Source organism: Ipomoea nil, unplaced genomic scaffold (assembly GCF_001879475.1).
Source record: "Ipomoea nil cultivar Tokyo-kokei standard unplaced genomic scaffold, Asagao_1.1 scaffold1043, whole genome shotgun sequence".
Taxonomy (NCBI): Eukaryota; Viridiplantae; Streptophyta; class Magnoliopsida; order Solanales; family Convolvulaceae; genus Ipomoea; species Ipomoea nil.
In genome coordinates, this window is record NW_017617471.1 from 12,212,096 (window position 1) to 12,284,184 (window position 72,089).

Genomic DNA, 72,089 nt, shown 5'->3' on the forward strand with positions numbered 1-72,089 from the left:
TAGGGCATATTTTAGAGCACCTACAAATTGCACATTGAGAGATAGCATATTAGGTAATATAAGGATTTATCTTGAATGCTTGTTCTTGAATTGTTGAGTGTTTATATCATGGAAATTAATATTCACTCAGTGTTATTTTAGGTTGGAGTTATGGGAGTAATTCATTCCCTTGTATGCATTCTCACACTTGTTTGAACTCAAACTAAATGTTGCACCTTAGATTGACACTATGTAATTAAGCACTTGGATCCCAGAAATCCCACTCTTACTATATTGTTTTCATCAACATGCTACCTTGTTCTCTTTTAATTAGTTCTTCGTTTACAATCAATCAATCACCCTTTTCGATAGGATTAGTTTCTCGTGAATAGATTAGTAGCTAGTGTTTGATACGCCCCGCCTCCCTGTGGATCGATAACCCGATACTCCAGATATTTTGTTTTTCAAAATATGCTGCAATCAATACTTGTGTGAGATCGTCTCACGGGTCTCAATCCGTGAGATGGGTCAGATCTTTGATTAATGGGTCAGGTCTTTGACCTCAATAATCAAATATTCGACCCGTCTCACGGATTGAGACCCGTGAGACGGTCTACACAAGTTTTTTGTCAACTACAATTGTTTATTTATGAAGGTACCGATGCAATCATTGTTTATTTTGCATTTAGGAACAAATAAATTTTTAAAAAATCATGATTATTGATGTTTATGTAAAATTGTGAAAACTTGTGGATCTCATTTTAAGTTATTTGACATTAATATTATTTTTTCCTATGTAATTAATTTTTAGTTTGAAAATATATGTTAACTTCACGTATGATCTCTTTCGTTGCTATGACCTGGACTATAACATGGGGTCATTGTTGCACTCGACACTCGGATCCTAATGCTAATTTCCAATAAACAATAATTGACACCAAGAGGAAGAAACTTAATTACAATTCAATAGAAATGCAAAATTCAATTGATCTATTAATCAATAAGTGAAACAATGCAAGGCGTACAATTAATTTGTTCTACAATCTCTTTTTGTCTGTTTTTTTTTTAATAATTAAACATGAGATGATGAAGCAATTAATTGTTGATGTGTTACTTGGGTCTGAGTTCAATCCCCTCAACAATGAGCCCTCCTTTTAGATGCTCACCCTTCACCTCTCTAAAGCTCATTTGAACCTCCTTCTCACTTCCATCATTGTAAAATTCGCCCAATTCTATCTCCAACCATCCATCATCTCGCTCACGAATCGTACATTCTTCTTGTTCATAAAGCCTTGACGACCTTAAAGTCTCAACCCGATTTAACATGAAAAGTCGTTCCATTACTTGTTTGTTGCAAGAATTTTGACGCAAATAAATGATTCTATCTGATTGGTGATTTCCAATTTTGATTGAAATTTCGGATGGTAAAGTGTCCAGGCCAAATGCACGGCCTGCCAACTTGAAGATAAAATAGGCCCCATAGGTTGTATTAGGAGACAACATTCGAGTGTTCATGTTTCCCTTTATTTCCAACCAAGAGACCATTATAAGCTCAACAATTTCTGGGAACCTGTTAAGAAAACAGAAGATGGGTAATAAAAGTTATCTCAAGTGTGTGGTAAAAGTCTAAAAGATGTTGGTAATTATAAAATTTTTGTTTTTCTTTTGTTTTCTCAAGGTGGCGAGTGCGACCAAAAATTTATACCAATTAATATTAATAACTTAAATATAGAGTTAATCAACAATTTAGTCTCTCAATTATTCTTCCAAAAGGAGAACCCCAACCCTAAGGGCCCCCCACACCCCGGCCCGGCAGAGCATTTGGGAGGATGTAAATCATGGTGACTCAACTGAACATGAACCACAGAGGCTAGACCGGTGCTCACTGCACACAAGGAGCCCCCCTCACACTGCCGCTGGTGAGACTCGATCCCTGGTCATTCTTCCAAAGTTTCACCTCTATGACCAGTTGAGCTACCCATGCGGGCTAGTCTCTCAATTATTGCGAACTGTAAATGTAGTCCCTCAATTGCTTATTCATCGATTTGGTCACCGAAAATAATTATTTTTAGTCAATTTAGTCCTTCCGGCTGTCGATTTGGACCCCGAAAATAATTATTTTTAGTCGATTTAGTCCCTCCAGCCATCGACGGAAGACGGCCTGAGGGACTAAACCGACTAAAAATAATTGTTACCGGGGACCAAATCGATGAATAAGCAATTGATCTGAGGAACTACATTGACAATTCGCTAATAATTGAGGGACCAAATCGTTCATTAACCCTTAAATATATAACCAACAATTAATTACTCAATAATAATAACTTATTATAGTATCTTAGCCTAATAAGAATTCATTATATAGAGGAGGAATTAATATAATGTGCCTTTCACAAATTTGCTATAAATAATTAATAGCCTTTAATTTATGAGAAAAGCTCGTAACCGTTATCTAAATGTGTTCGTTTTGGGTGAATATGGTCTTAACTAGCAAAGAATTATATTGTGGTTCTAGCTTACCTATAAAATACCACGAGAATGTAAACCAGCTTAAGTTATTCATAGTTGTAGACTTAAACCACAGATATAACCAGAAACTGGTTCCCTTCTGGAGAAGGCGACCAGAACCGCCTTTCCGGAGAGAGGCGACCAAGCGACCAGAAATGGTCGCTGGAGAAGGCGATTGGCGCGGGTCGCCGGCAGCCAATCTTTGGTCGGAAACGATGCCGCAACCCTAGTGACCTGCTATCACATGTCAGTAACCGATTTTTGGGCTTCATTGCACCAAAATAAAATGTTAATGAGTTTAATTGTAACTTTAAAAAAATTAGTCACCTAATTGATTTTTTAGGTAAAGTTCTATGATCTATTTGACCCTTTTCCAATTATATAATAACATAAATAAACATGAATTGACTATCTTATATAAGTAAAAACTAAATTTTTTCTCAGTAAAATTTGAAAACTTAAGAATGGAATTTACCTAGAACCCAAGAGGGGCTTCCAACACCAGTAGAGGGCATTTGTAGCAAAGGCAATTGAAAGCTCTCTGGCGCTCAAGGTGAGACACTTTTTACTGCTTTCTCTATCAATGCAAAATGTCTGCATATATATATAACCACATAAATACAGAAAACATTTGTGGCCACAATTAATCAAATAATAAAACATATATACATACCTTGTGGCCCCCATCTATGAGAAGAGGGCTGAGAAGCTTGACAAACAACTCTTTCTTGGACTGAAACATTATGGGAGAAACCAATCTGCATATGATGTCTCGATAATCCGACGGCAAGAATGTCTCCCATAGCAGCTCCGATTCAGCGGCGGCGCGTATAGCAGCGGAGAGCAACGACGATCGGCAAGCGAGGCTGGGCGGGACGTGAGAAAGGATTTGAACCACACAATCTTCGGGTAAGAGATCCAGAGATGCTTCGTTAATGGACGCCATGGTAGTCATGGATACTTAGCTTCTTAGGCGTTGGTTTACTTGCCACGGACTATATACAAGGTTTGGCAAGAAAGATGACAACATGGATAGGACATATGAGGACATTAGAATGTAACCCGCAAGTTATTTACATTTTGACCACCTAAATAACTATAATAACCTATTCTCTCTCATTCCTATTATCATATATATATTTGTCATGTTCCACGGGATACGTAGACATTGTAAAGATTATATGTAATTTATTAAAGCGAGAGTAAATGTCAATTTTGGTCTTGTGATGATAGGGGTTCTGTTAATTGCAGTCCACCACTTTTTAAAATGTTAATTTAGAACTTGATTATGCAATTTTTATCAATTTTGGTTAATCCGGCTATGTCAAATCACGCCAATAAATTTTAATAGTTAAAATAATAGGGGTATTTTAGACTTTTTGCATCTCTTTTCTTTCTTTGATCCCCTGCAACTTCACCATAGAAGGTCACCGGTAATGGTGAAGGCGTGGTAGAGACGGCACGGCTTGAAGGAGGAAGTAGCAACGGTCGGAGCTAGCGTTGCCCGAAGAAGGGGAAACGACGGGTAGCAAGCCAGGAACCCAGCCCACCTTCGTCGTTTCACCTTTCGCCGAGCTAACGTTTGTTGCCGTCCTCACCGCGACGCCTATGCCTCAGATTCCCCTCGTTGCAATACCAAACACCATAGCCTGTTGTCGTTGATATTAACTACAACACCGTGACTCTTTCGTTGTCGAATGGAGCTTGAGGAGCAGCAACAACCCGTCGCCGGTGTTACCCGAAGGAGGGAATGGAGCAGCAACGTCGTCGGGGAATCCAGTTTCGCCTCTGCTGCATCTCCTCACTGCAACGCCAACAACCACCGCCAACTGCCCTCAGCCGCAATGCCATGAATCGGAAAAAACAACGCCGACCAAAGCTTAAGGAGCAACAGCACTCCAGTGCCAACTCCACCGTCCAAAGCTTAAGAGAAAATAGACGCTGAATCCAACTCTACCATTACCGGCGACCTTCTCCAGCGAATTTGCAGGGGAGAAAGAAAAGAGATAAAAAAAGACTAAAATACCCTCATTATTTTAACTATTAAAAATTTTCAGCGGAATTTGGCCTGCAATTTAGTCGGAGTGATCAAAATTGATAAAAATTGCATAGCCAATGTACTAAATTAACACTTTTGAAAGTCGTGGACTGCAATTAACAGGACCCCTAAAGTGATATATTTCTAATTTTTTTTCCTTGGAAAATACTATATGTACTCCAATTCTCTACTCCCAACTTGTACTCCACACTTAAAATATTGATGTATATACTTTTACAGCTTACAGGGCATTCACATGAAGAAAATAACCTATCAAAGCCCGCCACACCAGAGAGTAAATTTGAGGGACTAAGATTTGAGAGTACATGAAGTAAAACCTTTTTTCTTATTATAAATGTCATCAAGTAGTTACTTGTGGTGTGCAACAATGACATGTTTGTGATGTGACATTTTGACATATTAAAGAGTGATTGTTTGTGAATGATAATGTACGTAGCGTGAAACATATTAGATATGTGAATAGCTAGCTTTTTAATTAGCTGCACAATTTTCCTGCAAAAAAATAAAAAATAAAAAATTAGCTGCACAATTTATGAAGCTATTTTTTTTTATATCTTTTAAACACAATTTATGAAGCTATTGTTGTTTTGATTTTGCAATTGTATAAATTGATTTATACTTTTGCTTGGAGTTTTTTTTTTTTTTTTTTAATTTTTTTTATATTGCAGTTGATGCCCGTTCTCTAATTGTAGTTTATGTCAGTTCTCCAGTTGCTATTAATGACAATTCTAGATTTCTAAGTAGATGGTGGTAAGGTGTGCTAAATAAATTTAGTTATACTCTACTCTACTAAGAAATAAGATATTCAACAATTACGCATATCATTTGTACATGTCAAATATTAAACTCTAAGTGTAATAATGAACTTATAATATACAAATAATGAACATTCAATTAATTTTATATTATTTTGTATATGTTCAAATAATGAACCTTAAGTATAATAATAATGAATATTCAATCTATTTCATATTATTTTATACATGTCCAAATAATGAACTTTAAGTATACAAATATTGAACGTTCTGCACATAGCAACATTTTTATTGGTTAATGGTCGGCAGTAATGCCCAACCATCATTTATAATTAGTTGAAATATACTATTGTATTGAACCATGATCCACATTGTTGTGTGGACCACGATTCACTATATAACCATTGTTATTATATACGGCCAACACGGGTCACATTACAATATGCTTTGTAACATATATATATATATATATATATATATATATATATATATATATATAATTCTTTTAATTATATTAATAAACTAGTTTTACACGCGCATTGCGCGAATGAGTTAATGCTCAATGTTTATAATTAAATAAATATTTGAAAGTATATCAATTCAAGATTATATATGAGAAGTTCATACATAAGTAATTCAATGTCGAATTTGTTTATTTAAATATGCAACTCGTAGTATATGAATACAATGTAATATAGGAGATTCATTATAATTAGTACTAAGTTTTTTTTTTTTTTAAATAGTAACCAAGTATTTTTTTTTTTTGCAAAATGTTCTAATATATTTAATGAATGCACATATATACAAGATCAATGAATAAATCAACAGTATCAGTCCTTTAGGTGTACTGGTTTACTCGTAAAAATTTACTGTAAAGCTATTTCGACTCCTTGAATAACAAGAGTAAGTTCCGCTGGCTCACTGCTTGCCCATCCACGGATGTGCAAGCTTAATTTTTAAATTGGAGCCTTAAGACTCCTTTTATATGAGCCTCAAGGCTCCCATGTCACTTTTCCCACCGATGTGGGAAAAATGGCAAAACTAAGGGGAGTCGAACGTTCAGCTCCCATATGTTTTTTTTTTAAAAAAAAATTATTTCTTTTATTAAATATTATTATTAACAGAAAAAATAATATTTAATTGAAAAGTTAACTGATAATCATATAATTAAGGATAAATTAAGAAATCTCAAGAAAAAATTAATATTTGATTAATTTGAGCCATTTATTTAATTAAAAAATTGACCATATCATTTTTTTCTACCCATTATAAGTCTAACTCTCTTTAGCTCTTATTAGTATATATAGTAGATATTCTAACATTAATCCTCGGTTACGTTGTAACATAGAAATGGTAGTGTTGGATATTTATCATTATGGTGTTTGGTAAACAGGACACTTATGTATATTGTACCATACAAAAACTATTTTAGTTCAGTAGTGTAAACCAAACTTTAGGCCCAACTTAGGCATGTATCATACAAAGGAGTAGGAATCGCAAATTATGCTGTGCAACCATGTGCACCATGTATGGTGTACACGGTTACAAAAATGACATCGTTTTGACTAAAAACGCGCCTTCTATTTAAAAAAAAATCAGGTTTGATTTCCGGCAATAGCATTTTTTGTGCATAATTTGAATTATATATCCACAAATTCATAATTATATATCCACAAATTTATAACTATATATGCACAGTGAATAAATAATACAAAATCCAGAATGAATAAACTAAATATCCACAATAAATGAACTAAATATCCAGAATGAATGGACTAAATATTCACAATGAATTAACTAAATATCCATAAATTCATAACTATATATCCACAAATTCATAATTATATATCCACAATAATTCATAACTATATATCCACACTAAGGTTGTTGAGGGGAATCGAAACTGATTTTTTTTTTTTAAATGGGACGTACTTTTTTAGTCAAAACAACATCGTTTTGCAACCGTGTGCCTCTGGCACAGCATAACTATTGAGTAGGAATTAGGAATTAGGTGATGGCCAGAAGCGAAAGTTGAAGCCTAATTCGTGCACTAGGGATATAAATGGGTAGTTGTATAGGATTTAATTATACCTTGCGTTATTCGGTGCTTTTAGGCGCAAATTATGCTCTGCAACAATTTAATGGATTAATAGCATTCAATTAAAGTAATTAAGGATTTTCCTTTCATATCACTTAATTTAATGTAGTAATGATGAAGATTAGATTAACAGAAGTAACGTAACACAAGGTCTGTACAATAGAGATATAGAAGTAAGTGGAAGAGTCCTAGTAGACTACACCAAGCAGTCCTAACACTCCCCCTCAAGCTTAAGGTGGACCAGCTGCAACATTAAGCTTGCCACGTAGAAACCGAAACAGGGTAGACGGAAGCGCCTTAGTGAAAATATCAGCTAGCTGATCCTTCGTGGAGATGAAATGCACCTGAATCTCTTTTTTGGAAACTTTATCACGAACAAAGTGGTAGTCAATCTCCACATGCTTTGTTCGCGCATGAAACACCGGGTTAGCGCAAAGATAGGTGGCGCCCAAGTTATCACACCACAGCTTGGGCGGAGACACCGGAGACAAACCAATCTCCCTCAGCAAAGACACAAGCCAGGTTACTTCTGCAGACACATCCGCTAAGGCCTTGTACTCAGCCTCTGTTGACGAGCGAGCCACTGTACGTTGCTTGCGACAAGACCAAGAAACGAGATTGCCACCTAGGTAGACAGCAAATCCACTCGTTGACTTGCGATCAGTCGGATTACCAGCCCAATCCGAGTCCGAGAATGCATGAATATCAGTGGAAACAGAACGCCTGACAAGTAGACCCAAGTCACTAGTGCCCTTGACATACCGTATAACCGTAACACCCGCTTTAGCATCCCCCAATGCGCCATGGTGGGAGTATGCATGTGCTGACAAAGCCGGTTTACCGCATATGACAAGTCCAGCCGAGTAACTGTAAGATACTGAAGTGCCCCGGCCAGACTGCGGATTGAGTAGGATCATCAAAAGGAGCCGAAGCAGAGTCATCACTCACCGCAAGAGACACCGGAGTAGCAACGGGCTTACAGTCAATCATACCGGCGCGCTTCAAAATGTCACCCATATATCGCCGCTGAGAGAGCAATAATCCATCGGATAGAGAGACAGTCTCAATCCCAAGAAATAATGATGGAGACCCCATATCACGAATCTTAATTAAACTCTGCCGCCAACTGAGCCACAAGCCCTGTCACGCGAGCCGAATCTGACCCCATGACCAGAATGTCGGCCACATACACAAGAAAGTAAAGCTGCACACCACCACGAGAATAATAAAACAAGGAAACATCAGTCTTAGAAGGAACAAAACCAATGGAGACCAGAAAAGTATGCAGTCGTGTGAACCAAGCACGGGGAGCCTGCTTCAGCCCGTACAGAGATCGCTGAAGAAGACAGACGTGACCAGGAGATGCCTTGTCCTCATACCCTGGCGGCTGCCGCATGTACATAGTCTCAGCAAGGGTGCCATTCAGGAATAAATTATGGACATCCAACTGACGAATGACCCAACCCCGGGACACGGCGAGCGAGAGAAGGAGACGAACAGTCGTGGGCTTGACAACAGGACTGAATTTCGTGGGTTTCGCAGCCAGAGACGATATCAAGAGAGATAGAATGGCCTGGTCTTGCCGGCGCCATATCTGTTGAACGAGAAGAGAGGGGACGACCCCACCGGCACTGTCTGCCGTCGAAGTCACAGGCGTCACCGCCGTCAGACAAGGCAGGGATCCATCAACGTATCCAAGTAACCCCTGACCATTCAAGAACGGAATCATCTGCGTTCGCCAGAATAAATAATTCCGGGACGTAAGCTTCAACGAAACAAAGTGGTGCGCAGAGGATAAATTTGAATGGGATGAAACGGGAGTAGGAACAGGCTCAGTAACAGTCCGTTCTGTAGAATCACGAACAGAACCATCATCATTGAGACCTGCCATGGAGAGAACCTGGACAAAACTGATACCAGATGAGGATTAGATTAACAGAAGTAACGTAACACAAGGTCTGTACAATAGAGATATAGAAGTAAGTGGAAGAGTCCTAGTAGACTACAACAAGCCGTCTTAACAGTAATGACCTTCAAATGTAATGTTAAGCAATTTATCAAGCACATATCTTAATTCTTAAATCTTAACATATTGGTGGAGTTAAACGGTGCCACTAAAGACACTGTTACTCTACAATAGTGAAACGACATCGTTTGCCTGAAAGTGAATTAAGGCTAAGACAGGCCCAAATGTTTCTAGCGCAGTAACCAGCTGTCGCCTTATCGTCTCTCTCTCAGCTCCACTACCTTCATCAATGGCGATAACCCATACGTTCAAGCCTCAAGTCCTAACCTCCTTCACTCCCTTACCAAAACCCATCAATGTCTCACACTACTTGGGCGTCACTCTTCCAACAACCCGAACCCTTCGTGGCCCATTGCGTAGCCTATCAAGAAGATTGTTCCTTCCTTCAGTTTCGGGCCTCTGGGATGCAATAACGGGCGGTAACTCTGCCCGCGAAGCGGTGATGGCCATTCGCCGTGGAATGCTTCTCTTCAGACAGGTAAGAATGTTGGCATTTCTTCCGCTATTACTTAGTTTTTCCAAGGCAGATTGTTTATAGGAGTAATCGACTCCCGTTGTGTTTATTGAAGGGTGATGTGCTGGGGTCTTTGGTGGAGTTTGACAAGGCAATTGAGCTCGATCCTCGCCAGAAAGAATGTGAGATTCTTTATTGAGCTCCATGTTTGAAAAATTAGCTATTTTTGTCTGTATAATTTTCAGTAGGGGTCGGGTTAAAGTGAGTTTGGGTTCTCTGAGAGGATTAATTTGATATATTATAAGCACCAGATGCATAATGATTGAATGAAAAATTGATTATCAAAGTATACCATTACGGGGAGTTTGGTTGGAAGAAAGGAATTAGGGGGAAATGAACGAGAAATAGAATTATTGGAATTGAGAAGGAAATAAGTGGTATAAAGACTAAAATACCCTTGTGTAATAATAATAGTAATAACAACCAAGGGTAGTAATGTCATTTCATATGTTTTTTCCTTTCTCAAATTCATTGAATTGCAATTAATTCAACAAATGGAGGGAATTGCAATTCCCTCCAACCAAACAATGTAATTGAGGCATCCACTGAATTGCAATTCAACTACAGCTAAATTACTGTGAACCAAACGCCCTGTTAGAGTTGGTTTGAAGGAGCCTTTGTCCCAATGGATGTGGATTTGCACTGGTGTATATATACAATTCCCTTTTAGGAGTTTGAATTGTATAGCATTGTTGAATTTGAATGATCCAAATGCCTGGCGGGTGGAGAATAACTACCACCTGCCAGTTAGGCGGAAGCAGAGATGAAGAATCAAGGAATGAGAAAATATATATTTTACGACCTTACTAACAAAATTTCTGGTGGTTATAGCATATAACTCGTTTTATGCACTTACTTGAGCCACCATTAGCTTACTGAACCAATCACTTTATGTTAACCATATATTATTATGGAACATGAACTTGTTACTTGTAATTTTTAGTTGAAAACTATGAATATGTTGATCTTTGATTTGGTGAATGCCAGAATACAGACGGGACTTCAATTTTTAGTAATGTAGATTTTTTTATTTTTTTTTTGGGTAATCAGATCTTTGGCAAAGGGGTTTGTCACTATATTATCTTGATAGGTAATGGAAATTTTCAATATTTCTTAATTCACTATTTGGTGGCATAAAATAAAGTGTAAACACTACGAAGTTAAAATTGATTTTATTTGTTTATAGGTTTGAGGAAGGTGCAGAGCAATTCCGGATAGATGTTGCCAAGAACCCTAATGACACGGAGGAGTCAATATGGTGCTTTCTCTGTGAGGCTCAGTTGTATGGAGTTGATGAAGCTAGAAGAAAATTTCTTGTGGTAAATAATTAGCAACCAGGCACAACATTAACCATTTAATTACCAGATAAATGGGTGGTCAAATTGCTTGGATATTCTTACTTTTAACACGTTTTGTTATAGTGGAACTCGATCTAGTTTTCTGGCATGATAATGACAATAAAAATATTCAGCTTCTTAATGGCCCAGTTTAGAGCAATATAGTTGTGACTTCCCGATTTCTCTTTTAAATACTATTTGTATGTCACTTCTGTGAGGTCGTTCTTCTGATCTATGGTGACACAAAATGAAGGATAGATATTAACGCTTACATGACAACTCATTTCGAATGCAGGTCGGTAGAGATCCAAGACCTGTTATGAGAGAAGCTTATGACATGTTTAAGGATGGTGGTGACCCAGAAAAGGTGCCGATTTCTCTCTTGAATGACTTTCTAACATTAATAAATTATCTACTTATTACAATTAACGTATTATGTACCTTCTGTTAATAAATTATGTACATGTTACAATTAACATATTATGTACCTTTAGTTTATTTACAGGCACATAATATGTTAATGGCGGGTACATAATTTGAATCTCGTTTTGGACCTGGATCCACAATGCAATGTGGACCCTGGGCGATGGTATAATTTGCCTCTAAATAGCATACGAGAAGATGATGTTCTTACCAAGTTCAAACTATTATAATGGGAACTCATAACAGCATCATGTTTTCATATTAAACAAAAATGAAGGAGATATGTTTCTGTATAGGAAATATGTATATGGATATTATTCTGTAGTCCGTTTTTACGTAGTTTATCCTCACAACATTGTATTTATGCGTAGCTTGTTGCGGCATTTTCCAGTGGGCAGCCAAACGAGTACTTCTATGCTTCTCTCTATGCCGGGCTATATTATGAATCTCAGGTTTCATTCCCAACTCAAACCAATCTATATATGATTTCAACTACTCAGGTTGCTTGAAATATTAACTATGGTGTTGCACATATAATAAATGTGCAATCTAATTATCAGCTTAGACTTTTAGTTGAGATGAAGCACATGCTTCAATTTGGTATCAGAGCCCTGCCAAAGGTCATGGGTTATATAATAAATGTACAATCCAACTCTCAGCTTAGGCTTTTAGTTGAGATGGAGCACATGCTTCAATTTATGGTATATATCCCGAATAATTTTGAGTATGCGTCAATATTTGTGAGATGCTTCAATGTTGCTTCTGTGAGAACATGGACTTGACTAGAACAGATCAATCTCCCCCGGGCATGATGATTTATTTGGCATTTTCTTCTTGCAGAAGGACTCAGAAAGATCGAAACTTCATCTGATTGCTTCATGTCAATCGCTTTATGGATCAAGGTCTGACGGGCGCTACTTGAATGCATAGTTATACTTTGTATGTATATATGATACAAGCATGAAGAAAGTCTAATAACTGGTTTTATATATTCTCAGGTCTGACGATTACATGGTTTCTCTTGCCAAGGTTCATTGCCAATGTCGGAATTGGAACTTTACTTGACCGAAATATTCACCAAATCGCTGTAAGAATATATGGTTTCAGACCTCCTCATTCCTAGAACTAGTTATTGGTATATAGATTACAACAATCATATTTCATTTACTACATATTTTGTTGAGTGTGGAGTACATGTTGGGAAATGATCAAGTCTAACAGCAATGTAAGTAACCTAACTGCACTAACTTTTCTTGTGTAGCCACATTTTACTCTTTGTTTAATTCATTTAATATTTGGCCATTTTATTAGTCTAAATACGGGTTTAAAGGTGCCTCCTACAGTTAGGGCTCTGCTCAGGACACATCGTGGTCTGACCAAAAAATATTTGGCCATTTTGTATAAGAAAAAATTGTCAAATAAACTATTGATTTTATTGTTTTTGCGTAATTGAGCTATTGAACCCAGTGTTATCAAGGCGTCGCCTAGGCGTCCGGTTCGGTCAAGACCGAACCCCTAATGTGCTCGCCTTGCCTAAGTGCAGAATACAACCCAAAACTCCACAAAACATACATGGGCATAACCTACACACTAAGGCGAGTTGACCGGTGTAATTTCTAGCCGGAAAAGTCGCCGGAATCTGCCTCACGCGCCGGAGTGTGGTGTCGGAGTAGCGGCACAGCGGCGCGTGGAGGCTCTGATGGCGGCACGGTTCAAGCTCCGGCGTCGTCCTCCTTTCCGAGCAAAGCCACTACCTCACTCTGGCATGTTATCAATATATACTAGACTTCTCACCACTCTAGGAAAAACTATTCATCTTCTCAAGACAACTTGAAGTAAATAGGGTTGTAAAAAGGCTGCTCAAGACAAGATATTTTCAATATACAATAATACTAGACTTCTCAAGTACGCCTAGAAAGTCCACTTTGATAACCTTGATTGAACCTAAATCGAATGCAATTTGATTATTAAATAAACAAAATATATACAATTCGATTTTTTTTTTCAATTTCTTCAAGTACAATTATTTGATTTGATAATATTTTAATCTTTCCTTTCAACTAACACGATAGAGGAAAGGGAAATTCTTAGTATATAACGTGTAAGCAATAGTTATATCATCGACAAAGGTATCATTCATCATGACATTAAGAAATCAAAGCCCCCTTAAAGTGAATTCTGCTAAGGCATGAATGACATAGAATTCTTGGCACGTGAAAGCTTGTGCTAATCCAAGTTTAATAAGTTGTAACCCAGGTGGTGCTATTTTTTGCAAGGCAAATTCTCCGGTGAGACCGTCTTATGGGTTTCAATTTTCAATTTGTGAAACAGATCGGGTCAGGAGTATTTAAGTCTTATGGTATATGGGCTTAATAATATTATTTCTTGCAAATTGTTTATTATGTACAGTTTTATTATAAAGTGTTACATTTATGCTATAAAGTATATTATATTATATATAAGAATGAAAGTATATTATATATGCAATTCTATTATGTAATAACACTTTATTTGTTGCAAATTATCTATTATAATGTTCAAATAAAGTACTGCATTTATATTATAAAGTATTATATATAAGGCTTAAAATATTACAGAGGGAGTATTATTTTTTTAGAAGCAAAAGGACCACCTAAATAATAACGGGGCGTTTGGTTGAAAGAAATGAATTTAGGTGATTCAGGAATTGTAATTCAGTGGGAAAAAAAAATAAAGTGAGAATAAAGTAGGAATTCAAATTACAGTGTTTAGTATGCAAGTGGGAATAAAGTAGGAATTCAAATTATAGTGTTTGGTGTGAATGAATAAGGCAATGAATGGAAAGGGAATAAGTGATACAATGACTGAAATGTCCCTATGTAATAATAATAATAATAATAATAATAATAATAATAATAATAATAATAATAATAATAATAATAATATCTTACCATATGAATACTTCATAAAATACATAATATCTCGTAGATACTTTGACCCAGGGACGGAGCCAGGAATTAATAGAGACAAATTCAGAAATTTTTTTTCAGTAAAGGCGAAACATTAGAATAAAAGAGATGTTTACCTAAGAAATATAAGTGTAAATATTATTGGATATGTGTGAAAAATAAAACACATCGAAACTTTATAAAAATATTCATAACAAAATATGAAACATAATTAATTTGAATATATATGTATGTGTGTATTAAATATTTAAAAAACTATTAAAATGTGACTATGTTTAAGCCATTGGAAAGGAGCCAAAAAAATAGTAAAACTATATTAGTAACCAAAAGGTTCAAACCCCTAACCTTCAATATAACCAAACAAATGCTCTACCAACTAATCTAACTCATTTTTTATTAACAATTAACAGTTTTTATATACTAATACTCAAACATTTACTATATATACATATATACATTCAAATATTATATATGGGTGGGGGTGGGGGTGGGGGTGGGATAAGGGGGGCAGCTGACTCCCCTGCCCCTTTCGCTCCGTCCATGCTTTGACCGTTAATATATAGGTATGAAATCAGTTAATTTGATTAATCGGTACTTCAACTTTCGTTTAACTAAATTAAGTAAAACTTTAAATATTTCAATCATTAACTGAAACAAAATATGTTATTTTTTACTTTAACTGAATAAGTATTTTTCTTTGGCTAAATTAATTCAATTGAAATTTACAGATTAGTATCTTAAAAGAGAACAGGGTATTAACAAACATGCAGTGTATAGATATAAGAATGAGATGTGGATGACACTTAATAAGACAAAGTTATATTAGAGGGTAAAATTGTTTTCACACTACCTTTTTCAAACCACTGAATTCAGCATTTGGAGGGAATTGCAATTCTCGGTGGAAATACAATTCCCTCCAATCGAACGGCGTAATTGTGGATCTAAAATTACCTCCAACCAAACAGACATTAAGATACACACCTCGTCATCCGAACCTGACGTACTATACCCAGTTAGTCAGTTACACACACAATTGTGAATTTGAGTCGGCTAAATATTTGTCTTCTTGCCAAGACCTTGTGGTCTAATGGCACTAAGGTTGGACTTCCATATGAGAGGTTGTGGGTTCGAGCCTCAGTGGAAGCGATATTAGCTCTTCGGCTCCCACTGAAACTCAAACCAATGACCCCCCATAGAATTTTTGGCTCTGTCCACTTCTATCTTATTTAACATGTGATTTCTTTTCTTCTTTCATAAATTCTTTTAAATAAATAACGAAAATAAATTATCTTATTTAACATGTGATTTCTTTTCTTCTTTCATAAATTCTTTTAAATAAATAACGAAAATAAATTAATATTTTGTGATTATTCTACAATTGTTTGGACTATTTCAGAATTGCCTATCACAAATATTGTAACATATTCATTGCCGACATGGCTTATTGGGGTGATGGATGTTTTGACAGAAGAACAATGCAGCCTTGTTATTGCCATGCTTTATCACATATGGGCTGCCCGGAGCTTGGCCGTGTGGGAGGGGGCTCTTCCGCGACCCGAGCGGACTTGGAGACGTGCGACAACGTAACTGCTATGCATTCATTCCGGGAGGTGCATCAACGCCCCCATCAGCCTGCGCAGCAGCTCTGGACGGGATGAGTGCACGGCCGAAATGTTACTTCGACGCAGGTTTCATGCAGCAGACCGGAGAAGCCACCTAAGGTTTAGTGTTGGTCTCTCACGATGCCTCTTTTGTAGCAGCAACAAACGGCAAATTGGCAAACTCCTTCTCTCCGCTCATGGCGGAGTCTTTAGCTTGCAAGGAGACTCTATCTTGGCTCAGAGAACGGGGTGTGTTAGCAGTGGATCTTCTTACGGATTGCTCATAATTGCGGAGTGCCTTACTTTCAGACTTTACAGTCGTCTTGTCCTACGTTGGGATCATTACAGACCAATGTAGGACATCTATGTCTTTATTTAATCATTGTTTGTTGAGTTTTATTCCTAGAACGATTAATTTACATGCTCATACATTAGCATCATTAGCATTTGATCAGGAACATTTTATGTACTAGGACACGGTCCCTCCTGACTCTATTACTATGTTCATTCAGTAATAAATCGCTATTATTTGCTTTCAAAAAAAAATAACGAAAATAAATGTTAGCTCTATTGTATTAACAATGAAATGACAAAAATTGAAATAAAAAATTAATTGTGACAAATAATAAAAGTTGCAGACATAATGAATGGACCACCTAAAATAATAGGATACACACATACATGTCCAGTTGAGTCACAATTAATTAATTTTTTTTATTTCAATTTTTGATAAAATAGAGCTAACATTTATTTTCATTATCCTATTATTCCAGTTGAGTCACAATTTTTTTTTTATTTCAATTTGTGATAAAATAGAGCTAACATTTATTTTCATTGACCTATTATTTTATGTGGTCCTTTAATTTCATTATGTCTCCAACTTTTACTATTTGTCGCAATTAATTTTTTCACACACACAAGGTTGCATTTTGCATAGTTATGGCAAAATTGACAAAAAAAAAAAAATTGACAATAAATATGGTTACATGGTAAGAAATTATAAATGTATAACATAGAGAACACGAAAGATAAACATTTAATGTCACTTATACTATTAATAAATTTTTAATTCCAGTTAAGGATTAATGTTAAATAAAGGTCAAAATGAAAAATGTAAAGGTCAAAATAAAAAATGTGAAGGGCAAAATTGAAAAGAGTGCAAATGATCAACACTATTAACACAAAGAACAAACACTTAATACAACTTATACTACCTACACAATTTTCATTCCAGTTAAGGATTAACATCATTGACTCTTATTAAATTTAGAGATACATACACACACACGCATGTAGGATCCACGGCGAATAGGCACCTAGGCGCAAACACAAAAGTGCACCTCAAAACATTACAAAGTTCATCATATGATATGTAAAAGTGCACTTAAGAGGCATGTGAACGAATGCACCACACATAACTAATAAACTAAAAAGTGCACCACACAAAACTAATAAACTAAAAAGTGCACTCATTCTTGAATTGCAATTTTACTTATCATAGGGTATAGTGGTATACACATGTTTTAGTGCACTTTTACATATCATAGAATAGACTTTGTAATTATGTGTGGTGGGCGCGTTTGCAACTGATTGAGCACACGTTAAAACCTGATCCATCTTATATATATATATATATATATATATATATATATATATATATATATATATATATATATATATATAGAGAGAGAGAGAGAGAGAGAGAGAGAGAGGGGTTGGTTCATGTAAGAATATGCTCACGTACAGGTAAAAAAGTGATGACGGATCGGATACGATCCATCTATTTGGGTAGATTAATGGTTAAGGATTGTTTAAAAAAATAAGGGGATAAAGTATAAATAAGCTACTGAACTAGTTGGGAAACATCAATTAAGCCATCAAACTCAAATAACCCTCAAATAAGTCATTGAACCCGGAAAAATAGCAAATAAGCCATTGAAACCGGAAAAAAAAAAAAATAATTAACATTTTTAATAGGTTAATTTCAGGTTTTTGCTGACTGGATTGCCAAATGTTTATTTTATTTACGTTTCTTCTTCTTATTATTAATATTAATGTTAATATTATCCACTTGGATAGTATTATATTTTAAAGTAATTATAATCAAAGTAGTTTTGTCTTGTCGAGATTTGATTTATTTATTTATTATTATTATTCATTGGATCTTCTGTATAAAAATAATAATAAATAAATTAGATAAGACAAAACTATTTTGATTATAATTACTTTAAAATATATTAGTATGTAGTGGGTTATAATAAAAAAAAAACGTAAATAAAATAAATATTTGGCAATTCAGTCAGCAAAAACCTGGAGTTAACCTGTTAAAATTATCGATTGCTATTTTTTTTCAAGATTCAATGGTTTATTTGGGGGTTATTTGAGTTTGATGGCTTAATTGATGTTTCCCAAATAGTTTATTGACTTATTTGTATTTTATCCTAAAAAATAAGAAAAAAAGTGTCAAGACCAATTTTATAAACATTACAAACTTCAAAGTTTGCAATAATTATAAAATTAATTATGTATTCTTTTACTAAAATCTTTAACTAATTAACCATTGATGAATAATAATGATGAACGACTGAGAACCATTTTCACTTTTTTATAGAAGGGAATTCTTCACATACACATATAGACACGCACACACAAATTAAGGACAATGCAAGTTACAAGCACACAAAATTTGCATGCGCATACTTATAGCACTATTTTTAATTAATTTGTAATAAGACAAAAACAATTTACAAGTGGCCTGGTCACTGGTCAATGAATATAAAAGTTGTAAAATTACATTATATATCTCTGCAAACTTGTGTCCAAATTGCGTATATTTTCTATTAGAAATGGAAGTTGTTAGTACGAATATTAATATAAATATATTAGTTTAGTACATGTTTTATTTTGTTGGCGTATGTTGGGTTATTAAATAATTAGTTCATTGCATCCCCGTTACCATTCTAAATAAATGGTCATAGGTTCAAACTTTGTAATGGGAACTTTAATTCTTCAAGCTAAAAATGTCTGAGAAAGTATAGAACAGATATTACTTTGTAAAGAATCATAAGTATTTTAAAATAATACTCCGTAATAATAATAAAATAATTAGCTCATTGTATTTTAGTCTGAGTATTATCAGTTTGTAAGTCATGGGAGCTATTTTTGTGGAGTTGAGATTAATTAAGTCCTTGTTGTGTTGGAAGAAGATGCTAAATTATCTCAACAAATGAGTGGATGAGAATAAGTTTTAAACCCACCCACTTCCTACAAAGCCTAAAATGGTGCTGCCTGAATACTATAAATTGGGAGCTTTGTAATGAAGGAATTTGAGATTTCAGGCTCAAAGATTCTGATATTTACTCACAAAGCACGTGAAAGAAATAAGGACAGACTAGAGTACTATCTTGAGAAGTTGTAATTTGTGTAATTGGTAGAATGAGCTCAAATTGTATCTGTTAATTTTTTTGGATAATTTTTTTACAAGGTTAGTGTTTAAATAGGTGGTAGACCTAGTTTTGTAATTCACTAAGGGGGTGTATTCAATCAATGACTTTTGTAGAGTTTTAAAGACTTTTAAAATGATAGATTTTAATAAACTTTGATTGACTTTCATAGAGTCGTTCCAAATTTTTTAAAACTTTATAAGACTCTATAAAAGTCTATATAAAAAAACATTCATAGACTTTTATTAACTTTTTATTTTAAAAAGTCTACAAAAGTCATTGAAATTCTAAATTGAATACATCCTTACAAACTTTCAATGATTTTGATTCTTATCATTTACAATTTTCTTATAAAATATTTATAATATATCATAAAATTCTTTTTATTATATAGTTCTTCACCCACATCAACATTCTCAACATTATTATTTGAGCAAATACCAATTTTGGTCCCATGAGTATGAGCAAAATGATAGTTTTGGTCCACATGTTTAATTCCTACAAATTTCCATCCACAACTATTGTTTTAGTACCAATTTTCATCCACACTTATTGTTTTAGTACCAATTTTCATCCATGACTATTATTTTAGTTTCAAAATTCATCACGACGGTCACACCTCCGTTTAAGACATGCTGAAATCTAAAATTTTAAGGGTATTTTCATCATTTTCAACTTAAAATCCATTTTGAACATGAATAAAATGATTTAAACTCCTAAGATCGATCCCAATTCGCAGTTTTCATTCTCATCCTACCTTAGTTTGAGGAAGAGAACTATGAATTGGGATTAAGTTTAGAGCTTAAATCCATTTATTCATACTCAAATTGGGATCTTAATTTGAAAAGGACAAAAATATCCTTAATAATTTCATATTTCGGCAAGTCTTAAACGAAGGGGTGATCGACGTGATTAATTTTGACATTAAAACAATAGTTGTGGATGAAAATTGGTACTGAAACAATAGTCGTGGATGATAATTGGTAAGAATTAAAGATGAGAAGGAAAAGTTTACAAAAAGTCTTAAAATTAAAAAGTCTACAAAAGTTCATAACTTTTTGAATACCACATGACTTTTAAAGACTCTTTAAAAGTATTAATCGAATACCGCACCACTTTTAAAGACTCTTTAAAAATCTTGATTGAATACCGCCTGATTTTTAAAGACTCTCTAAAAGTTTGAATTGAATACCTTCAAACTTTTAAAGTTCATAAAAGTCTTTAAAACTCTATGAAAGTCATGATTGAATATACCCTCCTAATTTATTGAAACTTCTAATTGTAAATACCGCGGGTTGATCTTGAATGAAAAAGTTTTGGACATGATCCTGCAGATTAGGGGGTGTTCTCCAAACTACGTTATCAAATTTGATCTAGCTATGTTTTATTCGGTGGTTTGTTTATTTCATTAACTGTATTCGGAATATCACCTAAAATAACTAATCTTACTTATACTTTGATTGAATTCAGTATATGTTCAATATATTTCTGCACTATATTATTTCAGAAGTACTAATGTAAAAATATAGAGGAAATGACTGTTATATGATAGTCATCCCTTGACTGGACAAAAATAGGCTGCTGACTATTTTTGGACGGTCAAGAGAAAACCGAATTTGGGAAACGTGGTTGGGCAAAAAACCGCATTTCCCAAACTCGGACATAGTTAATGGGACTACCAACATCAGATGCATTTGAGAAATGCGTCTGATGTACAAAATACTACAACAGCGTTTCCGAAATGCGGTTATAGTGTGTGTGTGTGTGTGTGTATATATATATATATATATATATATATATATATATATATATATATATATATATATATATATATATATATCATGGTTGCAAAAAACGTTAGGCGCCAAGGGGGCGCCTAACGCCTATGCGCCGATTTATTATTGTTTTTATTATTTTATTATTATTATTTTTTATTTTTTTAATTAAAAATAAAATTAAAAATTAAAATTTTTTAAAATTTAGCAATAAAATATAAGGTTTCCATAGTTATTTCTTACAAACTATTTACGTAAGTGGTTGTAAAAGTGTTCAAAAGATTGTTGAAACCATCTAAATACATAAAAAAAAAACTAAAATTAAGAGCAAAAGAAGCATTTTTTGGAGAAATTAGTGGACCTTTGGCAGTTTGCGATGGATAGATCTCGAAAAAATACACATTTTGAAAAAAAAATTGTCCAAAACGGACAACCGAGTCAAAAGTTATGCCTTCCCGAACTTTTTCCACTTGAAAACGCAAAAAAAAAAAAAAAAAAAAAAAAAAATCAATTCAGCGCCGGTTCAGCCGGCTAGGCGGTCTAGGCGGCCGCCTAGCCGACCGGTCGCGGAGGAGGCCGATTCCAAACCATTGTTTTAATCTTATCCGTTCATTAGATATTTAAATAGAGAAATACTTTTCTCTTAGGTATTAGGCTTTAATTAATCAAGGATATATAGATTGTATCATTTTGTAAATTAATAAGGATAAAAAAAATATTAAAAGTCAATAGCTTATTTTCTTTCTTCCCAAAAGGTTGAATCCCCAATTCAAGGGCTCCTACACCTTGACTGACAGAGCATCTGAGAGAATGTAAATCATGGTAATTCAGCTGAACACTAAGACTAGACATTTGTTTACTCCGGACAATGAGCTCCTTCATTTTGAGAGGTTGCTCCCACACTGTTGATGGTGAGACTGATGTAACCAACTAAACTGCCTATGCGGGCACCAATAGCTTACTGAGCTGCTCATGCGGCCACCAATAGCTTATTTGCTTATTTTTAAACGCTACCCAACTGAGCTACCCATGCGGGCACCAATAGCGACGCTACTAAATAAGCTGTTAGTGTTCTGGAATGGTCATATTTTTTTTTTTTTAATAATACGAGGGAGGTTTCGAACTCCTAACCTCTCTCTAAAAGATAAAAATGTATAACTACTCACGCTAACTAATCTGGTTATATTTTAACACTAACTATTCTGGTTATATTCTATCTATTTATCCACCTATTCCGGAACAAACTTAGGGCGTGTTATGATCGCACATGGGAATCGAAATTGGAATGAGTATCAAATACTTGGTAATGGTAATGTGTTTTAGTGAAAGTATTTTGCATGTTTGGTAGTAAGGTGGAATGGGAATGCATGATTATCAGATTATCAATAATGTTATTTGGTTATGTATGATTCAATAATGAGAATAAAGATTTTAAAAATACAAGAACACAAAATCAAGACAATTGATTCTAATATAAAGACATCCAAAACTCCAATATGAACAAAAAAAATAATAATTAAAAAGCACTAATCAAAAGGGATGATAAGAAATAAGGGAATGAAAGAATATGATAACCTTATTTTATTAAGGGGTATTTCAAATTCATACTAGTCTTCTAAAACGGTAAAACCTGTCAACTAAACAATACAAATCACTTTAATTCCCATTTATTCTTCCAAAAAGGTTGAACCTCAACTCTAAGGACCCCACACTCCGACCCGACAGAACTTTTGGGAGGATGTAAATCATGATAACTCAACTGAACATGAATCACAGAGGCTAGACCTTTGTTCATTGCGCATAAAAAAAATCCCTCATTTTGAGAAATAGTTCCCACACTGCCGCTGGTGAGACCTTTAATTCCCATTCATAATGTGCATACTCATGAACCAAGGGAAAAAGACTGTAATGTGACGAATAGGCCTACCAATTCCTCCAATATGACGCTTTTTTTTTTGGACAAATATAGGAAAAGTGCGCTTGACACTTGCGTTTTAGCAATGTCCCATAATTTTTATTTATTTTTTATTACGGCTCCAAAGACGCAAATGGTAATTGCGTCTTTGGTATTCTATACATCCATCGCATCTACGAAATGCGTTTTACGTATAGTATGAATATACGGCTTGACGCATGTACGAGATGCGTCATACACCAAACGCATCTCGTACATGCGTTTTAAACCCCGGTGGGTTGCCGGAGACTGACCACGTTAAGCCGTATGTGGGATTTGCGTTCCAAGTGAAACAAGCGTTTGAAACAATTCCACGGCCACGCGCTACCGTCTTCTTTCGTGATCTGCGGTCGCATGATGCCCCAATAGCTTGAAACCTCCAACTCACCACTCCCCTCCTTCTTCTCCTTCACATCGTCGCCCTGTTTCTTATCCTTGTCTTTCTCCACCGCTGCGGTCGTCGTCGAGCTCATCATTCTTCTGCTCTCCCAACGACAACAGAACGCTGTCATAGTCGTTGCCGGCTCATCCAGCGACCTCAGCGCCGTCGCCTTCACAACGACAGTCGACGACGCCGAAAGTGACGAGATGTACCGGCTAGCACTACCGCCGGAGATCAGCCGCCTCATCACAGCCCTAGCTAGCAACTGATTCATGCGTCAAGCCGTATATTCATACTATACGTAAAACGCATTTCGTAGATGCGATGGATGTATAGAATACCAAAGACGCAATTACCATTTGCGTCTTTGGAGCCGTAATTAAAAAAAAAAAAAAATTATGGGACATTGCTAAAACGCAAGTGCCAAGCGCACTTTTCCTATATTTGTCCAAAAAAAAAAAGCGTCATATTGGAAAAATTGGTAGGCCTATTCGTCACATTAGAGTCTTTTTCCCATGAACCAAACACACCTTCAAACAATTTTGAATGATAAGGATGCCTAGCTACTCCAACTTCTCGTGTTCTCTACCTACTGCCGTAGTGCATACTACTGCATATAGTCCATAGAAACTTGAATTACTCGACCACCACGTGTCATTGTGTCAATCTTAAACTACTAGCTAGGAAGAAAATCTTAAAATACTGGTCATGTTATTCGCACGTGGCAATTCAATATTGGAACTTCTCGTTGAATCCGTGAACCCACCTGTCACGCTTTACTACTACTCTTCTCCAGCTCTCCCGTACGTATATTATAATCGCATTCGCCTTCATAAACTCAGAGAAAGCCAAAAGCTTCATGTGCAAATGACAAATTTTCACTTTTATTTATTCTGTTAATCTTTGAAGTTTGGAGAAACGGAGTGGTCAAAGGATTGCTTTCAATGATTACTGGAATTGACTGAGTGAAGAAGAAGAAGTTTACAGCAGAGCAATGTTGACGGAAAATTTGATCGGAGAAAATTACGTGTCGTCGTCGGCGGCGCTTTCCTCGTCGCATTCACTCCGGTTGCACGCCGAGGCGGCGCGGATTTTCGATGAATTGCCAAAAGCGAGTATTATTTCTGTGTCCAGACCGGAGCCCAGAGACATCAGCTTCAGCCCCTTGCTATTGACGTACACCATTGAATTCCGATACAAACAGGCAAACATCCTAGCTATGTACTACTGGACTATTTTCTGCGCGTATTTATATTATATGCCTTTTATATCTATACGCGTGTACATGAGTAGCCACTTATTAATTGTTGAGTTTGTACACTTCTGTATTTTCATAAATGCATTCTGTGTGTTTGTAACTATGTCTTTTATGCAGCATGAGTACATATAATGATATATATTCGCACTCACGAGCATCGTTCTATATGTGGAATGTGGATCATAATATATGGTTGCGGGTGTGATTTTTTTTATTGGTTATAATTTAGGGAATAAATTGATGTTGTAGATGTATTTTCCTAAAATTCTTTGGTTCCTTGAGCTTGAGAATTGTAGGATTGAATAATTTTAGACAAGTTTTGAAGTTTAATACGGAGTATTAAATGAATTTCCATTTTCCAGTTGTCAAATGACAGTGCAAGCAATACTTGGAGTTGACAGTGGAGCATTAATTAACAATGCTTCTGAAGTTTTTTCTTGATAAAATTCAAACCTTTTGATCATACTGAGTTTAAGGTGTAACTCTGGATTGGCTGGCTGATGTTATGATATACTACTTACTGTTGTTTGATTGCTGAACCTAACTAGGAGTCTACCAGGTAAATAATAAAGGAAATAAATGATAAATACTTCTAGATTCAAATCTTTAGTCTTTTATGGAAATTACTGTATAATAATAATAGTAATGGAAGTTAAACATCGCATTCTGCAAAGCTCTGTAAGCCTGTATCATCTGCTACCTCATCTCTACTTTTTGATGTGTAAGGCTAAAATTATTTTTGGGTTAGTCCTCCGAATTAAAAATAGTACTGTAATTTTGTTACCAGGTTACATCTATATATGATGTCAAAAATGTTTTTTCCTTCTGTTTTTCATCCGGTCATTGACCATCTTCACATAGATCTCTCAAAAGCATGTTCATGGAGCTATAAAGATATCTAGAGAGTTCAGCAGTAGTGTGTTCGAACTTCCAAGTTACCTTTTCCTCCTGCAATTTGGAAATGGATGGTGTGCACTTTTGTCAATGCCTTTTGCTTCTTATCTTGATTTTGAGACGAAAGACGTTTTTGTACCTCCATGTATACCATGTTTGGATTCTATATTTGTATGCACCACATTTTTGATTTTGTGACTTTGTCTGCTTTTGCAGCTAACGCATGCAGTGACCATATTTCGAAATGCCTTCCCACAATTTTTTTTTAAAATTACTTTTGGGAGTTACTCCTTTCTTTCCATGCTTTAGAAAAATGACTAGTTGAGAAGTGTTTCTATAAATACTTATCCTGTGCCTTCAGAAAGAACATATACTTTTTTTTTTTTTTTTTTTTGGCTATTGTGGACTTCTTTAACCTTGTCAAGAAACATTGCATGCATTATGTTTTTTCCAGCAAGTGCTCCTACTCTTATATGGTAATGCGTATTTCCTCTTGTTTCAATTAACAGTTCAAGTGGATCTTATTGAAGAGGGCTTCTCAACTTATTTATTTACACTTTGCACTGAAGAAGCGCTCAGTAATTGAGGAATTCCATGAGAAACAAGAGCAGGTTTTCTGACTTCAGTTTTGACTTATTTCTTCTTATTAATGCATGGAGCTCTGAGGCTCGACTATTGTGCCTCGGATGAATATCTGATTAACTTTGTATTGCCTCATATGATCTCCAAATGGCAGGTTAAGGAATGGCTTCACCACATAGGAATACGAGAACAAATTACATCTCAGCAGTATGATGATGAACCTGATGATGGAGTTGTCCCCGCATGTAATGAACATGGTTGTGTTAAAAACAGGTGATGACAAAACTTCTACTTTTTACCCAGTAAATAGGTCGTAGCTAATAGTACCACGCAAAGCTTTCTTCTGTAGTAACAGTGACGTTTCTTGTACACAACTTAATCATGCAGGCATGTTCCATCTAGAGCTGCTTTGCCAATCATTCGCCCTTCATTGGGGAGGCAATGCGCCATCATGGAGAGAGCGAAAAGTGCAATGCAGGATTATCTGAATTGCTTTCTGGGGAACTTGGACATTGTAAACACTAGTGAGGTGGAATTTGATTCTCTTAACTTTTTAAGACATTACATGTTGCTTTTCTCATGAAAGGAATTGAAGTTGAAAATCATAATGAATTTTGATATAATATCAGAAAAGAGATGAGTATAGACATTATAAGAATTACAAGCTTTTATTTTTAGACTTGTGTGTTTCTGTATCTTATCTGCTTTTGCTTGGTATTTGACAGTATAAATGTTATTTCATCCCTAGAGTGATGCAAGCTTCTAGTTGTCTGATGGTAAAATATTTGGATTTCTCTGAAGTGGAATAATAGATGAGCTTGATATTGCTCTTTTTTTTTTTTTTTTTTTGTCACTCACTCAAAGAGTTCAATTTACAACTGAGCATTAAAACTACCTTGGGATTATAGAATTCAAATAGACGACCCTAAGTAGATTGAATTATGTCTTAGTTGAGACATGAGAATGTACAGTTTATGATTACAGTAATCATAGGCAAATTTTTAGTTGGCTGTTGGTCAATATTCATGATTTATGATAATGGTATTGGCACTTTGAAATTAAAGGTGCAAATTTTGAAGGTTATTTTGCAGACTATAGCCTGAAAATTAAAGTCTCAATTTTTTTTTTCTTTTTTCTTTTGGTATGGATTAAAAGTCTCTTTATGATGAAAGAAATCAAAAACTACAAATATTTTTTCTTTTTATTTAGATTTTGGTTTTAGAAAGTATGCTACAATAAGATGATTGACTAAATTTATACTTTAAGCTGTAAGATTGTTGTTAAGTTTAATAATTGGTTCCCCATTCTTCTTCTTACATACTGCAGTTAGAATTCCTGCTTGTGAAATAACATTATTCTATTTTCTTTCTTGTATTGTTTTCATCAATTGTCTTGGTTGATGATAGGTCATCAAGTTTTTGGAGGTCTCCAAGTTATCATTTTTACCTGAGTATGGCCCAAAGCTTAAAGAAAACTATGTAATGGTTAAGCATTTACCCAGAATTTCAGATGGTGACTCCAGATGTTCTATGTGTTATAGGTTTGGTTGTTGCAAGAACAATTGGCAAAAGGTAAATTCTTTTCACGAAGCCTTTCAAATGTTCTTTGCAGAATGCCCTTTAGGTGTAATGAAAATACTCTTATCAATATCCTAGTCTTTTCCATAAAGAGCTATTGTTTATGCCTATTGGGGTAATATGGGCAAATTATGTCGTGGACCAGGGTCCACCTTTCATGGTGGACCCTCATCCAAAACGACGTCGTTTTATATTAAGTGTCAACTAGTGCATCATATTTAATAATATCGTCTTAGGCATAGGCTTAGGCATAGCCCACGAGGCCACGTGTTACCGTGCCTGAGTTGGCACGACATGGTCTTGTATGTGGGGCCTATGATGTGGTTGGACCAAGCCAGCCCACATTACTTTTATCTCTTGTTATCTTTTTTTCTTTTAATATTATTATTATTATTATTATTATTATTATTATTATTATTATTTATTGATTTATTTATTTATTTATTTAAGCTTGTAGGGTAATAATGTAGTTATTTAAATTTCTTTTACATACAATGTAAAATTGATCCAAAACATTTTATAAAGAGTCTCACACTTATAGTATAAATTATGTGAATCTTTATGAATTGGTTAACTTTATTCGTTGCAACTTGTATTACTTTTAATTTCTAAAATTGTAACAATCAAATATATAAAGTATAAATTTTAACTTTATAAATATATAAATAAACAATTATACAAATATGTAATACAATTAAAATTTTTTAATTACAACTAAATTTTAAAAAGTATAAATTATAATTATAAACTTAATTTTTTTTAAAAAGTTACTCCGTATTAACTTAAATATTTTTATAGATTAAAGTGGGTCAATTTGGGCTAGCATTTTTAAAATGTGGGTTAGGTTGGCACAATTCACATTCACCTTCTAATGTGAGCTACCCAGCATGACCCCCATGTGGTCCTGTGCTGGACCGGCACAACATGGCCCACTTAACATCACTTTCATAAGAATGCTTATACCGTCGACTAGGGTTGACATAACAAGATGGATCCCTGATACAAGTTCATTTTAGTATGTTGCATGTTCATATTTGGTGTATTACAAGTTCATTTTGACTTGCAATACACTAAAAATAAACTTGTATCAAAATATAATGAACCTACTAAAATGCACTAGTACACTAATGATGAACCTACAGTATACCAAAGTCCACCTTGCACGATATAATTTGCCAAGTCATAAATGCTCCATTAGATACTATACAAAACACTTTAGCTCACAAACTCTACATGTGTACTACCAACACCTAAAAATAATGGAGTTTGGCTTGGCCGTGGTTTTCATGTTAGAATCACTCGTGCCCACTTACTATTTTCTGCATTTCATTGATGCATTGAATACATACAATCACTTATAAATTTATGTTGAGTGATTCATGCCGTGTCATCGGTGAATTAGCTCCATCATTGCCTTTTCCCATATCTGTCCTCAATTGCTAGAATCAACATTTGTGATTGCTAATGGTGTTACCAATTTTTAGATTATGCAGTAAACATATTGGGCCACTGACCATTTTATTGGTTTGAATTAAACAGTTAACAAATGTTAGTGGCAAAAGGGCATAGCTCTATTTTCCAGATTTCTAGTTTTAGGATTACTGCTCTTTTCCTAGTATCTTTAGAACACTACAAAAAGTATTATCAATAGAGGCTTGGGAATCATTTTGGTTTTCCAATATGTTGTAACATAGTGTTTACTTGAAGTCTCTTTTTTCTTGTTTCAATCATTTCTCTTGTTCATTACCATATTTTGAATTTTCATGTTAAATAAATAGTAGATTCTTGATATAAAAACTTACCCTGCTTATTGTTGTTTCTCTGATAGGAATGTATGTTTAAGCTTATGCTGTTAATTATCTATGGCCATTGTAGGTTTGGGCTGTTCTGAAGCCTGGTTTCTTAGCTTTACTAAGAAACCCTTTTGACACCGAACTGTTGGACATATTTGTTTTCGATGCCCTTCCTGCTGTTAATGGTAAGGACAAGGAGCAAGTAAATTTGGCAGAGGAAATAAGGGAACACAATCCTTTGCGTTATTCATTTAAGGTCAGCTGCTGGACTTGTTTTATCACTATTCATTGGTATTGAAGCTTTCTATGCTTTCTGACATTTTGGATTTGCCGAAAGGTTTCTTGTGGGAATCAAAGCATAAAATTCAGAACTGCGAGCTATGGTAAAGTAAAAGACTGGGTTTCTGCAATTAATGAGGCTGGTCTAAAGCCCAAAGAAGGTTGGTGTAATACTCACCGCTTTGGTTCTTTTGCTCCACAAAGAGGATTGACTGAGGATGGCAGTCATGTTCAGTGGTTTATAGATGGAAAGGCAGCGTTTGGAGCAATTGCTTCAGCAATAGAGAGTGCCAAATCTGAGGTTCAGCTCTTTAAGTTCTAGATTACCGTTTTTGTCTGTGGTGGTGTTTGAAGATGGAAGTAATTGCTAGTTGAATATGCAGATATATATTACTGGATGGTGGCTTTGCCCTGAACTGTATTTACGACGCCCATTTCATAATCACAGATCCTCTAGACTAGATGTTTTACTTGAAGCAAAAGCTAATCAAGGGGTTCAGGTGCAATACAAAATGATTTCTTATTGTTCATATTTTGAACTCACCAAAGTAGATAGTATGTTTATTTGTTTATTTTACTTCTCAGGAATCATTGGTCAAATTTCAGTAAAATTGAATTTTAATTTTATGCAGATATTCATTCTTCTGTACAAGGAGGTTGCTCTTGCATTAAAAATTAACAGTTTATACAGTAAAAAGAAGCTTCTTAGCATTCACAAGAATGTGAAAGTTTTACGCTATCCTAACCATTTATCTGCAGGAATCTATTACTGGTATGGCAATAGAATTATCTACTGTTACCTTTGTCATCAAACTGAGATATATATGCAAACTAGACTAGAAGTGCTCACTATATGCAGGTCACATCATGAAAAAATTGTTATTGTAGATCATCATATCTGCTTTATTGGTGGATTGGACTTATGCTTTGGCCGTTATGATACAGTTGAACATAAAATTGGTGATTACCCTCCTTTTTTATGGCCCGGAAAGGACTATTACAACCCAAGGTGAATTCAATCTTCATCTTACACCCAACTTATGATAGAGAAGTTACTGTAGGGTAGTTGTTGAACTAGTTAATTGGGATTTTAAAATCAATTAACTGAAAACCATTAAAATACTGAATGTAATAATCGATCTCTGGTGTTTGGAATTTTCATGTTTTCATGTGGAGTTTCTTATATGGAATATTCCTGTTTGGATTATACAGGGAATCTGAACCAAATTCATGGGAAGATGCAATGAGAGATGAACTGGACCGAGAAAAATATCCACGTATGCCTTGGCATGATGTCCACTGTGCACTTTGGGGACCCCCATGCCGAGATATTGCAAGGCATTTTGTTCAGCGCTGGAATCATGCTAAGGTTTCTTTCATTCCTTTGCTTTGCTTCTTCTAAAAGTTTCGATTTGCTAATATAACTTCATATTCGACAGAGAAGCAAAGCTGCAAATGAACAAGAAATACCACTACTTATGCCGAAACACCACATGGTTATCCCACATTACTTGGGAAGAAGCCAAGAAGTAGACATTGAAATTAAGAATGCTGAAGCGGATGCAAAAGACTTAAATGGACAGGACTTATTTGCTTCAGGGTCACCTCCTGAAGACATACCATTGCTTTTGCCCCAGGAAGCTAGTGGCATGGAAGCTTCCAATCTAAACAACACACTAGATGGTATGTACTCTATTCCCATGCCTCTTTTGATCAGTTGGCGAAAGCTTGTGAGATCTGTATTTCCATTTACCACTCTTATTAACACTTGAATCTTAGATCTGGAGATGAAAATTTTCAGATGTCTGTGGTCAATTGGATCCACAAGATCAAACAACTGACCTGCAAGATGGTTGGTGGGAAAAGGTCTCAGTTGATGAATTAGCAGAAGCTGGTCCTCGGACCCCTTGTTCCTGTCAGGTTGGGAATTTTTTATTTTTTATTTTTAAATTTAATAATTATTTCAGCTGGTAAGCTCTAAGCCTCCATCCTTTCATACTGCTTTCATGTTAACTAAAGGAAAATGACCTTCCAAAATACCTATATATTTAATGTCTAATGTGCCATAGGTTATCAGAAGTGTAAGCCAATGGTCGGCTGGAACAAGTTATACTGAAGACAGTATTCATACAGCTTATTGTTCTCTCATTGAGAATGCTGAGCACTTTGTCTACATTGAGGTAACAAAGTATGGCTTATGATCTAATTGTGATTTTCCTAGCAGAGAGCACTTGTAGATTTTCTATTCTGGATATCCAATGGAAACTTTAACTTTTGCTATTACTTTCTCTGGGAATGTCCCCATCCAGAACCAATTTTTTATATCTGGCCTCTCTGGGGATGAAATCATTCAGAATCGAGTGCTTGATGCTTTATACAAACGCATATTGCTGGCATACAAAGAAAAGAAATGTTTCAGGGTCATAATCGTCATCCCACTCTTACCGGGATACCAGGTTTTTTTTTTTTTTTTTTTTACAACATAATAATGTTTGTTTTGAGTTCTCTTCGTATTCATCTTTTAATCTATTTTTGCAAATTACAGGGGGGTCTGGATGACAGTGGAGCAGCATCTGTGAGAGCCATAATGCATTGGCAATACCGAACAATTTGCAGGGGACAAAACTCTATACTGCATAATCTTAATGCCTTGCTAGGTCAAAAAGCATCTGATTACATATCTTTCTGTGGTCTCAGAACTTATGGACAACTTTCCGATAGCTGTCCATTGGTCACAAGCCAGGTACTCTCTATGAAGCACTCTCACAAGAATATGTGCATGTTTAAGTAAGTCAAATCAATCTTATTTATTGTTAAGAGTCCCACATTGATAAAATAAGAGAGAACATATGGGTTTATAAGGCCATGAGTTAGACTAGCTAATTGGTTGGATTCAATCTTTTAGTGTGGTTTGGCCCATGTGCATTATAACCCAAAAATTGAGTTACCCTAGCTCAGCTTTCCTTTCAAATCTTATGTAGTTATGTTTAAATAAGTCAAACTTATGTTCACTGACCTTTAAAATTGCTATTTTGATTCTTTTGGTGTGGCTTACACTTTGAGTTTTCCTTTCTCATGATATTTGGTTTTCCTTGTGTCCCTATGTGCACTGATTTGCTTTTGTGGCCATGCTTGATTTCGTTGCACTCATAACATCTTTTGACTTTTGCCATACTAGCAATTTTTAGTTTGAACTTCTTAATGATCCTCTTACAGACAGTTTTCCTAATCCTTACAAGAGCAAGAGATATGAGGTCTAGATTATGTGCCTATACCAATCTCCCGAGAGGCAAGTTATTGGGGAAGTACCATTAACTAGTTTCAAATTCTTCTCAATTTCTGCTGCAGGTTTATGTCCATAGTAAACTCATGATAGTGGATGACCGCATAGCGTTGCTTGGATCATCTAATATTAATGATAGAAGCTTGCTAGGATCTAGAGACTCCGAGGTAATCTGCAATCTCTATGTTATCAGGTATTAATTTGTTTGTTGATGTTACAAGACGGCAAATTATTGTGTGGACCAATTGCAAGAATTCTGTCTGTTTTTTTGAGGACATGATAGAATTTTCATGTGACGAAAAGTTGATGACCTCAGATTGCTGTAGTCATTGAAGATAAAGATTTTATTGAGTCGTCGATGGATGGAAAGCCTTGGAAGGCTGGAAGGTTTGCATTTAGCCTTCGGGTGTCATTATGGGCAGAGCACTTGGGTCTGCGTACTGGAGAGGTTAGTGACGACGGTTCACTTGAGAGTTGAGACGTGCATCGTTTAAATCTTTCTTCTCAGCAATATGAAAATTCCTTCTTAACACTATGTAAGCAATTCACTTCCACAAGTACTGCATGTTAAGATCTGTCGTTTTCCAGATTTCTCAAATCAAGGATCCTATAGCTGACACTACATACAAAGATTTGTGGCTTGCAACTGCTAAGGTGAGGAAATTTCTATTTTGATTGAACTCTGCAATTCAGTATCTAATTGATTGGATTTAGTTTTTTAGTGTGGTTTAACCTATGTGTATTATAGCCCAGTTGAGTGACCTTGGCTAATGATATTAGAACTTGTTTGGTCCACAAAGTTCTAACCTCCAATCCAAATGCCTTACTCATTTCACAGTTGAATGCCACTATCTACCAAGACGTCTTCTCTTGCATCCCAAATGACCTTATATACTCAAGGTACTGGACTCCCAAAACCTTTTTTTGATCTCATTTCGATGATATTAATACAAACGAAACAAATCCACCAAATACAATACAGGTCTGCACTAAGACAATGTAAAGAAAGACTGAGGCACAACACTGTTGATTTAGGAGTTGCTCCCAAAAAACTTGTTCGAGTATATGCCGATGATAAAGAAGTCACCATAGTGAATCCAACAGAGAGGGTAAAGCTGATTAAAGGAAATCTTGTTCGTTTTCCTTTGGAGTTCATGCGTGAAGAAGACTTGAGACCAGTGTTTATTGATCCCGAATTTTATACTAACCCTCATGTCTTTCATTGAGCATATATTAAAATTTGAGTATGCATTTTAGGACTTCCACTTGTATCATGTATACACTGATTTAGGGCAGGCAGATTGGAGGTAACAATTCTACATTGACGGTGGGCAGATTTTCCCAGATCCGAGGCCAAATTCACTTTTAAGAATATGGCTACATACAACAAGTTTGTTAATTCAAAATGGAGAGAGAAGCATCATTCTGCGTACAATTTGACATTAGTATTCAAGAAGACGCATATTTTATTTATTTATTTATTTGTTGAACATAGAACGCAGAGACTCGTGTGCGTGTGCTGTACAACAGTTCTAATCTAAAGGTTTTTATCATCGTATATTTAAGAAAATATGTCACATAGATCATTAAACTTATGACTTTTGTGTAATTGAGCATTTGAGCATATGTTGGTGTATTTGTTTTTAAAGTTATCTTTGATCTTATCGGTTGTAACTGTTTGTGTAGAAATAACATTTTCTGCTATGAAATTAATCAAGATATATTTACGCAACCGAATGAGTGAAGATTTATTACATAATTGTTTAATATCGTATGTTGAAAAAAATATTTTTGATTCAATTTTAAATGAAGCAATTCTACAACAATTTCAAAATATGAGAGAGTATAGAGGAGTGTTATTCCAAATATATTTTGACAATTGAACCTTGTGTTTAAATATTTTTAAATCCACTCCTCACCCAAAAAATTATGGTTGCGTCCATATATATATATATATATATATATATATATATATATATATATATATATAAATATATAAAATTAAGTTCTCGTGCGGGTGCATATTTCTTGTACGCTTGTGCGGTGAGTAATGTGCGTGAATTTTGTACTTAAAGTACGTGGTAGTATACTTAATGTGAGTAGTTGTTGAAACTTAAGTGACATGAGTTTTGTGCTTAAAGTGCATGAGTTTTGTACTTAAGGTGTGTGAGTCTTGTGCTTAAGGCACGTGAGTCTTATGCTTAAGGTGCATGAGTTTGTGCTTAATGTGAGTAGTTGTTGAAACTTAAGATGCGTCTGTTTTTGTGCTTAAGGTGCGTGAAAGTTGTGCTTAAGATGCGTGAGTTTTGTGCTTAAGGTGTGTGAGTTTGTGTTCTGAAGATATTTTGTTTGTGTGCTTAATGTGCGTGTGTTGTGTACATTAAGTGCGTCAGTTTAATGCTTAATGTGAGTCCAACCACACGGGAAGCCCCCTCCCATACCTGATCCCTTCCCTATATATATATATATAATAATAATAATAATGTTTATATGTGGTCATGTTGTAAGGTGTGGTCGTGTGGCGAAATTTCAGAATATACTAACAATGTTAACAACATGCACCATATATATATATATATATATATATATATATATATATATATATATATATATATATATATATATATATATAACAAAACAACAAATTGAAATGCATTAAGTTACAATTTAAAAAACTTTTAGGCTTTGTTTGGTAAAATAGTTAATTTATAGATTAATTTTAGCTTATTTAACAATTATTAGTTATTTAACTTGGTTTAAAAATCAATATAAGTGTTTAGTTAATTAACTTTTTGTACTCCCGAAATGCTAAAATTTAAAAAACTACTAAAAGTAACTTTTTTAATTAATTTTTTAAGAAAATAAATTATACCAAACAGCTATCAGCTAATTTACCAAATATCTTTCGACAATCATCTATGTTATCAACTAATTATACTCTGTAACTAACCCAATCAGCTACTCCCTCCGTTCCTAATTGATTGTCTCATTTACTTTTTGCACAGATTTTAATACAACATAACAAATGTTACTAACTTTTCCAATTTTTCCCCTTAAAAGTAGGTGTTATTTGTAAAAAGTACAATTATACTTACCTCTAGAAATTTGAAAAGTCAAAAGGGTAATTTGAAAAATGTAGATTGATAGTTATGTTCAATTTTGGAAAGATGACATTATTTTGGGACAAACTAAAAAGAAGAGTAAGACAGATAAAATGAGACGGAGGGAGTAATAGCTAACATCTATCAACTAACAGTGATTTACCAAACATGACCTTAATATTTTTTCTTAGATTGATTGTTACCATTTTCTTCTTCCCCATTCTTTATCAAGCTTTGAATATATATCCAAAAACATAATAAAAAAAAAATCATAAAACATAATAAGTTTCAATCAAGGTTATATTGTTGATTTATGTCTATTTTTTTGTATGCTAATAAATGTATACATTTTACTTTAAATATTGTACACTTCAATATTATTAGACAAATTAGATAAAACTACTCTTACACCGTTACTTTTTTAATTATAACATAGATAACTCTATCGTTATAATCATTCATCTATCAAATCTTTTTTCTATTCTTTAATTATCATTTTATTAAAGTTATTATATAATTAATTTAATAGTTGATTATATTTTAATTAAATTTCTATAAATGGTAAATTATATATGTGTGTATAAAATACATATATTATTTGTGTATATAAATTTTGAATTATTTGTATTTATCAATATTTTAATATTAAACACGTAAAAAATACTAGTATATATATATATATATATATATATATATATATATATATATATATATATATATATAACAAAAAACAAATTGAAATGCATCAAGTTACAATTTAAAAAAACTTTTAATATTTTTTCTTAGATTGATTGTTACCATTTTCTTCCTCATTCTTTATCAAGCTTTGAATATTTGTTTTTGTTTCCAATTTGTACTATTTTCTGCAACGCATCATACATAAACTACATTGCCGCTGCGCGCCTCACTCCCGTAGTCCCGTCTCCCTAAATCCTTAGCCTAACTCAGTGTCTCAGTCGACTAAATCGCCGCAGCGCGCCTCGCCAGACCGGAGACCGGAGACCAGTCCCCCGGCTGCCTACTCCGCCGCCTCCAAGCCTCCGCGAACAGACGAAGGTACTCCTCCTCCTCCTCCTTCGAATGTCTTTGTTGAATTAGGAGTTTTCATGTCTGATTTCCAGTATTTCATAGCCATGACTTGATTTAATGCTCAAATGTGATAGTGGAAATTGGTTGATGTCTGACCTAGTTGTCCTCTGTCACTCCAAATCTCTATATTTTTTTAAAAGAAATATTCTAAGAACTCAATTACTCTAAAATAATAAAATTTCCACTGCTTGGTTTGATGAAATACAAACAACAAATTCTTTCTCATCATTTTCTCAGTTTGCATAAAGATTTCCAGTGCTTGGCAAGCACTTGGCCAAGCACTGGAAAGGGTGCTTGACACAGTCGAACACTGCCTTATTTATTTTTACTTTGTGATTTCAATTCCTCAATATTTGAACATTTGAAAATTATTGTTTTAATGATTCTTGTAGTAGTGTGTGTTGGACTTTGTGGATTGCTATTTTGTTATATGATGTTTAGATTTTGGGTTTGGACTATGAATATGTGTTGTTTGGTAGTGTGTTTCGAAAATTAGGAAATGTTGAGAATTGGGGGTTCTTAAACTGAACTGAACTAATTCCGAACCAAAATCGATGTTTTTTCAAAACGAAATGAAACTGGTCTGAACTATAATGTTAAACCGAATGGTATCATTTTTTAAAAACCAAACAAACTGAAACCGAATACCGAAATGCCCACCCCTATATTAAACAATTCCTAGCTTGGGATTCTTTAGGGTAGAATCTCTTTTCAGTACTCCTTTTTCTGTCGTTGTACTATGATGTTACAAAAAAAAAAAATATGTAATTTGTAAAACAACATAAAAATAAAAGTAGAAATACACAGTACAATTCTAAAAGGAAATTTTTAAAAAACTATTTTTGTTGAGTTAATTTCATATTTAGTTGTTGTACGTCTATTTGTCTATGATAACAGTCTTAAATTTATTGCTCAACTAATAATTTAGTAATATTTTGCTTTTAACTTTAATGAATTTAGTAATATTTTGCCTTTAATGATATTCTCAAGTTTTCAAATTTAATCTTACATTATCAATTTTGTCTCATCTACCCATCTTTATAAAATTTGAAGGCTAGAATGTAAATGATTATTTTTGAATTATTAATTTCTTCATTGACTCTATTAAAACTTTTTCAATTAGTGTACTTAACTAGTTTACTGAGAATTTGCAATCATATGGCCCACACAACTGTGTGGATCATACTATCAATAATGTACATTTAGTACACAAGTAATGTACTTTTTGTATATTAAAAATGTGCATTGTATTCAGGAAAAGTACATTATTTTGTATATAATGTACATTCAGTACACGAATAATGTACTTTTAGTATATTAAAAATGTACTTTTTGTTATGGTCCACATAATAATTTGCCGAGAATTTGGGTGCCAAGCATTATGTCTGAATATAGCTACTAGAGGCCTAGAGCAACACCCGTGATTGATAAATATAACTTTAACAATTCACAAAATAATAATTTATCTTTTAGCTTTTAAATTTTAAGGAGTTGAGTTCAAATTAGTGATAAAAAACTAAATTTATAACTCTTATCAAAATAAGGTTTAAAAAAAAAAAAAAAAACTCTTCACAAAATTAAATTTAAAATATGGTCAAATTATTAATTAAAAATTAAAATAAAAAATGCATTGAGAATTGAGTATGAAATTAACTCAATATTTATATTCCACTATTTTCTCAAAGATTCTAAATTCCCAGCCTGGCTTCTATTGCTGAACTCATTTCCAAAAGCCTTCCACTGAACTCTTCTCCCAGTGAAATTCCTGCTTACATACCAACAAATCTTCGAAGCTCTACTCTTCCTTTCTCTTTCCGGTCATGCGTACGTTGGCGGTGAGGTTAAGTACGGTAAGCCATCAGCTTCTTATTTTCTTTTTGACTAAAATCTGCCCTGATCTCTGTAACTTTAATTCTTGATCAAGTTTTCATTTTATTGTACTAATGCAGCATATTTTCAGAAGAAAGGCAGTGAATTTTCAACCCCAGAAGAATTTTTCTGCATCTAGCTACGGAAGAGGTGATACCCTTATTTTTCTCTTTTATTAATTTCAATTATTTGAAAAATTGATGCACAATTGTGATCGGCTCCGACCTAGTGTGGCGTTATTGTGGACATTGGATAGGATGCTGATGATCTATTGAGATTTTTATCTGACTAAGAGCCCAAGGTTGGAAATTGGGTGTATTTGAAATCCTATGAGCTGGGAGTGTATTTTCAAATGAGAGTAAATAATGAATGTTGTGTTTTTTACAACTAATCTATTTGGAGCTTAGATTTTATCTGCCTAGTTGATTTTTTTCCCTTTAATTCAAAATTAAGGTAGTTTTTTGATGCAAATTATAATGTTTTTTTTGTGGGTGTGGGGGGGGTGGGGGGGGGGGGGGGGGAGATAAGAATAGGTTTTTGCTTCATTATCCACCCTGTGTTCTTTGCATCCATTTTTATCACACATTTTTCTTTTTGTAGATGAAAGATCCATAGAAGAAGAGGCTGAAAGGAAAATAGGGTGGCTGTTGAAACTGTTTTTTGCTGGGACTGCAACAGTTGTAGCTTATCAGTTTTTCCCATACATGGGTGTGTGTTTGCAATTTCTAAACTCAACAATTCCTAGAATTTATAGTTATTTTATTTTTCTGATTGGTGTTGATAATAATACAATTTGACCTTTTTAGGAGACAATCTGTTGCAGCAGTCTGTGACACTTTTACAAGTTAAGGATCCCTTGTTCAAAAGAATGGGAGCGTCCAGGTTGGCTCGTTTTGCCATTGATGGTATGTTTGGGCTAGAATACCCTGAGGTTAATATTAGTGCGTAATGATTTGCTTTGTGTTTGATACATGAGTAATATGTGTATTTTGAAACTTTTTCGTTGACCAAAATAGGTGATATGGAAATTGCATGGTGCTTGGGCCTATACCCTATATTCTTTACAATATGGATTCTTGTTTTGTTCTACTTAAATAACTTTAATCAACATTTGGTTTTTACAGAGGCAAAGTTTGTAAACACTTTTTACCCCTGTAAAGAAATAATTTTCAAAGTTAAACATTTGTTGGTTACTACTTAATTATCTCCAAAAAATTGGGTAATCACTAACTTGTGGATAGAATCATGCTCCAAGAGCCGTTGAAATTATGTGTCTAGAATATTCCAAGTAATTAGAGAATCTTGGTTACGATATTGTCAAAAGGAATGAGTTTTGCATTTGCTAAGGTAAAATGACTAGGTTACTGTATATGAACAAGAGATCAAAGTTAGGCTGTTTTCATAGGAGAACCTTATTATAGTAATATTTCTGTTGTGGATCTCAATCACCATGTCATTAGGCTTTTCGTATGCTGTTGAACCTACAACCTATGGACTTCTGAATTATAATTTTTGAAGAATTGTATGGAGTTTGACTTCTCCTATTGGCTATTACCATTGGTAGGCATGCCAAAGCTAGAAAATTAGCAAGCATATATATATTCGTGTTGCAATACCTATGATGTTAAGATGTAGTTTATTCATTTAGGTAATTAATAATAAAAACTGGAAATGTATGTGCAGACCATGGCTTTGTTTATGTTCATTTTTGGGTCATTAACTGAAGTGAACTTGATGATGCTCTAGTTTATCTCTTATTTCTAGTATTTTCTTTGGCTTTCCAGATGAAAGACGGATGAAAATTATTGAAATGGGTGGAGCTCAAGAACTTGTGAAGATGTTGGAGGCTGCTAAAGATGACCGCACAAGGAAGGAAGCTTTAAAGGCTCTGTTTGCTATCTCAAAATCAGGCAAGACTCTCAAACTTACGTGCATTTTTCTTTACAATGATTTATTTAAGCATTTTTTGTTCAGGGATTATTGAAATCTTGCAAAAGAATCTTTTGCTTTTGCTGGGTAGGGCCGGTAAAGGGGCCATGTCTAGTACCCGGTGGCTGGAGGGATTGTTGGGCAGAGGCCGGTAAAGCCCCTAAGGGCCAAGTCCAGCACCCAGTCTGTCTCGAACAATGTGATGACAGTCTATAAGCCCCTAAGGGCCAAGTCCAGCACCCAGTCTGTCTCGAACAATGTGATGACGGTCTATAATTAAGGGAAATAAGTTGCGCCTTTGCTACTAGCTATAGCTTTTGGCGTGAGTGGTAAGCGCTTGATCCTAACAGTATCTCATCCTAAAACTTCCCGCCTTGGGCTTTTCTGCAGATGAAGCTGCTGCGGTCTTGCAAGTCGGTGGAGCAATATCAGCTATCAAGTCCATCCCCGCTGGTTCCCTCGAGGATGCTGAAGTTGAGAAGTACAAGTCAAATTTGTTGAGTAGATTCCAAGATCTGAGATATGATAATGTTAGCTCTGATCCTTAGATGTAATTTATCTTGTTTCTATTGCTTCCTTTTAGCCTTTAACTGAAAGAGTAGAATGTTAGATATATGTTGACTTTTCAGATGTTGGTTAGCAGCCAGCAAAGTCAGTTTGTCAAAGGCTCCAATAGCTTTGTAATTTTAATTATGATGTCATAAGTACAATACATAATTTTATTTCATTCAGATATATTAGAAAATAGAAAAGAAAAGGAATAGCTTTGCTTAGCTACCAGTAGTAAGGTGTAGAGTTTGAATTATATTAAAGAACAAAAAAAAAGAAGGTATGAATTTAACCTTATTGTTAGCACTAGTGTAGAAGCATTTGGAAGAGGTAAGGTCATTTGAAGTACATTTTGTGATTTACTTCTCTTAGTTCTCTACTAGTTCAGGTAAAAAATGAGATGAAATGCGAAGTAGTTTGTAGGTAAAAAAAAAAAAAAAAAAGAGGTGAAATCCCAGTCATTGATCTAGTTTAAATCAATTCTGTTTAAATTAATAATACAGAATGAAATTTTTTTTTTGAAAAACAAAATCACAGTGAAATTATGATAATTTTGTGCAAGTTAAAAAATATTTTTTTTCGTTGGGTGCAAATTTTCTTTCATTGGTATTTAACTCTTAATTTTGGTAACTACTAATGTTTTGCAAAGCAATTTCTTGGCAGTGGAGAATGGGTTTCTTCGACGGAGATGATAAGGAAGTTTCAAGTTTGAAAAACAAAGTATTAATCTCAACAATTGTGAAAAGACAATTCTACCCTTGAGAAAATAGGGTCAAACGGTCAAATCTAGCGGAAGGACTATAGATGGAACGTAATCAAAAGTAAGAGGACTGACGGTGGTAGATTTAAAAGTTGAGGACTAAAAGTGACAGTGTCACAATAGCCAGAGGACGTCCACTGGTATTTACTCAATGTTTCACCGTATTATGGATTAAAATAATACTACTGAGAAAGATGTCAATGAAGAACTAGAAGAAGAATTTTTAAATAAATTATAATTTTTTTAAAAAAATTATAAACAATAGTAATCGAACTCATTGAAAACTTATAAGAATGTATTCAATTTAGAATGTTAATAACTTTTGTACGGAGTATATTTTTAAAAATAAAAAAGTCTATAAAAATTAATAAAAGTATATGAATGTTTATATATATATATATATATATATATATATATATATATATATATATATATATATAGATTCTTACAAAGTTTACAAAAATTTAAAACTACACTATAAAAGTTAATAAAAATTTATTAAAATTTATTATTTTAAAACTTTAAAATTAAAGTTTACAAAAATCATGATTGAATACGTTAAATAACTAAATTTATCAAAATTAAAAGAAATGAATAAATTTAGAAATAAGAAAATCTAAAAGTTCAAAAAAAATCCCTTTAATAAAATGTGTGGTTTATTTAGCTTAGTCGATCTTAATCATAAATGTAAAATGTGAAAATTGAGGTACATTATAGACTTTGATGACTAACGTCGTGCCACTTGTCACATTACACATCTCTATTTTAATATTTGGAGTATAAATTGTTGTCCCATTCGAAAACCGATCGACTTCCTCATATTTCACAAATGGATCGTCTTACCCCAAAAAGCTTAATCTTCAGCCCTAAAGGCTCCCCATACTCCGACCCGACAAAGTATGTGGGAAGATGTAAATTACGGTGATTTAATGGATTAGTAGGCTGGGTTAAATGTCAGTGCGCACAAGGAGCAAATGGATCGTCTTAATCATGCCGTTGAGTGTTGAAATGAAATGAAGCTTATATAAGTCCGCACGGGCAGCTCAATTAGTCATATAAGTGAATTTTAGAAACAATGATTCGGAATCGAATCTCACTAACGACAGTGTAAAAGTAACTTCTCAAAATGAGGACAGAGGTCTAGTCTCTGTATTTAACTGAGTTATCATAATTTACATTCTTTCAAATGTTCTGTCAGACCGGATCATAAGACCCTTAGGTTGGGATTATCCCAGTCAATATTGGCTTTACAAGCTGATGTGGCTAAGCCACGTCAGCATTTTTTTTTTTTTTTTAAATTAAGGCGATTTGCAATTTTGCTTCTGCATCAAATTTGCAAACCGCGGCAGCTTTTGTATTATTTAATTTTGTTTATTGTTTTTCTTTTATTTTTATTATTTTAATATTATTAATAATGTTATTTTAATATGTTGGGCCCACTTTTAAAAGTTGATTAGATTTGTAGGGATGAGCGTGAATAGTGGATGATCTGTAAATAAAATGATATAGAAGTGAGATTTATTTTTTTAAGTGAAAGAGATTCACAGGTGATAATATTAGCCTTAGAATTGAGATTCAACCTTTTGAAACCATGAAAGTTCATATAAATCGTTTCTTTACATCTTCAACACTCAACAGTAAAGTAATTAAGAGGTTGCCATTCTATATTGGCTGCCCGTTTATTTGTATTTTATTTGGTGATTTTTTTTATAAAAAAAAAATATTAAAAAAAAATAAATTAGCTAAATATGATATTTAAAATGGTAATTTTGACGTATAATTTTGAGTGGGGTTCATTTTTTATTTGGGTTGAGTCAATGTATTTCTCCTAAATAAAAAGTTTAATTTGATATATTATATATTCAAATTCAAAATGGATAATGAGTAAATACAATCCTTATACCATGACTAGGGTTCATAGTGTACTATGGAATTTAGTGCATGTGTATATGTTTTATGTTGTGAGTTTTTATGTTTTGTATTATGAAATTTTGTACATTAAAAATATGAATTCTGTACATGAAACAAATTAGTAATTTTGTCTTATATTATTAATTTTTGTGTCTTGTGTTGTGAAATTCGGTGACGCCCATGTACATAAATTATCTAATTCATTCATATTTGAAAAATAAGTAAATATATAACATGTGAGTGTGTCATGTGTTGTGATTTTTTGTGTCTTATGTTATGAAATTATGTACACTGTAAGTATGAATTCTGTATCTCATCGCTCCGATCCAGGGTCCATAATGCTATGTGGGCCATGATTCATGATATAAATTGTTGGGTAAATAAGAAATGTGTTTTCAAAATATACTCATTTGAGTGGCAATTTATATCATGGACTAGGGTCCACATAGCATTGTGGACCATAAATCAAAACGACGAGGTACAAAATTTGTACTCGTAAAGTATAGAATTTCATAAAACAAGACACAAAAAATCACAACACAAGACACATACACATGTTATATATTACTTATTTTTCAAATCTGATTTAGGTACAAAAATTTGTGTTCATAGGCACATAATTTCACAACACAAGACATAAAAATTCATAACATAAGACACAACTACTAATTTGTTTCAGGTACATAATTCATACACTTAAGATACAAAATTTCATAACACAAGATACAAAAACTTACAACATAAAACACATACACATGCATCAATGTGTACTGTGGTCCATGGTATAAGGATTACATTTGAGTTGGGAAGATTTTTAAGTACTCTTTTGTCCCATATTGAAAAGAAATGTGGATTTACACTAGTATAAGTACAATTTAATTTTTTAAAAAGGTTAAATTGTGTAGTATAAAAACTCTCTTTTGCACACTACATAATTATATTTTAAACCCATTCTTTCAAAATCAGATTTGAAAAATAAGTAAATATATAACATGTGTATGTGTCTTGTGTTATGATTTTTGTGTCTTGTGTTATGAAATTTTGTATCTTAGAGTATGAATTTTGTACCTCGTCGTTTAAATCTAGGATCCATAATACTATATGTCTTGTGTTGTAATTTTTTGTATTATAAAATTATGTATCTTACGAGTACAAATATGGTACCTCGTTTCAATTCAGAGTTTATAATACTATGTGAATCATGATCCATGATATAAATTGTCCTATTGCACACGTTATTTTGTATACTTGGATTGGGGTGAACCACGCGCATGACATTTTCGGGATGAACCACGCGCATGACATTTTTGGGATGGACCACACGCATGTTAACATCAATCAATATATATATATTTCAGTGATCATGTGGTATTTACTGAGGTTGGCTTTATATTAATTTCAAATGAACAAAAAAAAATTCAGTTTAATTATTGATATAATAGTCCATAAATAATTTTACTTTGTATTATACCATAAGGACAATGCTATTTGCCTCAACAAACACCATCTGAGCTTTGCGCGCCCGCAGAAAACAAGTGCCCGACTTCATGCTCAACCCTAGAGGGGGCAGAGTGAGGGTCGGCTGACCTTGCACGACCCCATGTGGCACCTCGATGCCGTGGTGAGGGGTTGCACTACACCCTTGGAGCCCCTTGACGAAGCAGGTTAACAAAGTTGCGACTCGTTGGATCGCAGCCACCCCATCTTTTAGGCCAGGGTTGTGGGTGGAGCGAGTGGAGCCAACCCGCCACTATGGTTGTTATTGAGCTGGTCTCTTAAGTCCCCCGCAGACCTCACGAAAAGGGTTTGCCAGCTTGCAGTCCTATTGAGGTCGTTCCCGCTAGGGGAGACATGGGTATGGTATTGCAAGAATCACGAGAGTTGTGAGAACTGGACCTTGACCTCGCCATTGATGGTAGGTAGTACGCTCGAGCTTGTATGTCGAACTCTCAATGAAAACACATAAATTAACCCGGGTGACCCAAATTAATTAAACCAATAATTAAAGAATAAATAAAGACAAAGTGTTGAATAGGAAGGATAATGTCTTGTATTAATGACTTGTGTAAGATGATTACAAAAAAGATTGTGATGTCTCAACAAGACAAATAGAAGAATGATATACTAGATTGGCCTCTTAACCATCCCTAAGAAAAAGGGTGGGCGGTTATGCCCCTCTTGACCACGTCTACGCACCCTACCCGGTCTCGAGGCCGGGTCTTAACCAGCCGAGGCCGAGCACTAGGCTCGACCTTAGTCGTGGGAGACCGAGCACTAGGCTCAGCCTTGGCCACTGGGGACAATGCACTGGGCTTAGCCCGAGGCCTCGGGGTCAGTTGGACCCACCTTTCTCCGCCTAACTAGATCGATTTGCTCCAGACCCGTCTCTAATATATTCTTCAAATGAAATGTTTGATAATTGAAAATTAAGGTTTCTACTATTTATCAAAAGTCGAAACACATGTTTGGGTCGGAAAAATCGAAATTTCTACTTTTAGTTCTCATTTTTATATTTTTATATATGTGTGTATGTTAACAATTTTTTTTAAAGGCCACGGTTTACTTAATTTGTGGGCATTCGATTTCCATTAATCAATAGGTTCATTGTCTTGTACCCTGAAAAGGTATTTTAAATAGATTATTACGGATGTAAAGAAAATATTGAAAAGGACATAAGTATGTAGCAGATTATAAATAAAGACAAAATACTTTCCCAAAAAATAAAATAAAGACAAAATAATTGAATTGAAGGTGATGAGTTCTTATTATAGCAGTGTTACCAAAGTTCTAAATCTAATTATTAAATTGGATCTTTCTAATTCACAATATAAATGATAATTCTAAAGGTTATAAAAAATATGACTTGGGAAAATTCGAAGTAATGTTTTTAGGTCAATAATTATAAATTTGAGAAATTTTACAATATCTTAAGTTACAACGATGTTGGGCTTTGTAAAGTTATACGTTGGCTCTGTTTGGCAGAGCTTATTTAGGAGCTTATAGTTTATTTTAGCTTACTTGGAAGGAAAATACAACTTATAAAGAATAAGGTATAACGTTACAAAATATATGACATTGTAGCACGCACACCTGAAAACTTGTTCCCAAGATAAAACTAAGAACCAATTTCAGTCATCTATTTAAAAAAATTTAACGAACTTGATGCAATTCGAGAAAAAATTTATAGTATCATTCTAGTAATTTTAATTTTTCTAACTTTAAAAGTGCAATTTTTAACACTATAGGATGCATTATTTCTGAATAAGTCTTAAAACCTAAAACAAAAACTAAAGCCTAAACATAGTTAAATCATAAATTCTAACCTAAATAGTAAAAAGTCAACCTTTACAAAAAAAAAAAAAAAAAAAAAAAAAAAAAAAAAAAAAAAAAGCAAAAAACTAAACCAAAATTAAATAAATAAATAAATAAATAACAAATTCCTAATTGCATTGCACTTTCAACCTAGCAAAAAATGCACAGTATATATAGTTCTGCAAAATGTACTACTCTCTCTTTCCTATTTTATCTATCCTACTTACTATTCATTGGTCAAGCCAACTATTTCTTCTTTGTTATTTTCTTTAGTATTTTTAATTTACTTATTTTTATATTTGATTTTTTTTTGTGTGTTCAATAGTACTTTTAGTGTAGTTTCTAAATGTATAAATTTTGTATACTAATACTAAACTTAATATTATGAAAAATTGGATTAAAAATAACTTCAGTCAAACCTCGTTAACCGAACTAGACATATAAAATGAGACGGAGGAATCCGGAGTATATAATTTTGAAAAGTGCACTTTTAAAGTTGGAGAAACTTTTCAAAATGTCGCCGCAATTTTTTCCTTATTGCTCTAAAACTGTTAGATCTAGGTAGAAGGATGGTTGGGATTGGTTTTTTAATTTTAATGATCAAATAAAAACATGTGTTGAGGAGAAAATTGTGAACCAATCAAAACCATTGATTTCAGAAGATCTAATGATTTTAAAATAAAGAGAGAAGGAAAAATTTGTGTGTGCATAATTGCATATTAAGCATGTGCATGTTGTGTGCATGTACTCAGTACGTGGTTAGGGGATTCAAAATTCGCATGTGCATATTAAGTATATGTTTTGTGCAACATAGGATATGCACACAACACAAGCGCATATGCACACACGAATTTTGAACTCTATCTCTCACTCTCTCTCTCTCTCTCTCTCTCTCTCTCTCTCTCCCTCCCCCTCCCCCCCCCCCCCCCCCCTTAATTGAGCTCATCCATAGATTTAATTTTTTAAATGCACGAGATTTGTTCTCATGGGGTGGGTGGTTCTCATATGATTACTATCATGTGTGTGTGTGTGTGTAGACTAGTGATCAAATTAAATTAGTCCATCCTATTATATGGGTCCGTGTGGACAGATCTGACCATTGAATGCTTGAGATCAATGGCTTAGATTTCGCCAACTGTGCAAGTGAAGTGCACAGTTGAATAGTTGGCCAAATCTAAGCCCTTGATCTCAAGTATTCAATGGTCCAGATCTATCCATATAGACTCATGGGGAAGGGTGGACTCACGGGAATATTGGCATATATATATATATATATATATATATATATATATATATATATATATATATATATATATATTATATTTCATATGCGTGATGCGCAAAAATATATGCTCAATATTAATATTTAATGTTAAAATCTTAGTTAAATCTATTCGCGCAAAAATTTTTTTTTAAAAATAATTGTGTATGTGTGTGTGTGTGTGTCTATATATATATATATACTTGTAGAATTCATATTAATATTATTGAAGTAAGAATTATAGAAATGATATATTACTAAATATAACTATGGTAACATTTAATTAAAATCTAAATAAAATCAAACTTACCAATTGAAGAAGGTAAGAAAAAGATATTGTGTATGCATGTGTATGGTAATAATAATGTGAAAGATAACAGAAGTCATAACGGCAGTGATATTTTTGTCCAAAAAATTATGTAGTACAACATTTATAGCATAAGGTACAAAAAAAAGTTAATGGAAAAAACGGACATAAAACCAGGGACATAACCTGAATTGAAACTTATTATGTTTTTAGATATATATATATATATATATATATATATATATATATAAAGATTTTGGTTCCTGTGACAACAGGTCTTTCCGTGCGGCATACATCATTAGGTATGCATAAATGCACCATACAGTGTTCGAGAATACACCAGAATGAAATGCCAAAAAGTGCACCACAAAAAAAAAAAAAAAAAAAAAAAAAAAAAAAAAAAAAAACACACACCACACATAATGGTGTATTTTCGAACACTATGTGGTACATTTATGCATACCTAATGGTGTATGCCGCACTGACTGCACGGGAAGACCTGTTCTCACAGGAACTTGACCCTATATATATATATATATATATATATATATATATATATATATATATATATATATATGAGACGAATCATATGAGAACCAATTGCAACCATCCACGTGTCCAGATCTAATGAATTAGAAACTTTGCTTTAAAAAAAATGTGGTGGTATTTTTGTAAATAATTAAATATTGAAGTGCAAGTATATTATGTTAAAAATGTAAGTAATAGTTTCCATTAGTGCACCAAGTGCAAGTAAAAAGTATTAAATGTGCAAGTAAAATTTATTTAAAGTGCAACAAATAATGTACACTGAGCATTAAAATTAAGTGCATATAACTTTATTATTAGTTGCACCAAACGTTATCGTTAAGTGCACCAATGTGAAAGACATTACCATTAGGTGCACCAATTTTAAAAAGGTAAATTACTTTTACTATTAAGTGAAAATAGTTGCACTTTTAATTGATTTTACTTGCACACTTGTACCAGTTACTTGCACTTTTAACACATTTTATTTGTACCAAAGTTTGAGTTATTTACGAAAATTTCATCGTGTCTTTTTAAAAATTACATCTGATCTATTAAATCTGGACATGTGAACAATTATGATTGATTCTCAATTTTTTTTTTTTGAATATTCATTCTCACCTAATCATGTCCTTGAAACTCATATTTCTTTTTACTTCTTTCACTTTCTTTTCAACTTTTTTTAAAAAAATATATGGAACTACATTTTCCGATTTTCGTACAGTTTGGTATTTGCTATATATGCCTATATTCATTTGATCGAAGCGAAGACTTGTAAAGCGATAAGATAAGGCCCGCCATCGCAACAGCCAAAACGGGGTTACGCGGTTGCCTAATATTAAATTAATTATTATTATTATTATTATTTTAATAAAAAAAAAAAAAAAAAAAGGTGCAGTCGCTTTTCTCTCTGCCCAAAAAGGCGCAAACAACGTGCACTTGTCATTGCTTTTACCTCGCAATATTTTCGTTTTAAATGTTTCTTTTCTTTGACTATCATCTGTTTTCCAAATAACAATATCTATAGTTAAATCGAGTATTCCACAATTGATATCTATGATAGGCGTGTGCCTAGGCATCAATCGGGCCAGCTCTATCAAGTTGATGGACTTATTAATTATTTTGTTATTTTATTCTCGAGTTCAAGTTGACCTAACACTAAATTTCGAATTGTTGGACTTATCAGGTGGAATAAATTATCTAAACAAAATTTAAAAATTAAGAGTGAGTACCCATATTTAGAGTCGTGAAAACGATCCAATTTGTCGAGTTTGACCCGTTTAGATCATTTTAAACAGGCCGGGTTGCATATTTTTCTCTGGCCCAACCCAAATGGATCACCCCGTTTAGCACAAAAGAGGTACCCAGATTATACTGGTTGACCTCATGACTTGTGTAATCCGCATACCAACCTGTATAACCCGCCACCCTTACACCTACTCACACAACAAGCAATATATAGTTATATAATTAAATAAATAAATAAATAAATATATATATATATATATATATATATATATATATATATATATATATATATATATATATATATATATATATATATATATATATATATATATATATATATATTGCTCTAGTCTCTTCAAGGATCATTTGTTTCATTCTTATGTTGGTCTCGTTTTATTTTCTTGTCGCCAGTTAGCTAGAATGTTCTTATCTTGTCATTTTCAATTTGTTAGCAGGGAAGCCAATCGGGCTGCCCACGCCTTAGCTAAGGATGTAAGTGCAAGTTCCGCACGGGCTATCTGGAGGGATGTTCCACCTCCGTTTTTGGATGATTTCCTGCATTAATATAATCCACAGTTTTTGGCTTTAATATATATATATATATATATATATATATATATATATATATATATATATATATATATATATATATATATATATATATATATATATATATATATATATATATATATATATGGGAGATCACGTGCAGCCATATTGTTAGGTGCGGCCGTGCAGTCAATTAAGGCCCATTAGATGAAAAGAAATCAACACACCAGATTGCTTCTTCATTGGTGCGACGATTGAACATAACAACGACGAAGGGGGGAAAATTATCCAGTAATTTCAATTCAAACACAAAGAACTTCTTCCTTCTCCAAGTTACGCCCGTCCATCTACATATTCACAATCCCAAAGCGTGAAAACCACTTCACCTCCCACTCCGACGACGAACGCTAGACAAACGATGGCAACGACGATCACCTCACTGCAAAGACATAACTACAGTCGAAAACACCACTACATTGGAGAGAGGCACGAACACAACCGCAACCCTAGACTGCTTGACTGCAACTACAAAACACACAAATGGAGAACAAAGGCAAACAACCAGCACGGAAGGGTATGAACTCAAACTCTAAACACAACAACCGATTTCAATAATATGGCAAAAATGATAAATTATTAGTGCATTTCAAACTAGGGCACCACATAATGTGTAGTTTGTGCATTATCAACATGAATCTAGTGCATATTTCGATTAGTATTGGTGTATTCTGGAATATGTAACTGAAATAGGGCAAATAACATTATTGTGTGTTTAATTTTTCTAATCGGTGCATTTTAACGTAACATTGGTGTATTTTTGGTGCATTTCAGACTAAGGCACCACATAGTGTGTTGTTTGTGCATTATCAACATGAATCTAGTATATATTTCATTTAGTATTGGTGTATTCTGGAATATGGGAAATAACATTATTGTGTGCTTAATTTGTCTAATCGGTGCATTTTTAATCTAACATTGGTGTATTTTTGGATACATTTTCCTGAGTTGTTGATATTTCACAGTGGTGCTTTTTAGAAATAATCTCCTTGTTGTGCATATCTACGCATGTATTGTGCATATTTATGCATATAGTGGTGTTTTTTTTTTTTTTTTTTTTTTTTGGCAGTTATGCATTTTTGAACACCCATGGTGCTTTTTTGTGTGAAAAATGTAGCATAATCTGATTACCCTGTGGTTCTTGAAACACTGGGTGAAGTGTGCATTATTAGCCAGACTCTATGTTGCATTCTTGAACACTAATGATGATTTTAGGTTAAAAAATGGTGCATAACTTCACTACTAGATGTGCTTTGAACACTGAAAATATTGCATTGTTAGATTAATGTCACTTATTTCATGCAGACACCAAAAGAAAAGCATTACAACAAGGAGAAACGTCACGGCAAAAACAGCAACGGAAGCAACTATCACGCTCATTCCTTGACAGGGTACAAAGGGATGAAGAAGAGGAAATAGCGTAGCAACCCCAACAAACCGAGGACATGTCAGATGATGATGCACATACACTAGAGGAGGAGGATGAAGACAGCCTAAGGATAAGGTCCCTGCCAACGCAGCTAACGAAACCAATTAAAGCACTAAGCCCTCGATAACGCCAAAGCATAGAAGAGATGGGGCTAGGAAGGATACTTGACCTCAAAACCACAAACCTGCCACGCAAATTGGGACTGTGGCTAGTTGAAAACTTTGATGCTAGGAGCAGCACACTGCAGCAACAAAATGGCTAAAGACTCCATATCACTGAAGAAGATGTAGCTGCAACTTTGGGACTGCCAATTGGAGACATAGAAATCACCAAGAGGGCAACCAAAATAGTGTCTGATCTCCTGGCAGAGTGGAGAGGAATCTTTGAGAGGACCAACGGTCGCATTTTGTCTAAAAAAAATGCTAACATTAAACGATGTTAACCCTTGGTTCAAGAGGCATTTCGCACTGCTGGTTATGAGTGTGCTGGTGGAGCCACATGTTAATGGATACGTCAACCAAAAGTACATTGACAACCTTCAGGACGTGGGCAACATTAAGAGGCTGAATTGGTGTTGGATGCTCATCAACTCACTTGTCACCAGCAAACAGGCATAGCTGGAAAGCACTTACAAAAGATATGGAGGACCAATTGTTTTTTCTCACGGTAAATCAACTCCCAAAAAGCTTGTAATTAATTACCCATCAATCTATTAATACTCTATACTCTCAAATGTAGGTATTTTATGTTGACCGTGTGGTGTTCTACCGGAGGATTGTCCCAAGAAGCTTCCATGCCATCAAGAATTGGACGTTTAAGCTGCTCGGTCAACGAGAACGTGACGAGCTCAAATCTGGAGGTTTCGGATATGGGCGTGTTGATAATGCCTTGCCAATAGAGAGCACACCGCGCGAGGAAGGGAACCCCTCCATAGCATGATCTGAGGTACTGATAAGTGCCAAAGGCACCACCTGTTAAGGGTCAATAAGCGGTTGTATTGTGCCTAATTAAAGTTAATTGTGAATGATTTATGGTGTAAATGCTATAAATATGCTAATGTGTTGCAAATGACCATGATCTTGTGCACTTTAGTGGTTTTGAAGGTTTTTGAGCTAAAAGGGAGGCATATGGCTTGAAACGGAGCAACCCGAGGAAGAAGGCAATGGAAAAAAGCCCGGAAAACCATCCACTAAGTGCCCCACACACGTGGGAGGAGAAGAGCTGTTTGCTGAGCTGTGTACGATGGTCCGTATGCGCGTACCCGCGTTAGGGCAATTTGGCGGAAATAAAAGAGGGGCGCGGAATTTGATCTCCTAACTTTCTTTTCACTTTGTACTTTTCATTCTCTGAGTTTACAAAGCTTCTTAGATTAGAATTCCTCTCTTTAGGTTGAGATTGCATTGGAGGATTCAAGTTTGGTAACTATTTCCATTCATCTTCTACTTTCATGTATTAATCCTTCCATTCCATATTCTATCATTGCTAGACTTGTATTGCTATATTTGTGATTTCAATTCATGATGTGTAGCTAGATATTCTAGGAGTGTTCTCTCCCATCGTTGCTAGACCATTAAAATTAATTAGATTGATGCACAAGATTTGATCTCACAATCTCACCTAAACATATATATATATATATATATATATATATATATATATATATATATATATATATATATATATATATATATATATATATATATATATATATATATATATATATATATATATATATAGGGTTCCAATGAGAACACCTGCTTAGGTGAGAACGTGAGAACAAATCATGTACATTCAACTAATATTTTTTAATGGTCTAGATTAGAATAAGGGGTCCAAATGAAAAAAAAAAATAGATTTGGTGCAAGGTGAACAGTGAAGCGCCAAATATGGCGCTGCAGTGTTCACCTTGCGCCATTTTTTTTTTTGGTGAAATGGCGAGAAGGTTGGAGATGGTTCCACGCCAAATATGATGGAGATTTGGTGAAATGGCGAGAAGGTTGGAGATGGTCTTAGTCTAATTAATTTATTTTCCATACTCAATTACTCGGTAATATATGTTCGTATTTATTTATTTATGTTTTTAATATGACCATTTTTATTATTTGACAATTTATTTATTTGAGTTAATTTCAGCGGAAGTCTATTGTCTTTGGTAACAATTTTAAATTTAGTCTCAGACAATCAGTTTTGCCATTTTACAATCCAGACTATCATATTTGGACACTTTTGGTCATTTCAATGACTTTTTATTAGGTGAAACCCCTAGTTTAGGCAAGGACATTTTTGTCTATTCAAGAAAGAATTTCGATTTTATGCGCCATCTCTTTTTTCTAATTTTCGTCTCTTCAATCATGGATTGCACAATCTCCTTCACCCGGCTCTTGTCTCCATCTCCTTCAACCTGGCCCCAAACCATCCTTCATCAACAGCAATACCGAGTACACGAGGACCTCTGAGTGCAATAAATCATTTTGCAATGCAGTTGGAAAGCTCAGGATGTCGCCATCCGGTCGACTTTAGTCTTGGCGTTATTGTTTTAGTACATGAATCTATGAATAATCTACTATAGCTATAAAGCCCCCCCCCCCCCCCCCCCCCCCCAAAAAAAAAAAAAAAAAAAAAAAAAAGAAGAAAAGCATACCTCTTCTTTGTCATCGGAAAATGCTATTTCTTAGTAATCATACAAATCAAAAGTGTCCAAAATATGATATTACAAGGTGTTAAATAGCAAAAGGACTAAATTTAGAATTTTCAAAAAAAAAAAAAAAAAAAAACTCCGTGGAATTAACTCTACTTATTTTTGTCATTGACTTTATAATTATATTTCTACTTTTTTGACACCCAAACAATGGAACATTATTTCTATTCTATTATACTCTAGCATTTTAATCCTTTTCATTTTCATTTCAAAAATCAAATCACATTATATTATGAAATGAAGAGGTAGGTCCCATCTATTCCCCAGATTGGGAGATGTCTTTAGGAGAAGGACCACCAAAATGAGATAATGATTTTGGTGGAGATCAAACTCCCATTCTAAACGTTAGTTGAGTTCTGTTCCAATTTCTTCTAGCCACCACTTATGTTAATCACTAGTCTCTATACACGCAATGCAAAAATAAAATATCCAAATATAAAAGTACATATATAATTTAAAAGTATTGAGTTATATCCATTCTATATAAGATTTTAATTTTGTATTTGATGAATATAATAGGAACGGGTGTAGAGCAAAACGTCACGAAGAGACGGGTCAAAACAACCCGAGTCAACCTTCGAGGTTAGCCCCGAGGCCGACCCTAGTGGTTGCGACTATTGGAAAAATAACATGAAAATGGCATTTAAGTGGCTATTTTGTGGTACAATTATTAGTGGGTCCACTTCTGATTTGGGTCGGGTTAAAGTATATTCGGGTTCTTCGTAGTGAGACGAAGAGATTGATATATTGTACGTTAAAAACGGATAATGCGTGAATGTGAAATTGATTCTCAAAGTAGACCCATTAGAGTTGGAAAATGAAGGTGGAAAGGCTTGTATGAAGCCTTTATCCCACATTGGTTTGGGAAGTGGGTTTGCACCACTATTTATACAAGAACCTTTTTAAAATTTATTAAATTGTATAGTATAGAGGTTTTTTCTCATTAATTTTAAACCCATTGATAAACATCGCATAACCAAACTTTCTCATGGCCCGAAACAGCATCGGTTTTGGGTAGTGGTGCACTTTGGGAAACCTTTCTAAGGCTTATTGAATTGGCCTTTGTCCCACATTGGTTTGGGTAGTGGTGCAATTTGGGAAACATTTCTAAGGCTTATTGAATTGTACCACTATTTATACAAGAGTCTTTCTAAGGCTTATTAAATTTTATAGCATTGAGGCTCTCTCGCGCGCAGGGAGGGAGGGTGCAAATCAAATCTTAAAGTGCGTCTGAAAAGGCTTGACTCGTGTACGCCGGCATCTGCAAGCACGAATGACGTTCGGAAAATTGGCTGGCCTGCGAGCTAAGTTATGTCAACTTTCCAAAAATATTTTCCTAACATTATTAGCCACTGTGTTCCTTCCGAAGGCATCTTCCGGAGCGGTGCGGTATGGGAATTCCTTCCGACTTGAGTCATCTTCTGGAGCAGTATGGGCATTCCTTCCGGAACGGTAGGCATTTTTCGGAAAGATAAGTCTTCTTCTGAAGTACCGTTCTAGTGACCATTTGGAGGATTAATTCAGATGTTACGGAATTAATTCCACATTAATTCCAATTTTAAATTCCATAATTAATCTGATCTCCATGCTAAATGATCATTTTTGAAGGTTACAATCTGGTTTTAAACCATAGTTTAATGTCATGAATGAATTCTATTTACACCACCAACTTGTATATAAGTTGATTGTAGAGCAGCAGATTTTAACAAGGAAAATCATCTTTTCTCTCTCGAAACTCTGCTCCTACTCTTTTCTTAGCCAACGTTGTGTTCATCCCACACTCTAGTTCGCCGGGTTCCACTGTTTGAGTGCTCAAACTTGGAATTGTAGTATGTTTTATCCTGGGAAACTTAGGCTATAACCCTCCTAGCACCTTTTGGGAAACGGCAAACAAGGTTTGAAGGAAAGAGTGTTTCCCTCGACTCGTACTAACCACCTATCCAAAAATCATTTCATTCATGCGCTTGTTATTTTTCCTAAAAATATTATTTTTGTAGTAATATTTCATAACAACGACCTCGTGCGCCAAAGGCTAGCGCTGTGGTCGGCTCCGTGATGCGAGGCCCCAAGGTTGAGCTCGAAGCTCATCCTCGCCTGCTCGGCGCTCGGCCTCGCATGCCCAAGGCCAGCTCCGTGGCTAGCCTTAGTTCTCGTCCTCGCATGCCCAAGGCCAGCTCCATGGCCAGCCTCGAGGACCCAAGGCCGAGTGCGGGCAAAATGGACAGACTTGGTCAAGGGTTATAACCGTCGTCCTCCCTTTTTTCGGGGGCGGTTACCGGATGAGTTTGATATAAATATTTTCTCTTAATTTGTCTTTGTTAAGACATCGACATTCACATTATAATCACATTACAAGAGTTCTTAATACAATTTAAAGTTTTGTCTCCTTAAGCTCAAAACTTTGTCTCTATTTATTTATTTATTAATTATTGATTTTAGTTAATTTAGACTACCCCAATTGATTAATTCCATCCGTACTTAATAATTTAACATGAAGTAAAAATAAATATACATTTCAATTCGTTTTGTCATCTTTCTGATCTAGTTTTTTTTTTTTTTTTTTTTTTTTTAGGATTAACTTAATTTAATTTCACTTAGTAATTAAGAAATATTTCTTTGAAATTTTAATTAATTAAATAATTTGTTTCAAGTGAAAACTTATTTTTTTTACAACTACATTCTACCTTATCTATAGTCATAACCATGATGCCATCAAATCAGAAGATACTTTGGCAAAAACTTTGGGTGTGTTTGGTTGGTGGGTTTTGCCCATAGGAATGTCTATGAAAGTGATTGTTGTTGTTTGGTTAATAAGTTTTTAGAACACTACTATGGGTTTCAAATACCCCATCAATTGAAAAACCCATACCCAAATACAATAAGGGTTTCATTCCCTTATTCATTCTTAACCACTACTATTAGTAACCATTCACATTCCACCTTACTACCAAAAATGTTAAATACTTTCACCAAAACTCATTACCATTATCAAGTATTTGATACCCATTCCGATTCCGATTCCTATGTGCGAACCAGACACACCCTTAAATTTCTTATTTTATATACTTTATACTCAATATATATTGATGGGGTCCATAAGTATATATATTAATGGGGAAATTAAGTTTCATCAAACTAGTTCAACACAACCATTCGATAATTTATATTCAATTTGAGATTCATAAGTATTATCGGGTTATATATTCAAATATAAGCTAAATTAAAGGAACAACGCAACGTGGCTGTAAGCTTAATTGTACACACACTGAACTATCTAAACTTCATGAAAAGGACTAATTATGAGTATTCCAGATTGTTTAGCATGAACTTTGGAAGTCCAATTCTGGTAAGTAGAGATGTGATTTATTCAATTGATTGATATTTTAATTTGTAAAATCATTCACAACAGGGATGACAACGGGATGGGGTCCTTGTTCCCACGATCTTGACCCCAACCCCGATCTCGTCTCTATCCCCATCTTCATCGCTGACAGAGAATTGAAAATAGTTCACATCCCTGTTCCGCGAGGAATTAGGTAGAGACGGAGAATTCCCATCTCCTTCCAACTTCTAGTCAAAGTATCAAATTAGTGTAATTTTAGTTTAAAAAAAATTTAAAACTTAAGCCCTAATTTCAAAAATTTTGAAATTTAAGTTTACATATATAATTTTTAAATTATAATAATTATTCGGAAACGGGACGGGCGGTGGTATCCCCTTCCCCGTCCCCGTTTTCATTCTCGAAAAATTTTCTCTGTCCCCGTCGGGGCGGGAGTCAGAGCAAATTGTGATCCCTATTTCACGTTAGACAAATCTTAATTATATATTAATTTTAGTGAAATTGCTCACAAGCTCATAAGAAAGTAATATAAATCAGGCTAATATAGTTTCGAGACGCAGCATCAAACTATAAACTTTTGTGCAAAAGGAACTTACCCCAAACCCAAACTCTAAATATTCATGGCAGCAATTTAACCCCACCTTATCGCGGTAAGCAAGTCTTAAGTGATAATTTCCGTTCACTATACTTAGAGCATTCACATCAAGGAAAGAAATGGGGGAAAATATCAAATTATTTCACTTGGGTGGGGTTAATAACAAGTGTGGGGAAGAATTAATTTGGGGAAGTTGACCTGCAAGTGTGGGGAGAATGGCCACAATGCACGCGCCCGTGTGGCGCATCAGGCGCGCTGACAACGCGCCTGACGCACTAATTTTTGTTTTTATTATTTTTGTTTTTAAATTCAGTTTTTTTTTTCTCCCATTCCACATTCTCTTTCCTAATCACTCTTACATTCTCCACATAATATCCCAATTGATAATGTTGCTCTTACATGTTTTTCAAAAAGTATTTCTGAAAACTATTTTATATGATCCTTCACATGAGAGTGTGCACGAAATAAATACTACTTGTATATAATAATGATTTTCAAGTCATGAATTATAGTATTTCTGAAAACTATTTTATATGATTCTTCACATGAGAGTGTGCACGAAATAAATACTACTTTTATATAATAATGATTTTCAAGTCAAAAATCATAATTCACCCCGGATTCAATTCACACAAGTGACGGTTCCCTTTGGGTCAGCTTCTGTGCCTTCCGGAGCGAACCGGGTGGACCTAGACAATTAAACTGTCAGAGAAAGACCGGAACCATATTGTGATTTACACAATAATTCACCAACTTGACCACTCATTTCATTTCCTATATATATTTTGATTTTACGAGGTTGAAATTGAATAGAGTTAATATCCAAAATTGTCTTTGACTATAGTGGTTTTTCTCAATTTCGTCATAAACGACTTTGGTGACCTAATATAGTCCTAGACTTTTGTGTTTCGCTCAATTTTGTCCTACGTTTGTTATTTCGTCAAATTGGTGTTAAATAAAGGGACAATTCAATAATATCAATATTGACATCTCTTTACTTTCAACCTGTGAAGTGAGAAATCTCTCTTTCTTACACAAATTACACCCAGAGTTACTCTCAGACCTACGAATCAAATTTTATATTCGCAGCTTTAGAAGTGATTCTAGGAGTAATTCGTAAAAAAAAGAGGGATTTCGCACTTCACATGTCTATGAATAAAGAGATGCCAATATTAAAATTACTGAATTGTCTATTTATTTAACAACAAATGGACGGAATAACAAATGTGGGACTAAATTGAGCAAAAACACAAAAGTCTGGGACGAAATTGAATAAAAACACAAAACTTTGGGACTACATTAAGTCACCAAAGTCGTTTAGGACAAAATTGAGAAAAATCATTATAATCGAAGACGATTTTGGGTATTAACTCAAATTGAATAATTGTGGGAAATTACTAGCCAACCAGTAAAATTATCAATTTCCAAAAGTTGCTAACGGACTTATTTGTCAATTTATGCGGTCCCGCGGCATACTCAAAGTTTTCTTCTTTCAATACGCAATTTACGTGAGAAGAAACAACACGACAGAGATTGGGAAATATCGTTGTTTTATCGCGAGAAGAGAAATGAAATGGTCCAAAGTATTGGCAAGTGAGACGAGCTGAGCAATTATCCCATGCAACAACTCCTATCTCATAATAATGGTCAAGCAATTTTTAATTCTTCATTATTATTGTTGGGTGGTTTAATTTCCATATTATTATTTATTTATTTATGGATGGACGTTGAAAATTGAAGTCATATGCAAAGGCAAAGCATCACTATATCCACTCACACTTTGACCAGGCGTCTGCCTTCACATGCAAAACAACTTCTTCATCAATTTTACGTTACTTCTTTTCAAATATTAAAAGGTGATTACATTTTAATTCTAATCTAAATTACTCATTTCATCCATTTAATTTTGTCAATTATGAAGTGTTTGGTAAATATCTATTAGTTGATAGATGTTTACTGACTGAGTTAGTGAGTTTAACTAGTTGATAATATTAACTTATTGTAGAAAAGTGTTCGGTAAATTAGTTATTAGCTAATAGCTGATTGCATGCACAATTATTGTTTCAAAAAGTTGATAAAAAAACTACTTTAAACAGTTTTTTTGAATTTTAGCATTTTATAACAATAAATTGTTTCAAAAAATTAATTAATTAAACATTTATATTGATTGTTTAACCAAGTCAAAAAGCTAATAATGGTCAAATAAGTCAAAATTAACTAATAAACTAACTATGTTACCAAACAGGTCACGACTATATAATGCAATTTTTTCTCTCCTCTTTTTTTTTTTTTTTTTCAAATTTTAGTATATGATATTGTTATAAAAATTTATTTAAAATAGTGTAACGTTTTCGTTTTTAATAGAGGATGATGCGATAATTTTTCGGTCAACTATAAAAATAGAATTTAATTTATTCAAAAAGTTACTATCATATTAATTATATTACCATGATATTGATATATAAATTAAGCATCTTGTGGAAATCATTATAAAATTTAAAAGAGAAAAGTTGAGGTCATTTGCAATAAATAGCTACAACATGAGCTACTACCAATATATCATCATGCTTTGTAATTAAAGTTAATTCGGAACAATTTCTCTCTCTCTCTCTCTCTCTCTCTCTCTCTCTTTGGGGGGTGGGGACAACTATTGGATAAGGACTTGCTATCTACACACAATTGAGTCCTTAATAGTGGTAAATTAAAAAAAAAAAAAATAGATTGGTTGAATATTACACATTGCATATTTCATGTATCTTTTTCTTCCCAAGACATTTGAGAGCAATGTGTCATTTTCTTTTACACAAATATAAAGTTATATTTCTTTTGTCACTCTTTGTCTTTATGTATTTTTTGGGTTTTTATTTTTTATTAGCTTTTAGTATTTAGTATTTAGGAGCAAGCTAGTAAGGTAGAGTTGTATTTTCTAGGAAAGTAATAAAATTATTAAAAAAAATGATAACATCAATAAGCTAGGAAGGAATATAATGCAAAATCAAAAAAAAAAAAAAAAAAAAAAAGTACAAGTGTACAAGAAAGTATGCACATTATAAAGAAAAAACTTATGATAAGATAAAGAAAATTCAATAATTATCTTATTGATTTTATATTCAATGGTCATGTGTTAATTTACGTTGAAATACTTATAATTCTTTATGAAGTAGTATTTGTACTATACTTTCTCAAACATTTTCAATCCAAAGAATCTAAGCTCCTACCATTAGAGTTCGAATCTATGACCATTCATTTGAAATGGTAACCGAAATGTCATCACACTACATGGTAGTTGGCGAATTTCGTATATAAGAATTGTTAAATGAGACTATGGATCATTAACTTGAATGACCAATTCCAAAGCAGTTACATTTCATGTCTAATATGAGCACAATAGATAATGTGGGAAAGGAAGGGGGAAAATGGGGGCATGCATGGTTATGAGCTAGACCTTCACAAGGCCTAATTATGTCAACAATATAATAGTTAGGATCTTTCTTTTGTTTTCTTTTAATTTTTTTTTTTAAAATGAATGATACTATAGCCTGTTTGGAAAAATATTTAGCTTATCAGCCAATTTTGACTTATTTGACCATTATTAGTTGTTTGACTTAGTTAAAAAATCAATACAAGTGTTTGGTTAATCAACTTATCTTTTTGTAACTCTAAAATGCTAAAATTCAAAAAGCTACTCAAAGCAACTTTTTCAATTAGTTTTTTGATAAAAGAAAATATACCAAACAACTATCAACTAATAGTTAATTTACTAAACATCTTTCTACAATCAGTTAATGTTATCAACTAGTCATCCTCTCTAACAGCTACACAACTATCAGCTAACAACCATTTAATTACCAAACGGGGCCTATACCTTTAAGTTGTTGGGTTTCCTAGTTCAATTTATTTGCTTGATGAGGCAAACATCTAGAAACACAAGCTAATTAAGGATAACCATCATTTGGAATGGGGAAGTTTTTCTTGAAGTACTATATGCATATGTTTATATTAGCCATGAAATTTCTATCACATCCTTTTTTGGAGGATGCATGTCGTGGTTAGAAAGTAGAAATTGTTAGTTAAAATTTACATAAAAAGTAGGGAAAATTATCATTTTGGTCCATCAATTATTCCTCTACTGTCAAAATTAATGTATAGTCCCTAGTTTACAATTTCAACTAATTTGATCATCAAATTGTTTAAAATTTTACCAATTAAACCCTTTCGATGGATCAAAATGCACTAATTGAATATATATATATATATATATATATATATATATATATATATATATATATATATATAAACTATGCTACGTTTTGTGCCAATTATAACTTATTAAATAACCTATTAAAATTAAGAACTTATCATTTTAAAAAAATCATCAATAACTGTCTTATTGATTTTATATTCACTTGATATGTATTAATTAACGTAAAAAAATTTATTTACATGCTTGTAAAGCTTCTAATATTGACAATGAGAGATTTCTATTCATGCAAATAACGACAAAAAATATGCTAGCAATAACCACAAAGTAAATTAGTCACAATCAATATATTAAGCAAATTAAGCAATGTATTTAAACTAACAAATATAATAACACAACCGCTTAGACTTTTGGGTTGTTAGACAAAATAAAAATAATATAATGGCATAAAGAAAGATAATTAACAAGAATGTGATAATAAAATATACAAAGAATGTAAATAACAAGAAATTAAGGAAACATAATAATGTTAAGAAATATAATAAAAATGAAATGTGATAGCAAAAATATAGAAAAATATAAAGTGACAAAAGAAAATAATAAAATATAATAATATAAAGAAAGATAATAAAGAAGAGCGAGATATCAAAATATAGAAAGAATATAAAATAACAAAACAAAATAAAGAAATAGTACTCAACAAATAAAATAACAAAACAAAATAAAGAAATATAATAATGTCAAGAAAAACAATAAATTATGCGATAACAAAATATAGAAAGAATATAAAATGACAAAATAAAATAATAAAATATAATAACATAAAGAAAGATAATGAAGAAGAATGCGATAACAAGATTGATAGTAAAAATTGATCTGATGTATAGATGTGTGTATGAAAAGTAGAGAGTAACTTGAAGAAATTGGCTTAAGAGCCGTTATTATTATTTCATATTATAGGGGGAGATCAGAGTAAAGGAGAAGAGGGTCCGTTATGCTTGGCGGAAATTTATATAGTAATGGAGATTAATGTTTCAGATGAACTACCATGAAAGTTTAAATAATATTTGGAGTTGTGGAGTTGTAAATATTATTTTAGTTTGGTAGAAAGTTAATTAAAATACTAGGAGAAATGTATATAGTTAATATGCTTGAGAATATATAGCTATATGCTTGTGATATATAGCTAATATGCTTGAGAGTTATAGCTAATATGCTTGAGAGTATTAATGCATGTTGGGATATTTTCATGCGTAAGGTTTTGAGCCATTTTGAAGCTATATGCTTCAAAACTACACTTAACGTGCTTGGAATATGCACTTAACGTGCTTGGAATATGCTCCTCTATTTATGCATTTTGAAGCTATATGCTTCAAAATTACACTTAATATGCTTGGTATATGTAGCTGTATGCTTGAGATTATTGAACTACATATATGGATATTATTTATATTTATTCTTTGCATGTTTTCATGCGTAAGGAATATATATATATATATATATATATATATATATATATATATATATATATATATATATATATGTATATAATTTTGCATACAGTTACTGACTCAAAATAATTTTATTATTTCTCCAGTGATAGATATATCAATCAGGATATATCTTATCTTATGGAAGTTGAGTTTTAAATCACAGCAACTTCCATGTAACTTCTCCAAACAGATATATTTTTCATCTATAAATATATTGGAGAAACATCTGATAGGGACATGCAATTTACAGGCATTTTACAAGCAATTATTTTGCAGGAAACCAAGATACTTCACAGGCTTACATCTCTACAGGAAATTCTCAAACAAAGCAACTTGAGAATTTCATTCATCTTCTTGTATCCCATAAGATTAAATCTTGAACCTTGTTGCTTTTATAGAGGGAGATTTAAAGCTTATAGGAAAGTGATTACACGCCTGAAGATATCAAATGATCCAGTTTTTGTTCCCTGTTGTATTCTGTATTATTTTTGTATCTCAAATGTATTACAGATTACAAGCCCTTTTTCCAACAATGATGTGCATCCGTATGGTGCATGCGGATTCAAAAACGACGTCGTTTTATTAAAAACGCGCATCCCACTTTTAAAAAAAAAAAATCAGTTTCGATTCCCCTCAACAGCATTATGTTGTTCATAGATTCTGGAATTTTAGTTCATAGATTATGGAATTTTAGTTCATAGATTCTGGAATTTTAGTTCATAGCTTCTGGAATTTTAGTTCATAGATTCTGAAATTTTAGTTCATTGATTATGGATATTTAGGGGGTGTATTCAATCATGACTTTCATAGAGTTTTAAAGACTTTTATGAACTTTAAAAGTTTGGAGGTATTCAATTCAAACTTTTAGAGAGTCTTTTAAAAGTCAGGCGGTATTCAATCAAGATTTTTAAAGAGTCTTTAAAAGTCGGGTGGTATTCGATTAAGACTTTTAAAGAGTTTTTAAAAGTCATGTGGTATTCAAAAAGTTATGAACTTTAGTAGACTTTTTAATTTTAAGACTTTTGTAGACTTTGATAGACTTTTCCTTCTCAAATATAAATAGTTGAAATCCAACCATCAACCCCAAGATTTCAAATTTTCTTTCTAACAACTTTGAATGTTTTCTCTCTCTATTTAAACTTTATTTTTTTCTCCCTATTTAAACTCTATAAACCTATCTAAATTCAATAAAAATTATTTTTTTTCTTAATTATCCTATATTTTTAAACTCTACCAATTTCTCTCTCTCTCTCTCTCTCTCTCTCTCTCTCTCTCTCTCTCTCTCTCTCTCTCTCTCTCTCTCTCTCTCTCTCTCTCTCTCTCTCTCTCATAAACTTTATAATCTTCATCTAAAAATTCGAAATAATATTATTTTTACTTCATTATTACTTGTTTATATTGATTTTTATTTTTTATTTTTATAAATTTTTTATCCCTAACTTTCTCTAATTCTCCTTAAATACATGAACAAAGCAAATTTTTCATCGTCAAATTTTAGTATATGTTTCATAATATTCATATAAATACTTATATATTTTGATTTTATTATTTTTATGTTTATATTCGTAATATATATATATTTTCCTTTTTTTTAATAACAAGTTACTACGTATTGCGAATTACTATTCGCAACAACAATTTGGAGTTGCAAACAGTAGCACCTTGTTGTTATTGCAAATAATAGTTCTTTGTGTGATGCCTAGCTAGCAATATATCAAGGATAATTTTATATATATATATATATATATATATATATATATATATATATATATATATATATATATATATTATTAATATTAGATTTTTTTATTTTATGCAACTTGTAATTATATTTTTAAATATTTTATTTGATCAAGTATTTTATTATAAATTTTGTTGTCCAATATTGTTATGAATTTCTAATGAAATAGTTTTTTTTTTTTGTTGATGTTTATTAATAATATATATAAGTAATTAGCATATAAGTCTCAGCATACTATGGATAAAAATAATAATATTGAGAATGTTGATGTGGGTGAAGAACTATATAATAAGAAGAATTTTATGATATATTATAAATGTTTTGTAAGAAAATTGTAAATGATAAGAATCAAAATCATTGAAAGTTTGTAAGAATGTATTAAATTTAGAATTTCAATGACTTTTGTAGACTTTTTAAAATAAAAAGTTGATAAAAGTCTATGAATGTTTTTTATATAAACTTTTACAGAGTCTTATAAAGTTTTAAAAAGTTTTGAACGACTCTATGAAAGTCAATCAAAGTTTATTAAAATCTATCATTTTAAAAGTCTTTAAAACTCTACAAAAGTCATGATTGAATACACCCCCCTTAGACGTGAATCTAAATTGATTTTTTTCATTCATGCTGGATATTTAGTTCATTCATTATGGATATTTAGTTCATTCATTATGAATTTTTAGTTCATTCATTCTGGAATTTTAGTTCATAGATTCTGGAATTTTAGTTCATAGATTCTGGAATTTTAGTTCATCGATTCTGGAATTTTAGTTCATCGATTCTGGAATTTTAGTTCAAATTATGCACAATATAATGTTGTTGCTGGGAATCGAAACTGAATTTTTTTTTAAAGTGAGACGCGCGTTTTTAATAAAACGATGTTGTTTTTGCATGGTGCATACAGATGCACAACATAATTTGCCGGAGAGGAGAGAGCCCCTTTGAACGTTGTGGAGTGTTGAAAATGGCCTCCTCACATGGAAGGGGTTGAAGCCCTTATTATAAAGGTGAAGACTTGACTATCTGACTCAGATCCAAACACTTGATCCTGACTTGAATATCAAATAGGAGCATAAAACGTACTTGGATGTTAAGTCCGGGGAATATTCCTTATCAAAGATATAGAAAAAATATACAATGATAAAAGTAAATATAAAAATGTAAAGAAAAATAAGGAAGAAGAATGAACGCGATAATAATATATCAAAAAAATATACAATAACAAACGTAAGAAAATTGCACTTTTCCCCCTGAGTTATATACTTATAGCACTTTTTCCCCTGAATTATTCAAGTAGCTATTTTTTCTCCTAAAATGTTAAATGGACATGTTTACCCTTTTTCTTCTCCAACAAATTATGACCACAATTTGGTTCAAACCAAACAGACACTATAACAACCAAACCGAAATATTATAATTACAATTTAGAATCGAAACTCGATAGAGTTTATTAAAATCGCGAATCAGGACGGTCGGTTCATGTTCTGAACTGAACAAAATAAAATACATTTATTGTCGAATTTAGACTATTTTAAAATAAAGACGGTTCAAATTCGTGAACCGGATCCGGAACCGTCGGTTCACGGTTCAGGATCCAGTTTTTTTGATTCATAATTTTAATAAACTGAAATCCAAATATTGGATTCTGGATCTGAATCATAACCGGAAACTTTTAATTCGATTGCTATAGTGTCCATTCAATTCGAATCGAACCATTGTCATCCCTACGTATATGCAATAATTTGTTGGAGAAGAAAAATAAATAAAATGCTTATTTAAGGGTAGAAATGTCAATTTAATATATCAGGGAGAAAAACTGCCACTTTTAAAATAATCGAGGGGACTAATGTGCTTACATGAATAATTCAGAGAGAAAAAGTGCTATAAGTATATAACTCAGGGAGAAAAAGTGTCATTTCCCCATGTAATAATGTAACTCGATATATAACATGATATAAAATGAAAAGAAAATAAGTATATATATATATATATATATATATATATATATATATATATATATATAATACGAAGTTCTCTTCTTTCTTTTTTTATTTCTAAACAGTGTAAGAGGTTGGGTATGTGACACTTTTAGTTTGTGCTAAAAAGATAATGTCAAATTTAGTAAATATTTTAAAGTTAACTATTAAAATAGAAAGAATTTAATTCGTAAATCATAAGTGAAAATACTAATAATTGTAATATCTAAAGTGAAAAAGTTATTTTGGAAAATTGAGTTGAATATTTATTATGATTTCGAATCATATTTTATTATTTGGCAAGTATTATAAAGTTAGATTATCAATAGATGTGAATAAAAATGTTCATAAAAGACAAAATTTATTAATTAATTCACGTATTTTGATTTTTTGGATTATATTATAGACTTCATAATTTATGAAGAGATAAATTATTGAATCAAATTAAACCCTTACTTTGTCGATAATAATAATTTTTAAGTAAAATTTATCATCAATAAGACTAAGGGGGTGTTTGGTTGAATGATTTTTTTCTTAAATATGAAGAAAATTAGATTTTCATATGTTTTGTTCATGATAAACTTTTTTCACTAGAAAATGTTTTTTGAAAGAATGAGAAATAATGATTTCCACTCATCTCACTTGGTATTTTATTTTTCATGAATAATTAATAGGACAATTTTTTCCTCTAAAACTTTTTTTAATTAACTTTACTATTATTATTATTATTATTTTGTAAGAGTATATCAATCTTTATATCCTTGAAAGGACCACGACTAGTTAAAGTTTAATAGTTGAAGGACCAATGGTGATTAACTTAGACCATAGATGATAACAATTTAAAAATTAAAAGACCTAGAGTGATAAATTTTAAAAATATAATATTAAATATGACAAAAATATTATACTCAGAAGATCTCGGATGATATTAAGTGAGTAGTCAGTTGTTAGTATGAACAAAATAATAAGTTAGTATACCAAAGTTGAAGCTTTTGAACACGTATCTGAGACTGAGGGAATTGGAGAACAGTATTTGACGGGGCCCACCTTATCACCCATGGCGCGTGTTCACGGCTGCTTCACGCACTTTCTGTATACATCATTCCCCTTTGAACTGCTTTTTTTCTGACATCATTTTCGTCAGACAAAAATAAATTCCCACCCAGAAAAGATAAAAAGTATTTAATTTGGTGTGACACGAGACGACACACGAGATATCTCGCGAGAAACCGGGGATGTGACAGTATCGTTCCCCAGCGCATCAATCACAATGAACCCGGACGTAACTCCCGAATATCCAACTGGATTTGAATTTCCCATTTCAAATCCGCAACTCCACTCCCTTTCTCCTCCACTTCACGCAACGATAGGTACGTTTATAAGCGGATCCGCTTATCACCGCTCACTGGTTTTGAAAACGATAAGTGGAGTGACGTATCAGTGATAGGTGAGAGGAAATAGATAGACTACTGCCAAACGCATCGAAGATAGCGAGACCAAGTCCTTCCCCACCACAGCACCCCTCTCTCTCTACATATACCTCTTCTTCTCTATCTGGAGCTCTCTGTCTTTCTCTCTCTCTCTCTCTCTCTCTCTTTGCTTTATCTTTTCTCTCTGGTTTTTCTGATTCTTTTGGTTTCCGGGGGTTCAGAGGTGAAACCCTAGGAATTCTCCGGCGTCGGTGGCTGGCTGGGCGCTCTAGGGCTTCGATCTGTGCTGCTGTAGATTCGGAGCTCCGTTTTCTTGGATTTGCTTCTCCGTCTGGAGCGAACTTCCTCTGATTCCAGTCTGGCTTGTAGAAATGTCGTCTCTTAGCAGAGAATTGGTTTTTCTCATACTTCAATTCCTTGAGGAGGAGAAATTTAAGGAGTCTGTTCACAGGTTTTGTTTTTTTATTCTTTCTTCCCCTTTTTAAATAAAAAAAAAAAAAATCATTTTTTGGTTTTGAGTTTCGGGTTTTTATTTATAGTATGTCTCTACTTTTCGTTTGTCCTAAAAGTAGCCGAGGGAGATATGAAAAAAGAAATGTTTTAAGTGTGGATTATGAGTTAATATATGGAAAAAGAAATGTTTTAAGTGTGGATTATGAGTTAGTATATGGAAAAAGAAATGTTTTTAAGTGTGGATTATGAGTTAATATATGGAAAAATGGGTTAAAAACTGAGTTCTGCTAGTGCGGTATAAATGAAGAGGTTCAATTTAGAGGTATAAAATACAGTTTGGAGTTTTGCTAAAATTTCATTTCAAGTGTGTTTGACTGATATGATGACTGGTGGAGTAATTAAGGGGAAAGTGTCCATTTTTGCCTGTAACAAGTGGGATGTTTAAAAACTTATATGCTCCAAATGCAAATTGAGTCTTAAAACTTTAATCCTCTGTTATTAACACCACCGAATGTGGCTAATTACAGATGTGAATATACAATTAATTGATTAAATATTGTGTTTTGTGGTTGTTTAAGACTTTCTAAGAATCACTCTAAAAGGTTTAATATTGTGTGTGCAGTGCACTAATGTTTATGTGGGTGTTCAAAATTTGGATATTCTTGGAATTATTTAACAACAGGCTAATCATTTTGTTTTCCAGGCTTGAGCAAGAATCCGGGTTTTTCTTCAATATGAAATACTTTGAGGAGAAAGTACATGCTGGTGAATGGGATGAGGTTGAGAAATACCTATCTGGAT

General features: G+C 33.4%; 6 protein-coding genes across 12 annotated transcripts in view; 4 read left to right on the forward strand and 2 right to left on the reverse strand.

The window, feature by feature from the left end:
* Positions 1-893: 893 nt before the first annotated feature.
* On the reverse strand, positions 894-3,595 carry LOC109181041 (F-box protein PP2-B15-like). Its single transcript, XM_019330794.1, has 3 exons — positions 3,161-3,595; positions 2,963-3,081; positions 894-1,549 (listed from the first exon to the last, which is right to left on the reverse strand). The coding sequence occupies exons 1-3, from the start codon at positions 3,440-3,442 to the stop codon at positions 1,090-1,092; spliced, it is 861 nt and encodes a 286-aa protein (XP_019186339.1). The 5' UTR covers positions 3,443-3,595; the 3' UTR covers positions 894-1,089.
* A 4,034-nt stretch (positions 3,596-7,629) lies between these two features.
* LOC109181279 (uncharacterized mitochondrial protein AtMg00810-like) lies at positions 7,630-8,494 on the reverse strand. Its single transcript, XM_019331031.1, has 2 exons — positions 8,348-8,494; positions 7,630-8,295 (listed from the first exon to the last, which is right to left on the reverse strand). Exons 1-2 carry the CDS (start codon positions 8,492-8,494, stop codon positions 7,630-7,632), a joined length of 813 nt encoding a protein of 270 aa, XP_019186576.1.
* A 1,074-nt stretch (positions 8,495-9,568) lies between these two features.
* Positions 9,569-13,114, forward strand: LOC109181043. The gene is made up of 8 exons (XM_019330799.1): positions 9,569-9,903; positions 9,995-10,061; positions 10,990-11,029; positions 11,126-11,258; positions 11,572-11,643; positions 12,071-12,151; positions 12,540-12,601; positions 12,698-13,114. The coding sequence occupies exons 1-8, from the start codon at positions 9,655-9,657 to the stop codon at positions 12,762-12,764; spliced, it is 771 nt and encodes a 256-aa protein (XP_019186344.1). The 5' UTR covers positions 9,569-9,654; the 3' UTR covers positions 12,765-13,114.
* Positions 13,115-24,597: 11,483 nt separating this feature from the next.
* On the forward strand, positions 24,598-35,026 carry LOC109182151 (phospholipase D zeta 1-like). 4 transcript variants are annotated; one of them, XM_019332232.1, is made up of 21 exons: positions 24,602-25,006; positions 26,464-26,565; positions 26,691-26,809; positions 26,924-27,065; positions 27,943-28,107; positions 29,989-30,162; positions 30,244-30,486; positions 30,569-30,685; positions 30,818-30,957; positions 31,045-31,194; positions 31,398-31,554; positions 31,625-31,868; positions 31,987-32,105; positions 32,255-32,365; positions 32,495-32,641; positions 32,731-32,928; positions 33,534-33,635; positions 33,785-33,916; positions 34,057-34,122; positions 34,307-34,368; positions 34,451-35,026. In XM_019332232.1, the coding sequence occupies exons 1-21, from the start codon at positions 24,797-24,799 to the stop codon at positions 34,692-34,694; spliced, it is 3,144 nt and encodes a 1,047-aa protein (XP_019187777.1). In that variant the 5' UTR covers positions 24,602-24,796; the 3' UTR covers positions 34,695-35,026. The 4 variants fall into 4 exon arrangements, with proteins under 4 accessions (XP_019187780.1, XP_019187779.1, XP_019187778.1 ...); XM_019332234.1 differs by lacking the exons at positions 34,057-34,122; positions 34,307-34,368; positions 34,451-35,026 and having other exon boundaries at positions 24,599-25,006; positions 33,534-33,661; positions 33,785-33,894; XM_019332233.1 differs by lacking the exons at positions 33,785-33,916; positions 34,057-34,122; positions 34,307-34,368; positions 34,451-35,026 and adding an exon at positions 33,752-33,779 and having other exon boundaries at positions 24,599-25,006; positions 33,534-33,661.
* A 2,440-nt stretch (positions 35,027-37,466) lies between these two features.
* On the forward strand, positions 37,467-42,187 carry LOC109182153. 3 transcript variants are annotated; one of them, XM_019332236.1, is made up of 7 exons: positions 37,467-37,625; positions 39,344-39,508; positions 39,608-39,677; positions 40,128-40,235; positions 40,334-40,432; positions 41,312-41,437; positions 41,847-42,187. In XM_019332236.1, exons 2-7 carry the CDS (start codon positions 39,479-39,481, stop codon positions 42,002-42,004), a joined length of 591 nt encoding a protein of 196 aa, XP_019187781.1. In that variant the 5' UTR covers positions 37,467-37,625; positions 39,344-39,478; the 3' UTR covers positions 42,005-42,187. The 3 variants fall into 3 exon arrangements, with proteins under 3 accessions (XP_019187781.1, XP_019187782.1, XP_019187783.1); XM_019332237.1 differs by having other exon boundaries at positions 39,359-39,508; XM_019332238.1 differs by having other exon boundaries at positions 39,416-39,508.
* A 28,760-nt stretch (positions 42,188-70,947) lies between these two features.
* The window catches only part of LOC109181997 (topless-related protein 3-like), an 8,463-nt gene continuing 7,321 nt past the window's right edge, over positions 70,948-72,089 (forward strand). For both annotated transcript variants that reach the window (XM_019331993.1, XM_019331994.1), the window contains exons 1-2: positions 70,948-71,286; positions 71,992-72,089. The exon at positions 71,992-72,089 is cut by the window's right edge and continues 82 nt beyond it. In XM_019331993.1, coding sequence (XP_019187538.1) covers positions 71,207-71,286; positions 71,992-72,089 — 178 coding nt within the window. In that variant the 5' untranslated portion in view covers positions 70,948-71,206. The remainder of the gene's footprint in view (positions 71,287-71,991) is intronic.

What these genes read in the sequence shown, in the direction of transcription:
- LOC109181041 (XM_019330794.1), bottom strand. Translation starts at nt 3,442, where the DNA reads ATGACTACCATGGCGTCCATTAACGAAGCATCTCTGGATCTCTTACCC. An exon ending in TCATAGATGGGGGCCACAAG is followed by an intron (nt 3,082 to 3,160) that starts GTATGTATATAT and finishes ATATATATGCAG; the next exon opens with ACATTTTGCATTGATAGAGA. An exon ending in AAGCCCCTCTTGGGTTCTAG is followed by an intron (nt 1,550 to 2,962) that starts GTAAATTCCATT and finishes TTTTCTTAACAG; the next exon opens with GTTCCCAGAAATTGTTGAGC.
- LOC109181279 (XM_019331031.1), bottom strand. Translation starts at nt 8,494, where the DNA reads ATGGGGTCTCCATCATTATTTCTTGGGATTGAGACTGTCTCTCTATCC. An exon ending in CTACTCCGGTGTCTCTTGCG is followed by an intron (nt 8,296 to 8,347) that starts GTGAGTGATGAC and finishes CTCAATCCGCAG; the next exon opens with TCTGGCCGGGGCACTTCAGT.
- LOC109181043 (XM_019330799.1), top strand. Translation starts at nt 9,655, where the DNA reads ATGGCGATAACCCATACGTTCAAGCCTCAAGTCCTAACCTCCTTCACT. An exon ending in CGATCCTCGCCAGAAAGAAT is followed by an intron (nt 10,062 to 10,989) that starts GTGAGATTCTTT and finishes TTGGGTAATCAG; the next exon opens with ATCTTTGGCAAAGGGGTTTG. An exon ending in TCACTATATTATCTTGATAG is followed by an intron (nt 11,030 to 11,125) that starts GTAATGGAAATT and finishes ATTTGTTTATAG; the next exon opens with GTTTGAGGAAGGTGCAGAGC.
- LOC109182151 (XM_019332232.1), top strand. Translation starts at nt 24,797, where the DNA reads ATGTTGACGGAAAATTTGATCGGAGAAAATTACGTGTCGTCGTCGGCG. An exon ending in ACATTGTAAACACTAGTGAG is followed by an intron (nt 27,066 to 27,942) that starts GTGGAATTTGAT and finishes GGTTGATGATAG; the next exon opens with GTCATCAAGTTTTTGGAGGT. An exon ending in TCTGCAGGAATCTATTACTG is followed by an intron (nt 30,958 to 31,044) that starts GTATGGCAATAG and finishes CACTATATGCAG; the next exon opens with GTCACATCATGAAAAAATTG.
- LOC109182153 (XM_019332236.1), top strand. Translation starts at nt 39,479, where the DNA reads ATGCGTACGTTGGCGGTGAGGTTAAGTACG. An exon ending in TGCATCTAGCTACGGAAGAG is followed by an intron (nt 39,678 to 40,127) that starts GTGATACCCTTA and finishes TTCTTTTTGTAG; the next exon opens with ATGAAAGATCCATAGAAGAA. An exon ending in GTTTGCTATCTCAAAATCAG is followed by an intron (nt 41,438 to 41,846) that starts GCAAGACTCTCA and finishes GCTTTTCTGCAG; the next exon opens with ATGAAGCTGCTGCGGTCTTG.